Here is a 72,089-nt window from a genome sequence, read left to right as displayed (position 1 = left end):
AAATACCACGCCCGCACACAAGGGCCGGTGAGCACGCACTGCTGCTCCTGGATCATCGATGCGTATGCATAATCAGGGCTGAAGTCAAGATCATCCCACCTGAACTTAATCTAAAGAAAAATGCACAAGGAGAAAGTCAGAGGGACTCAAACAAAAATCTAGCTTGATTAGGCAAAATCTACCTGTCCCAGGGTCAGCGAGTCGATCCAATCCAGAAGCCGCGACACTGTCCGACTCCTCTCAGCGCTCAAGTCGAAGTCCCTCCATCGAGTCATAAATGGCGGCCTCGGCACTCTCGGTCGAGGTCGAGACCGGCTAGGAAGGATGTGTCTCTCGTATGCCCACACCTGCGGTAAAAACAAGGACTAGGAGTGTGAAAAATGCGAAAAAGATAAGACGGATAAGTCAAGAAGGCGTCACGTACCAACAGGGCAAAGGTATAACCGCCGAAGTCCTTGCGCTTCCGGCAAGTCAGATCCAAGAATTTGTAAAGAAAGGCTAAGCATGCCCCTGCCCAATCATAAGAAGCCGCTGCATCCAGATCGCTAAGTGCCTGAATGAGACCTGCGTGTACCTTCCCGCCCTTCGTGCGGAAAATCGTCTCACTCAGAGCATATACTAAGAAACTACGAACCGCTAGGTTGGTAGCGTCAGTCTCGCAGAAATCACGTCTACTCAAGAGGCTCGCGGTAGAGACAAACTTCGCCGGAGTAGACTTGGCGCATAGACGAACTCCCGGTCCAATCAAGGTAGCAAGCCTAGCAGGGTCGACCCGGGGTCGCATCATACCAAAGTGGAAAGGGACGGGAGTGTTGCTCCCTCGCAATCCTGTCAACAGCGAAAAATCTCGAGGCGAGATGGTCATCTCCCCAAAGGAAAGGTGGAAGATGTGGGTCGAGTCAACCCACCGCTCGCATAAGGCCCGTAGGCCAAAAGGATCACACACCCCGTTGGTGCGGGGCAGCGCTGCAATAAAGGGCTCGAAGCCCAACTCGCGCACGCGGGCTCTCGCCGCGGCACCTAGCCTATCATACCATGAGAGAACCTCGGCGGTGGTCCCCGAAATCTCAATGAACTAAAAAGGAACAAGATAAGAAAATTTAAATACAGCTCCTAAAGCAGGCAATTGAAAAGAACGCGTTAAGACTAGGTATTCTTCCATTTTCTAACCTAGAGACATCCGGTCAGTTAGGACCAATTTTCTGCAAAAAATCTCTCATGTAGGGTCCTTCACGTAAGGTTGAGTCAATTCTTTGATCCACTCTCGTCTGCGGCGACGAGGAGCGTAGATTAGGTTTTACTATTCATGTACGTTAGCGGGCATTAGGTAAGTTTTTACTATTCACGTGCACTATTCACGTCTACTATTCACGTGCATTAGCTAAGTTTTTACTATTCACGTGCACTATTCACATTTTTACTATTCACGTCTACTATTCACGTGCATTAGCTAAGTTTTTACTATTCACGTTGTCACTATTCACGTGCACTATTCACGTGCATTAGCTAAGTTTTTACTATTCACGTGGTCACTATTCACGTGCATTAGCTAAGTTTTTACTATTCACGTTGTCACTATTCACGTGCACTATTCACGTGCATTAGCTAAGTTTTTACTATTCACGTGCACTATTCACGTTCTACTATGCACGTGCATTAGCTAAGTTTTTACTATTGACGTTGTCACTATTCACGTGCACTATTCACGTTTTTACTATTCACGTTTTTACTATTCACATCGTTTTTACTGTTAACATGCATAAATTCGTAGTGTACTATTCACATGCATATAGCGCGCATTCTTACAAAAACAAACAGGTGTTACGTGTAAATAAAGGAATTCACGTTTTCTAGCTAAAGTCCTTTAAGGCAGTCTAAGAGTTAGCATGCAAATCATGTTCGTATAGGAATGCTAAAGCCTAGAGTTCAAATCAAATAAAAGTGAGAAACCACTTACCTCGTTGCAGCGTGTCCTGCTCAAGTGTGTCGTAGGGTCGTGGAAGGTATCCACTCTATCCAGGTTCACATAAACCTCGTCCATGCCTCTGGTGCCATCCCATTCGTCTAAATCCATCCCGAGAATAATCCAAATTGAAGTCTAGTAAGAGAAAGAGGAGAGAGAAGGTGTGGGGTTGAAATGAAACCCCACCACCTTATATAGGAAAAGGGAATGACATTCCCGTAAATAGGGAAAAAAGTACGATTTGACATAAAGGTAAAAAGTAAATAATTAATTACCAGGTGCACAGACCTCCGATTTGCAGTCCGTTTCAGCCTGCATTTCTCCCAGACAGTGACTAACATTGTCAAAACATCAATTCCAGACAACAGCTAATTTTTACAGAACAGTGACACCAGTCAAAATACAGACGACAGTCAACAGAAAAACAATTAGTAGTCTATTTCATTTCGGACTAAGACGTGGGCCCATCGAATCTTCGAGATGATAGCTCCAGTGAGAAAATACAGACAACAGTGTGATAAGAAAATCCAGAAACAGCCCATTCTTTTTAGCCATCTGACTCACGGTCGCAGACCGGAGTTGCTTTTGAGCCATTTGACTCTCGGTCACAGACCGGAGTTGCTTTTGAGCCATTTGACTCACGGTCGCAGACCGGGGTTGCTTTTGAGCCATTTGACTCTCGGTCGCAGACCGGAGTTGCTTTTGAGCCGTTTGACTCTCGGTCGCAGGCCGAAGTTGCTTTTTAACCATTTGATTCACGGTCGCAGACCGGAGTTGCTTTTGAGCCATTTGACTCACGGTCGTTGACCGGAGTTGCTTTTGAGCCATCTGACTCACGGTCGTTGACCAGAGTTGCTTTTTAGCCATCTTCACCGCAATCTTGAAATAGGGTAGCTGTTTAGCCATTATCCCCGTAATCTTGAAATAGGGTAGCTGTTTAGCCATTATCCCCGCGATCTTGAAATAGGGTAGCTGTTTAGCCATTATCCTCGCAACCTTGAAACCAGGGTAGCTGTTTAGCCATCATCCCCGCAGTCGTAAACCAGGGTAGCTGTTTAGCCATCATCCCCGTGATCTTGAAGTAGGGTAGCTGTTTAGCCATTATCCCCGTGATCTTGAAATAGGATAGCTGTTTAGCCATTATCCCCGCAATCTTGAAATAGGGTAGCTGTTTAGCCATTATCCCCGTAATCTTGAAATAGGGTAGCTGTTTAGCCATTATCCCCGTGATCTTGAAATAGGGTAGCTGTTTAGCCATTATCCCCGCAACCTTGAAACCAGGGTAGCTGTTTAGCCATCATCCCTACAGTCGTAAACCAGGGTAGCTGTTTAGCCATCATCCCCGCGATCTTGAAATAGGGTAGCTTTTTAGCCATTATCCCCGCGATCTTGAAATAGGATAGCTGTTTAGCCATTATCCCAGCAGTCGTAAATCAGGGTAGCTATTTAGCCATTATCCCCGCAATCTTGAAATAGGGTAGCTATTTAGCCATTATCCCCGCGGTCGTAAACTAGGGTAGCTATTTAGCCATTATCCCCGCGGTCGTGAACTAGGGTGCAGCCCGAAGCAGAGTCTGATGCAGTCAGAGAGCAACGCCGGAGCGCGCAGCGCAAAGGTCAGGTATGTTTCCTCCTACTCGTTACGTGTCTTTTACTTTTATATGTTTTACATTGCATGTGTTACGTTAGCAAAAACGTTTTCGAACCACACACATCACTGTCAAAATAGAAAAGTAGGGGCAACTATAGACACCGAGTCGGAGGACCTGTGACGAAAACCTGAAACAAGACGGTCGAAGCGATTGATTCCGGAAGTTTTGAAAAATATATAGAGAATAATAAGCTGGGGAAAATTAACGGCACGGCGCGGGCACACAACGGCATCCCGCACGCGGACGACGATGGTCGAACGCCCGCTTGACGGCTCGAGACGTGCGCGCGGCGTCCGTCGGACGCACCGCGAGTGGCACGCTCTCGACGCCCGAGCAATGCCTGGGAAAGCTGGCGGTGCGCGCCCTCGTGGGCCATTGAGCACACGTGCCTGGCAGCGCGGAGCGCGCGTTCGGCGGCCGCGACGTGCGAGCGTCTAGCTGCGCAGAACGCGCACTCGACGGCCATGGAGTGCACGCGTCCGACGGCGCGGGGCACGCCCCGAGGGTCGCCGGGCGGGCACCCAACCGCGTCGGGCGAACGCCAACGCGTCGGGCGGACGCCCGACGAGGGTTGGGCGCGGGCGCCCAACCTCGCGTTGGGCGATCGCCCAACGCCGTTGGGCAGCCGCCCAACTCATGTTGGGCGGTAGCCCAACACTAGGTTGGGCGACCGCCCAACCATAATGGGCGACGCCCAATTTTTTTTGGGCGTCGCCCATTGTTCCGGGATCCGTTTCCCTATATAAGGGCACAGATCCCAAGGTGAAGAGGAGGCTTTTTTAGGGGGACAAAAACTTTCTCACTCTAAACATTTTTAGAGAGAGAGAGAGTGGATTTTTTTTGAGAAAAATATTTTTTTCTCAAAAATTCCGAATTTCCTAAGTTCAATTTTTACTAAATTTTTATTAAAATCGGGAGCTCGCGGTTCGTGGAATCAATCGGCTTCGACTGTCAGATACCGAGTCAAAGGTATTATCCGAGGACTAGACTCTTTATTTTATTTAATTTATTTCTCTCCTTCTATTTATTTTTTTATGCTATAGTTTTTATTCCTTTAGTCATTTATTTATTTTGTCACGTTTTATTTAGTTAGCGTATTTATTTAATTTTCGTTTCGTGTTAAATAAAATTCGGTTTTGTTTTAAAATAAAAACCTCGTTTTGGATATCCCAATACGAACCGTGATCCGATAAAAAGGTAGTTCGGGTATCGAAAATGTTGTAATTATAAGCTTTTTATTTAAAAGAGGTTTCCAAATAACGTTTTAAAATAAAAACATCGTTTTAGGAACTTCCGTTTTCGACTATGATCCATCTTTGGTAGTTCGGAAGCCCAAAACGATTGAATTAGATTTAATTTAATGCTTTTGAACAAATCTGGAAAATATGGGAGTGCTGTTGTAATTCACCAATTCTGTCACTAAAGGCTGTTTACCGACGGATTTTCCGTCGGTAAATCTGCCAAAATGTAAAAAATGCTATTTCAGTCCATTTTTCTTAACTTTTAGACTTTTAATCCTTAGTATATATATATATAATTATGTAATATATTCTTTTCAAATTGTTTTAAAACTTTAACATATATAATTATTTTAGGAGATTGGTATTCCATTTTTATTCTAATTTTTGTATATGTACATATTACTTTCTTTTTATTATTATTCATTTAAATTACATTAAATTCTATTTTAAATGTTATTTACTTGGGCATTTTGGGAGATAATTAGTAGATATTGGGGGATGAACATATAGTCTTTTTGACATTAGGATTATATTAGTTATGTATATATATATAGTTTTGGGGTATATTTAGGTTATCTTAATTATTGTTAAATAAAATTATTTTGAGTGATAAAGGCTATTTTCCTATTTATGAATTTCATCCACTATTTTCTTATGTTTAAAGTATAAATATATTATTTTCATTATTCTTTCTTATATATGTATTAGATAGTATATTTTCTTTTACTCTTATTTTATGTCTTTTGGGCTAAAATGTGTAAATATATATCTATATTATTTTCTTTATTTCTTTTGGTCATTTATAAGTCCATGTTTCAAATGGGCTTCACTTGGAAAAATTAAATTTTGGGCCTAAATGTGTTTATTGATGTAATTATAATAGTTAGAGAGTCCATTAAATAAGTGGAAAAAATAAGTCACAAAAAGAGAGTTTTCAATTAAATTATTTAAGCTAATGAGCTTTCTTAAATCTCTAATGTAGATAAATAGAGTCATTTTGGTTGATATTTCAAATCGTTTGCTAAACACCACGTTTTAAAACCTTAGTCCGTTCCAACGACGGATTAAGCGAACATTGTAATCAAAATCGTTTTTTTGTTAATAATGGAGATTTTGAATCGCTTTCTTAATGAATTTGTGCAAAATAAAATTGACTTGTATGTTTAACCACGTTTTCTTATTAAAAGGCTTTTACTTTAATGTTTTCAATTACTCGAGTCGTTCCAACGGCGATTCGGGTAAGCTTCATCAAACGGGGTTTTAAAACGCACCCTAATCGTTCCAACGGCGATTAAGGTGCGAACCATGTAAATAAATCTGTTTTGGGGAAATAAGTTAATGTAGAATAAGCACACGACATAATATTTAACACGGTTGTAAATAAACCACTTCTTTCTTCCCCCTCTCTGTGTATGTATAAACATAAATGGGTGATTCTTTACTGGTGTGGCTTTTCAATATCATATGCTCAAACGGTTTCTAAAAAGAGAAAGAAAAGGGTTTCAAATGAATTTTAAACTTAAAGAAGTATACGATTAGTCCGTTATCGCCTACCATGCTGAGTAGGAGGCCGGTGGTTCATAACCGGGCGATGTCGGGGTGCCTAGTAGCCTTTCTCCGGAAAGGAGCTAGCCTTCTCGGCTCGTACCTAAGTTTCCCGAACCCACACCGGTCTCCCGCAAGGGATCGGTGTTCATTTTCCCATTCGTGGGTGGCGACTCTTCCATATCTCTGAGCTCCGGTCCTGCCGAGCAGCTTGATTCCACGATTGGTTGCTTTCGGCGCCAATCACCGCTTACGTCGCCATGAGGTTGTCCACCCCCCGGTCCGCCCGAGAGATTAGGCCGCGGCACCTCGTCTAACAGCGGCCGCGGGGTGCGCACGCCCGACGGCGCAAGGCACGCCCCGAGGGTCGTCGGGCGGGCGCCCAACCACGTCAGGCGAACGCCCAACGACCGTTGGGCGAACGCCCGATGAAGGTTGGGCACGGATGCCCAACGATTGTTGGGCGATCGCCCAACAAATGTTAGGCGGCCGCCCAACTCTTGTTGGGCGGCCGCCCAACCCCAATGGGCGACGCCCAATTCCCTTTGGGCGTCGCCTATTGGTCCGGGGACCCGTTTGCCTATAAAAAGCACGGATCCCCATGCAAAAAAAGAGAGGGATTTTTTGAGAGAGCTTTCTCACTCTAAACATTTTTAGAGAGAGAGAGTGAATTTTTTTTCTCAAAAATTCCAAATTTCCTAAAGTTCAATTTTTACTAAATTTTCATTAAAAAACGGAAGATCGTGGTTCGTGGAATCAATCGGATTCGACTGTGAGATACCGAATTTAAGGTATTATCCGAGGACTAGACTCTTTATTTTATTTAATTTATTCTCTTCTTCTATTTTTTTTTTATGCTATAGTTTTTATTCGTTTAGATATTTATTTATTTTGTGACATTTTATTTAATTAGCGTATTTATTTAATTTTCATCTCGTGTTGAATAAAATTCGGTTTTGTTTTAAAATAAAAAAACCTCGTTTTGATATCCCAATACGAACCGTGATCCGATAAAAAGGTAGTTCGGGTATCGAAAACGTTGTAATTATAAGTTTTTAATTTAAAAGAAATTTCTAAATAATGTTTTGAAATAAAAAACGTCGTTTAGGAACTTCCGTTTTCGACTATGATCCATCTTTGGTAGTTCGGAAATCCAAAACGATTGAATTAGATTTAATTTAAAGCTTTTGAATAAATCTGGAAACATTTAGGAGTGCTGCTATAATTTACCTATTCTGTCACTAAATGCTGTTTACCGACGGATTTTCCGTCGGTAAATCTGCCAAAACGTAAAAAAATGCCATTTCAGTCCCTTTTTCCTAACTTTTAAGCTTTTGGTCCTTTATATATATATGTATAGTTATGTAATATATACTTTTAAGTTATTTCTAAATACTTTGTACATATATTTATTTAATGTGTCTATATATTATTTTCAATTAATTAGACTTAATAAAGTATATACATATATATATAGATTTTTCTTCTCATTTCATTTAAGTTATATTGGGTCTTATTTTAAAATATTATTTATTTGGGTTTTTGAGGTAATTAATTAGTAGACATTTAGAGGATAATTAGGAGTCATTTTAATGTTTAATGTATATTTGGGAAGGTCATTTTCTATATATTATAATAGTCATTTTGGGATATAGAGTTTATTTTCTTATTAACAATGAATTTCGTTTATTATTTTACATGTTTTTTTAATAAGGTAAAATATATTTAGTATCTTTCATTTTCATCATTATTTATATATTTAGCTATTGAGTAGCATCCTTTACTTGGTTTTCTAAAGTTATATGTATATCATTATTTTTAAATGAATGTATATATATATATGCCTATATTATTTTCTTTATTCTTTGGACCATTTAGGGGTCCATGTGTCAAATGGGCTTTATTTGGGAGTAAATTTTGGTTCAAATGTGTTTATTATTGTAATTATAATAAGTAGAGAATCCATTAAAGAAAAAGGGGGAAAATAAATCACAAAAAGAGTTTTCAATTTAATTATTTAAGCTAATGAGCTTTCTTAAATCTCTAATGTAGATAAATAGAGTCATTTTGGTTGATATTTCAAATCGTTTGCTAAACACCACGTTTTAAAACCTTAGTCCGTTCCAAACGACGGATTAAGCGAGCCTTGTAATTAAAATCGTTTTCATTGTAAATAATAGAGTTTTGAATCGTTTTCTTAAATGATTTGTACAAAATAAAATTGACTTGTATGTTTAATCACGTTTTCTTATCAAAGGTTTTTTTATCTCAATGTTTTCAAACACTCGAGTCATTCCAACGGCGATTCGGGTAAACTTCATCCAACGGGGTTTTAAAACGCACCTAAATCGTTCCAACGGCGATTAAGGTGCGAACCATGTAAATAAACTCGTTTTGGGAGAATAAGTTAGTGTAGAATAAACACACGACATGACTTTTAAATACGGTTGTAAATAAATCACTTCTTTCTCCCCCCTCTCTGTGTATGTATAACATAAATGGGTGATTCTTTACTAATATGGCTTTTCAATAATATATGCTCAAAACGGTTTCAAAAAAAGAGAAAGAAAAGGGTTTCAAATGAATTTTAAACTTAAAGAAGTATACGATTAGTCCGTTATCGCCTAACATGCTGAGTAGGAGGCCGATGGTTCATACCCGGGCGATGTCGGGGTGCCTAGTAGCCTTTCTCCGGAAAGGAGCTAGCCTTCTCGGCTCGTACCTAAGTTTCCCGAACCCACACCGGTCTCCCGCAAGGGATCGGTGTTCATTTTCCCATTCGTGGGTGGCGACTCTTCCATATCTCCGAGCAGCTTGATTCCACGATTGGTTGCTTTCGGCGCCAATCACCGCTTACGTCGCCATGAGGTTGTCCACCCCCGGTCCGCCCGGGAGATTAGGCCGCGGCACCTCGTCTAACAAGTGGCGGCTCTGCTGGGGAAGCGAGAAATTTGATTCCGGAAGGCGTGTATTAAGCCCTTAACGGGGACGGATCATTTTACTTCTTTTCGTATGCATTCATGTGCATTATTGCAAACCCTTTGGGTAATTTTCATGAAACCTCTAGCGAGAGTCCATTCGTCGCTCGAAAGAGGCTAGTGTAAGTTCCCCCTTACAGTAAGGCGCCAAAGGGTCCCCATCCATTCGTTAGGGGCGAATTTGTGCGGTCCTGTGAGGTCCCGCGGTCAGCTGTGTCTGCATATAGTAGCCTTAGAAGTTTCCATAGGATCACCCGTTACTATTTTTGATGTGATAAATGAATCAGTTCGTGTTTTCAAACCGCCATGATACGTGTCTAATCCTAAAGTATGTAAAGAAAATGAGACGATGCGTTAATATATACTCATGAATCGACATACTAATTACCCTAAAACATCGAAACGATTTGAACTAAAGACGACTTAGTTATCTCGTATGAATGAACATGTGCGACCCGCCTTGTCCCTTTCAGTGTCCCGATGAAGGCACGTGTTCAGGAAATACGTTATGATGTAAGCACGTATTAGTATGAATCGGTTCGGTGTTAAGGATAGTTACATTTCGATACAAAAGACTATATTAACGGTAGCCGTTATTCACTTTCTTTAGATAAATTGGGATAAAACTAGATCACGACGAAACAAAAACGAAGAACATTTCTGTTTCGAACGACCTTGTCGTAACGTGAAAAGTTTCGCACAAGTAGCCCGTCCCTTCCGAATAAAAGACGAGCTTTTACGTTATGCCTCGTGTCGTTCTTAAGAGAAATGGATGTGTCCGCAAAAGGTGACTAAGAAAATAAAAATGAACTAAACAACCAAAATCATTCTGAATCTACGATATATGTTAATCCCGCGAGTAGTTAAAGAAAATAAACCAATGTCGTTGAATACGTGCCTCGAACGAGTGTATACCCCGTTTAAAATCTCGAAGCCGAATTAAGCCAAACCATATAATTGCGCCATATGGACGAGACTGCGGGTTTTGACTAACGACTCGATCATTTCGACCGTTACCAAAACTGCAAGAAATATGGCCCGATGTACGTGTTTGCTTAATTCGTGCCTAAAGGAAAGAGAACAGTGATATCCTCGCTTTGAATAAGCATGCGATTCAACAAAACGTTAATTTTCTATAACCACACTAAGATGATATATCCCGTGGATTGGGAAGAACAACGAACTGTTGCTAGCCGAAAGGTTACCGTGCGCTCAAAATAAGACTCGCCGTCTTTTCACGTAGCAAAATGAGCAAACGAATCCTCGACGCTAAGAACAAACGCGTTACGCGATGAGTCCGTTCCCTAAAATAAAATCCAAAAGTGATTCCATCACTAAATAAACACGTGGCTGCGTCTCTCGATAGATCCAAAAGATCCCTTTGTAATCCAAAAATCGAGACACGAACCCGCGCGAATAAAAGGGAACGAGTCATTGATAATAACGAACGATTGGACTAGAAGAATAACTCGTACCACGTCTAAAAACTGAGATGCGCTCAAAGGGAGTCAAAACCCGAACTAATGCATCTCACGAAAGGACGAAAGACGAGTTATTCCGAAAGGACAATCCAACTTGGTCGATTTCTTAGTCACCGAACGTGGATACGTCAAAACGAACTGTATTGTCTGATGGATGATTTAATTTCCCGCAATAATCGACGGCATCACGCGTCCCCTGGACCGCAATGTGAGCCAAAAACCAAAATCCTAGGAAAGAGACCTGGACCAACGAGTGTGTGGAGGAATAAGGGTGGAAGAGAGATGTTGTGATACGTGTAAATAGAACTAACGTTTGTTTTTCTTATCTTATAATCGTAAATAAATAAACGCACACACCACAAATCATGCATATACAATCATGCATACATACTAATGGATACCGTTCGCGCAGACGTCATCATTAAGCGATTGTGGTTTCGCGAGAGTAATCGGCTTGTCAGACAGTTTGATCAGCTACGAGTAGACAGTTCAGAATCAGTAGTTGTGGCTTCTGAATCATCTTCGTCTGGGTATACTCAGTCCTCCGTCAGTATGTCTGCGACCGACGAGAAAGTGGCTGAATTGGAAAATTCTGTGAACAATATCAATGATCAGCTGGCCGCAATTTTGGCCCAGCTGGCTGAGCTAGCACTGAAGGACAACAAGAGTGGTAGTAAGCATGCTGAGAATGAGGTGAACGATGGCCCTCGCTTTGGGAATGAGGAGGATTATCAGGATTATATCCGAAAACAGCTGGAAAATGAGAAAGCTAAGGAAGAGGAGTGGAAGCAACACATCACACAGGAAGTGCAGGACTTGCGTGGAGGAAGTTCCGGAAGTCAGGACTTCTATAACTTGAAGAATTGTTTGTCGGCAACAGCTTTGCCTTTGAAATTTCGGCTCCCTGACATGAAAAAGTTCGATGGATCGGGAGATCCCACCGCTCACATGAATCAGTATGTTGCTGTGATGAAGCACACGATCCTGACTGAGGATCAAGTCCTGGGGCTGTTTAACACTTACCTAGAGGGGGCTGCCCTCACATGGTTTCATGCATTACCAATGGTGACGAAGAGGGATTGGAAGGAATTAGCGAAGTCATTCATCGCTCAGTATAGCTTCAACACCATGCTTGAGGTCACTTTGAAGGAACTTGAGAGCACTAAGCAACAGGCTGGGGAATCTTTTTCCGATTTTGTGAAAAGATGGAGGGCTAAGGCCGCGGTTATGAAACAGAAGCCGCTCGAGCAGGACCAGATCCGAATGGTGGTTGGCAACACTTTGCCATATATCAAGAATGAGTTGCGGTATATGCCATTTACTGATTTCAATCAGATGTATAGTTGTGCCTTGACTGTTGAAGGGGATGGAGAGCCGAAGAAAGCTTATACCAAGTGGACGAAGTCGGGATATAATGCCGGAGGGCCTAGTGCAAGTACGGAATCCGCAGCGGTGAAAGTGCTTGATCTTAATGCTATCGAAAAGAGGCAGTTCGCCAAATTTGATCAGACCTACGCAAAAGTTTTCGAACGATTGCAGAAAAAGGGGCTGCTGAAAGCTCTTACTCATTATAACAAGACACCGCCTCCTCCACAGATACAAGCTAGGGGATATTGCGAGTTCCACAGCAATTATGGGCATACAATTGAGAATTGTGAGAGATTGAAACACGAAATCCAAGATTTAATCGAGGAGAAAAAGATAGTTGATCCTTCGTCAGCGAACCCTTCCACTAGGCGTAATCCATTGCCTAATCATAGGGTAAGCATGATCGGAATGGATATGACAGAACGTGTAGTGATGGAATCCTTCGAGGAGAATATAGAGGAGTTGTTGGACTCCGACGAAAAGAACAATGTGGGAAATGGTCTATATGTGTCCTTCCTTGGCGAGGAACAGGAGAATGAACTAATGGATGAAGGGTTGGATGGTGGAGCACCGTATGATAAAGATAGTGCCGAAGAGACCGGGGAAGGGTCGTCTCGGACTATTGTGCCAGAATTGGGTCTGTTTAGTGGTGGAGAAAACCCCAAGGTGCACTTGCGTGAATATATGCGCGATATGTTTGTCGAATCCTTCGGGGTGGATGAGATTGCTCAGTGGTTTCACCATTCGCTGATAGGCGGGCCTTTGGAATGGTTCCACTCATTACCCGACTCTTGCAAGCATGATTGGGATCAATTATCAGATTTATTCTTAGAAAAGTACCAAAGAGCCGAGGACAGGGCCGCAGAGCGCTTCGCAATGCAGATTGGACCTATCAAGCGTCCGCTACCGAGGGTTAGCAAATATAATGGCAACAAGGACCCTATGGAGCACCTTCACTTCTACTTATCAGCCATGGCGCCCTTGGGTTTTAAAGAAGAAGAGATCACTAGCTTGTTTTGTAATTCATTGATGGATGAGCCGTTAATGTGGTACATGTCGTTGCCGATGTATGTTAAGACCGATTGGGCAGCAATGACGAAAAGATTTATCAAGGAGTATACAGTATGGATGCTGGCAGAGCAAACCCCAGATTCCCCGTCTTACCAAACACCTGAGGCGGTGTTAGCGATGCCTAGATATGGTGGATACCAGGATCCTGTTGAGCATGCGAGGTCATTCCGCAATCATATGTATGACGCCGGATTCCCGCAGTGTGAATTACATGAACATTTTCCGGAAACCTTGATGGGTGAAGCCTTATTGTGGCATCAAGGCCTATCAGAGGAGGAAATGGGTCATTGGGTACCGCTCAGGAGTGCCTTTATGGCAAGATATGAGATGTATGTTCCATGGATGGGATCCCTGGAGGATCTGGATAGGATCAGGCAGTTCCCCGAGGAACCATTTGTGGACTATGCTAGGAGGTGGAGGCACCATTATGAGCAGTGTCATGAAACAATGAGCGATAAGGTGCAGCTTATGTGCATACAACGAGGTGCTATTCCGTTGGCCGCCAGAAGGATGCGCAGAGTGTCCCTCCGGGATTATGATGAGTTGATAGGTTGGGCCTTGTATGGATCGGAGGATCCCTTTTACTTGAATCCGAATGTTCCTCACGTCATGGATTTAATGGTTGTGGACATTTGGGAGAGTTCTTCGGACGAGGAAGATGCCAATCGGAGGGTTCCTATTAACATTTGGGACGAATCGGATGATGAGACGGAAATTGCGGTAATGACGAGATCAGGTCGTGTGGCCAAGGGAAAGGCCCCTATAGTAGAGACTGAGATAGGGGAAGGGTCGGCTCCTAAGCCCGATGACCAAGTTCTTGAGCAGTTGAAGAAGGCATAAGCTAAGTCTACAGTCTGGGAAGTTCTATGCCATTCTAAGTACCATCGTGAGAACTTGATGAAAGAATTGCAGAATCTGGTTATTTCCACCGATACTGAGCCGGCAGCGCTAGTAGGGGCAATTATGGCCCGAAAGAAGACTGAGATCACATTTACTGACGAGGATCTCCCAGAAGAAGGGAAGGCTCACAATAAGCCTTTGTATATCCGAGCAGAAATTAACGGAAAGAAGACTAGTTGCGTGATGGTCGATGATGGATCAGCCATCAATGTTTGTCCTTTGAAACTCTTGTCGAAGTTGGGAGTAGAAAGAGGGGACCTAACTGCCTCGGAAACTGTGATAAGGGCTTATGATGATAGCCGTAGGCACATTGAAGGAGTCTTCAAGGCCAAGTTGAAAGTGGGGCCGCATGAAGAAGAAACTGAGTTCACGGTGCTCGATATCCCGGTAACCTTTGCTGTATTGTTGGGACGCCCATGGTTCCACAAGTTGGGAGGTGTGCCCTCCACGCTCCATCAGATGATCAAGTTCCCCTTCGGGGAGGAGATAGTGACAATCAGAGCTGAGAAATTGAGCTCGGTGGCAGCATTGGGGATTGAGCCTCAGCTTTTCTCCGGGTTCCAAGTGTCCGGGATTTACGAGTCAAGCATGACCACCGACGTGGTGAAGATGATGAAGGGAGGTTTCATCCCAAGAATGGGTTTAGGAGCACACCATCAGGGGTTGCCAGAATTTCCGGATTTTAAGAGTCAGAAAACCTGGAGGGGTTTGGGATATGAGCAGGGAGGTCCGTCCAATGTGAGTGGTGAAGGAAAAGTGGGCCTAAGGAAGTACTTCGTGAACGAGGGGCATGTAAAGGCATATTCAGGGACCCCCGAGGCATGGACTAGCACAGAAGGGAAGATTCTGCCGGGGTTCGAAATCTTCAATGATGTTGCCGACTGGGGCAAAGGAAAGGCGAGCTGCTTTGTCGAGGAGATTATGATGCTGGATTTGAATGCCGAGGAGCAAGTCATCACCATTGAAGCAACTGCGGGAGCGGTGGATGAGCCTAGTACCTCCAAAGTTCATGAGGAGCCCGAGAACCCTGATGATGAAAATTGTATTACTGCTTTGTTTAAATCAGATGATGTAATCACCCATGCTATCAATGAAATGAATTCCGATTTTGCTTACTTGCTTGATGTTGATCATGATCATTCCATGCATTCTCATTCATATAACATGCCTACATTTGAAATCAATGCAATAGAAATGTCAACTTTCAATCTTGGTACGGATGAAAATCCTAAACTTATACAAATTGCTCAAGAATTAACTATTGAAGAGAGAAAAGAATTTGAGAGAATAATTAAAAAATACGAAATTGTATTCGCTTGGACATACGAAGACATGCTTGGAATTGATCAATCTATCGTAACTCACCGCATTCCAACTTATCCCGAAGCAAAGCCCGTAAAGCAGAAGCTCCGACGTATGAGACCCGAATGGGCAGATAAGATCAGGGAGGAGGTGAAGAAGCAGTTAGAAGCAGGATTCATCGAAGTGATCGACTATCCCCCTTGGGTCGCAAATGTGGTGCCAATCGCAAAAAAGGACGACAAAGTAAGGATGTGCGTTGATTACAGAGATCTTAACAAGGCATGCCCTAAGGATGAGTTCGCATTGACTCATATTGACGTGTTGATCGATAGTGCAGCATCGAGCGTCTTACACACGAATGTGGATGGTTTCATGGGCTACATGCAAGTTCAGATGGCCGAAAAGCACAAAGCAAAAACCTCGTTCACAACTGAGTGGGGAACATACTGCCACAGAGTAATGCCGTTTGGTTTGAAAAATGCCGGGGCAACTTATCAGAGAATGGCCACAGCACTGTTCCATGATATGATACACAAGGAGGTAGAAGTCTATGTGGACGATATGATGGTCAAATCAGAGACAAGAGAAGGGCATTTTACCGCGCTCGAGAAGTTTTTGGCCCGAATTGCAGAATTCAAGCTAAGGTTAAACCCGAAGAAGTGCTTTTTCGGCGTTTCATCGGGGAAAATCTTAGGCTATGTAATCGGAAATAAGGGAATCGAGGTAGATCCTGATAAAGTGAAGGCTATACAGGAGATGCCGGCGCCGAGAAATGAGAAGGAAGTGAGAGGGTTTCTGGGGCAGGTTCAGTATATCAGTCGGTTCATAGCAAGACTCACCGCAATCTGCGAGCCAATCTTTAAGTTGCTAAGGAAAGACTAACCCGCTGTTTGGAATGATAAGTGTCAGCAAGCTTTGGAGAGCGTCCGGAGCTATTTGTCTAGTCCGCCAGTGCTGAGACCGCCTAAACTGGGAAAGCCGCTTCTCCTCTACGTAGCAATTAAGGAGCGATCTATTGGGGTAATGTTGGCTCAAGAGGGAGACACCGGTGTGGAGCACGCGGTGTATTATTTGAGTAAGAAATTCCTGGAGTACGAGCTCAAGTACAACATAATCAAAAAGACATGTGTGGCAGTAGTATGGTTGACAAAGAAACTGCGGCACTATTTCCAATCGTATAAAGTGATCATTATTTCTCGGATGGACCCCGTGAAGTATCTATACCGAACTCCATCCTTGACGGGGAAGTTAGCCAGATGGTTGTTGCTTTTGTCCGAGTTTGACATTGAATATGTGACGAAGAAGGTTATCAAAGGGAGGGCCGTGGCAGAATTTCTGGCCAACCAACCCCTGAATGCGGAGGAAGAAGAGATAAGCTATGATTTCCCCGATGAGCACTTGAACGCAATCGAAGTTATACCGTGGAAAATGTTCTTCGACGGAGCAGTTAATTCGAATGGAGCCGGAGTAGGAGTACTACTTACCTCACCGGAAGGAGAAAGGATCCCGATGGCCAAGAAGTTATCCTTCCCTCTCACCAATAATATGGCCGAGTATGAAGTGTGCATTTATGGTTTAGAGTCATTAGCGGCACTGGGAGCGTCATATGTCGAAATTTGGGGTGACTCAAAGTTAATCATCGAACAGGCACAAGGAAACTAGGAGGTAAGAGAAGAAAGACTACGTCCGTACCTCGATCAGCTAGAAGGGTTGGCACAAAGATTCAAAGAATGTCGTTTCTATCATATCCCTCGAGCACAGAACCAGGCGGCGGATGCTTTGGCCACTTTGGTGTCAGTTTGGGACAACCCCCGGAACCTTGCCTCGAAACCGTTGGTATTGAGAAGATCTCACAAACCATGCTACGAGGATGTAATGCTGTTAGAGGCAGATGAAAAACCATGGTATTTCGATATCGTGAACTTCATGAAGTGTGGAACATATCCGGCAGAGTCAGAACCGAGGGATCAAGCTGTGATTAGAAGTCTAGCTCGTCAGTTCGTCATCCATAACGACTTGCTTTACAAAAGGCACATTGACGGATTACAATTAAGATGCTTGGATGTGGGAGAAGCCCGCGAGGCAATGGAATCATTACATTCAGGAATTTGTGGAGCCCATATGGGGGGAGCAGTACTAGCTAAGAAAATTATCAGACAAGGCTTTTATTGGCTCACCATGGAAAGAGATTGTAACGAGTATGCAAAGAAATGCCACGATTGTCAAATCCACGGCGATTGCAGTCATCTTCCGGCCATGGAATTACATGTGTTAGCACCTATTTGGCCATTCGCTGCCTGGGGCATCGACATCATCGACGAAGTAAGGCCTAATGCTTCAAATGGACATAAGTTTATTGCAGTCGCCATCGATTATTTCACCAAATGGGTAGAAGCAGAGTCGTTTAGCAAACTGGGATCCAAGCAAATGAGAAAGTTCATTGAAAAACACTTGATCACCAGGTTCAGAGTGCCTCATCACATGATTACGGATAACGGGGTCCAGTTTCAGGGGGAAGTAAGGAATCTTTTCCGAGAATATGGCATTGAACATCACAGGTCTTCTCCGTACCGTCCACAGGCTAATGGAGCAGTAGAAGCAGCTAATAAGAACCTTAAGAGGATTCTCGTAAAAACGGTGGGATCACATCGGAACTGGCATGAGCATCTCCCACTCGCATTGTGGGCTTATCGCACGACAATTAGAACCTCGACTGGGGCAACGCCATTCTCCTTGGTATACGGAACAGAAGCAGTCCTGCCGATTGAGATCGAAAAGCGATCGTTGAGAATCGCAGTGGAGGCAGAAATTCCCGAGACGGAATGCGTGAAGAGGCGATGTGAGCAGTTGGCTCTAGTTGGCGAGAAAAGGATGGAAGCCCTTTACCACGTACAGTTATATCAAAGAAGGATGGCTCGGGCTTTCAATAAAAAAGTCAAGACCAGCCCTATCAAAGAAAGAGATTTGGTGCTGAAACAGATCCGTGTGACGCACACCGACCCGAGGGGGAAGTTCAGGCCTAACTGGGAAGGACCATTCGTCGTGAAGAATATACTAAGCAAAGGAGCGGTGAAGTTAACCACAATGGACGGTATGGAATTCTCCGAACCTACCAACCTGGATAGGCTTAAGAAATACTTTTTGTAAAAAAAAAAAAGAGAGAAAAAATAAAGAAAAATTCCGGATAAGTTGAAAACCCGCAAAGGGCGACCTATGCAACAATGAGGGAAATCCCAATGGGTGAAAACCTGAAAGGGCACTCATTTAAAAATTCCGGGATAGTAAAAGGAGAGGAGAAAAATCGACGGGATCCGAAAACCGAAAGGCGGGTCCTGGTAACAATAGTTATGACTTGAGCAATTACAAAAACAATGTATAAGAGACTAAGTATTTCTGTTGTTTGTAAATAAATAAAGGGCATGAATATATTTGATGAGGATGATTGGAATCATCATAATCTACTGAATGCGTGGTAATATGAATCACGAGTTATACATTTCCTATCCTACTTTTCACAAAAAGCCTACCTACTATCCACCCCACTCCCTATACATCAGCTATACATCGGGGAAACTCTAATAAAAGCTACAAAGCAATAATGAAAGCTACAAAGCAATACATAACGAGCCTAATACGGAGGGAAGTCCCAATAGTCCTCAAAATCTCTCAGGTGCGATGCCCGCTCCGCAGATAGTGCCTCCTCGGCAGCACGCGCTCTCTCATCAGAAACTCGCGCTCTCTCATCAGAGGCGCGTGCTCTCTCATCAGCAACTCGTGCTCTCTCCTCTGCAGTAAGGCGTCTGGTCGACTCATCACGCGCCCTCTCCTCGACGGCAAGGCGACCCTCAGTCTCCCGTCGCATCATCCCTAACCAGTGGTCATTTCTCTCCTGATACACCTGACCAACCCGGGCGTCGGCCTCCCGCACCAACTCGCTCTGCCTCCGCTCGTGGGCATGCAGATCACTCTACAGAAAAAGAAGAAAAAAAATAACGGATAAAAAGCAGCATAGGCAAAAACATAAATCATACATACATACATACATTCCACTACACTAAAGTAAAGTAATGATACATACCAGGTGATCGGTGCAGCGCAAGCTGAGGCGATCTCGTAGGTAACCAGACAGCCCCATGTAATCCGTATAAGTCTCCCTCGTGGTCAGAGAAGCGTCTGAGGGATCAAATGGGACCCTCGAGGAGAAGATAGGAGGAGCCGCCTCGAATCCCGCATAAGCTGCCCCGGACTCGTCATAGCAAATCGTGGCATAATCTCTCCCGTAGTCTGGTAAGGGCACGCCTAGGGAAGACCTCTCCGGTCGGGCAGCGTTGGAGGACTCGCCGACGTAGTAGGGCTGCTCGCACACAGGCGTCTGAGCTCGAGTACCGTCAAAGAAATCAGATAAATGGGCACTCCTCCAGGACCCCTCCTGCAAAAAAAAAAAAACACACAATAAAAACCCCTAAACATCTCATGAATGAAAGGTAAAATAAGAAGGGGGTGGAACCACTTACCGGGACCTCCTCCTGACCGAAGACTGCCGCGACAGCCTCCCTCGAAAATACATCTGCCACCGGATCCACCTCCATCGCTGCCGCCTGGGCATCCCTCGCACTCAGCAGAGTAGATAAGTAAGGCTCACGGCCCCCAGCGTGAATCCACACCGCTCTACCAACAAACCGACGGGTCAAGTCCCGACGAACGGTCGATAAGGGCATGGTCCGCACCGCGAACATAGAGACGGGGATCTCACCCGGTGTCCAGTGAGCGTCCCTAACTCCAGTGATGCCTCGATCCCCTAAATACCATGCCCGCACGCAGGGGCCGGTGAGCACACACTGCTGCTCCTGGATCATCGATACATATGTATAATCGGGGCCGAAGTCGAGGTCGTCCCACCTGAACTTAATCTAAAAAAATGCACAAAGAGAAAGTCAGAAAGACTCAAACAAAAACCGAGCATGATTAGGCAAAATCTACCTGTGTGAGGGTCAGCGAGTCGATCCAATCTAGGAGCCGTGGCACCGTCCGACTCCTTTCGGCGCTCAAGTCAAAATCCCTCCATCGAGTCATGAAAGGCGGCCTCGGTACTCTCGGTTGAGATCGAGACCGGCTGGGAAGGATGTGCCTCTCATACGCCCACACCTGCGGTAAAAACAAGGATTAGGAGTGTGAAAAACGCGAAGAAGGTAAGACGGGCAAGTTAAGAAGGCGTCACATACCAGCAGAGCAAAGGTGTAACCACCGAAATCCTTGCGCTTCCGGCAAGTCAGATCCAAAAACTTGTAGAGAAAGGCTAAGCCTGCCCCCGCCCAATCGTAGGAAGCCGCTGCATCCAGATCGATGAGCGCCTGAATGAGACCTGCGTGTACCTTTCCGCCCTTCGTGCGGAAAATCGTCTCACTCAGAGTATACACTAAGAAGCTGCGAACCGCCAAGTCGGTATCGTCTGTCTCGCAGAAATCTCACCGACTCAAGAGGCTCGCTGTGGAAATAAACTTCACCGGAGTAGATTTGGCGCATAGGCGAACTCCCGGTCCAATCAAGGTAGCGAGCCTAGCAAGGTCGACCCGTGGTCGCATCATACCGAAATGGAAAGGAACGGGAGTGTTGCTCCCTCGCAACCCTGTCAGCAGCGAAAAATCTCGGGGCGAGATGGTCATCTCCCCAAAGGAAAGGTGGAAGGTGTGGGTCGAGTCAACCCACCGCTCACATAAGGCCCGTAGGCCAAAATGATCGCATACCCCGTTGGTGCGGGGCAGCGCTGCAATAAAAGGCTCGAAGCCCAACTCGCGCACGCGGGCTCTCACCGCGGCACCTAGCCTATAGTACCACGAGTGAATCTCGGCGGTGGTCCCCGAAATCTCAATGAACTAAAAAGAACAAGACAAGAAAATTTAAATACAGCTCCTAAAGCATGCAATTGATAAGAACGCGTTAAGACTAGGTATTCTTTCATAGAGACATCCGGTCAGTTAGGACCAATTTTCTGTAAAAATCTCTCCTGTAGGGTCATTCACGTAGGGTTTAGTCAATTCTTTAATCCACCCTCGTCTGCGGGGACGAGGAGCATAGATTAGGTTTTACTATTACGTGCATTAGTAAGTTTTTACTGTTCACGTTTTACTATTCACGTGCATTAGCTAAGTTTTTACTATTCGCGTTTTCACTATTCACGTGCACTATTCACGTTTTTACTATTCACGTGCACTATCCACGTCTTCACTATTCACGTTGTTTTTTACTGTTAGCATGCATAAATTCGCAGTGTCACTATTCACATGCATATAACGCGCGTTCTTACAAAAATAAACAAGTGCTACTTGTAAATAAAGGAATTCACGTTTTCTAGCTAGAGTCCTCTAAGGCAGTCTAAGGGTTAGCATGCAAATCATGTTCGGATAGGAATGCTAAAGCCTAGAGTTCGAATCAAATAAAAGTGAGAAATTACTTACCTCGTTGCAGCGTGTCCAGCTCAAATGCGTCGTAGGGTCGTGGAAGGTATCCACTCTATCCAGGTTTACGTAAACCTCGTCCATGCCTCTAGTGCCATCCCATTCATCTAAATCCATCCCGAGAATAATCCAAATTGAAGTCTAGTGAGAGAAAGAAGAGAGAGAAGGTGTGGGGTTGAAATGAAACCCCACCACCTTATATAGGAAAAGGGAATGGCATTCCCATAAATAGTGAAAAAAGTACGATTTGACATAAAGGTAAAAAGTAAATAATTAATTACTAGGTGCACAAACCTCCGATTTGCAGTCCATTTCAGTCTGCATTTCTCCCAGACAACGACCAACATTGCCAAGATATGAACTCCAGACAACAGCCAATTTTTACAGAACAGTGACACCAGTCAAAATACAGACAACAGTCGACAGAAAAATAATCATTAGTCTATATCATTCCAGACCAAAACACGTTCCCATTAAACCTCCGAGACAGTAGCTCTAGACAATGGTGTTTTAAAAGAATCCAGAATCGTTAGAAAGAACTTTTCTGCCCTTGAGCCATCTTACCTACGGTTCACGACCGAGGTAGCTTCTTAGCCCTCTTACCTACGGTTCACGACCGAGGTAGCTTTTTAGCCATCTTACCTACGGTTCACGACCGAGGTAGCTCTTCAGCCATCTTACCTACGGTTCACGACCGAGGTAGCTTTTTAGCCATCTTACCTACGGTTCACGACCGAGGTAGCTTTTTAGCCATCTTACCTACGATTCACGACCGAGGTAGCTTTTTAGCCATCTTACCTACGGTTCACGACCGAGGTAGCTTTTTAGCCATCTTACCTACGGTTCACGACCGAGGTAGATTTTTAGCCATCTTACCTACGGTTCACGACCGAGGTAGCTCTTTAGCCATCTTACCTACGGTTCACGACCGAGGTAGCTCTTTAGCCATCTTACCTCCGGTTCACGGCCGAGGTAGCTTTTTAGCCATTTTACCTACGTTTCACGACCGAGGTAGCTTTTTAGCCATCTTACCTACGGTCCACGACCGAGGTTGCTTTTGAGCCATTCTTACCCATAGTCAACGTACGCTAGATTCCGAGAAAAGAACATTCATCGACGGCCACTCCGAAGATGACGATGGAAGGAATCAGAGGACGACACCGGAACGCGCAGCGCAAAGGTCAGGTATGCTCCCTCCTACTCTTTACGTGTCTTTTACTTTTATATGTTTTACATTGCATGTGTTATGTTAGCAAAAAACGTTTTCGAAACACACATATCACTGTCAAAATAGAAAAGTAGGGGCAACTGTAGACACTGAGTCGGAGGACCTGTGACGAAAACCTGAAAACAAGACGGTTGAAGCGATTGATTCCGGAAGTTTTGAAAAATATATAAAGAATAATAAGCGAAGGAAAATCGGCGGCGCGGGACGTGCGCTCGGCGTCCGTCGGACGCACCGCGAGTGGCACGCTCTCGACGTCCGAGCAATGCCCGGGTTTGGTGGCACGGTGCGCGCTCTCGTGGGCCGCTGAGCGCACGTGCCCGGTAGCGCGAAGCGCGCGTTCGGCGGCCGCGACGTGTGAGCGTCCGACGGCGCGGAACGCGCGCTCGGCGGCCGCGGGGTGCGCACGCCCGACGGCGCAAGGCACGCCCCGAGGATCGTCGGGCGGGCGCCCAACCACGTCGGGCGAACGCCCAACGACCGTTGGGCGAACGCCCGACGAAGGTTGGGCGCGGGCGCGCAACCTTGCGTTGGGCGCTCGCCCAACGGCGTTGGGCGATCGCCCCACGATTGTTGGGCGGTAGCCCAACACAAGGTTGGGCGGCCGCCCAACCCCAATGGGCGACGCCCAATTCCCTTTGGGCGTCGCCCATTGGTCCGGGGACCCGTTTGCCTATAAAAGGCACGGATCCCCATGCAAAAAAAAGAGGGGGATTTTTGGAGAGAGCTTTCTCACTCTAAACATTTTTAGAGAGCGAGAGTGAATTTTTTTTTGAGAAAAATATTTTTTTTCTCAAAAATTCCAAATTTCCTAAAGTTCAACTTTTACTAAATTTTCATTAAAAAACGGAAGATCGTGGTTCGTGGAATCAATCGGCTTCGACTGTGAGATACCGAATTTAAGGTATTATCCGAGGACTATACTCTTTATTTTATTTAATTTATTCTCTTCTTCTATTTATTTTTTTTATGCTATAGTTTTTATTCGTTTAGATATTTATTTATTTTGTCACATTTTATTTAATTAGCGTATTTATTTAATTTTCATCTCGTGTTGAATAAAATTCGGTTTTGTTTTAAAATAAAAAAACCTCGTTTTGATATCCCAATACGAACCGTGATCCGATAAAAAGGTAGTTCGGGTATCAAAAACGTTGTAATTATAAGTTTTTAATTTAAAAGAAATTTCTAAATAATGTTTTGAAATAAAAAACGTCGTTTAGGAACTTCCGTTTTCGATTGAATTAGATTTAATTTAAAGCTTTTGAATAAATCTGGAAACATTTAGGAGTGCTGCTGTAATTTACCTATTCTGTCACTAAATGCTGTTTACCGACGGATTTTCCGTCGGTAAATCTGCCAAAACGTAAAAAATGCCATTTCAGTCCCTTTTTCCTAACTTTTAAGCTTTTGGTCCTTTATATATATATATATGTATAGTTATGTAATATATACTTTTAAGTTATTTCTAAATACTTTGTACATATATTTATTTAATGTGTCTATATATTATTTTCAATTAATTAGACTTAATAAAGTATATACATATATATATAGATTTTTCTTCTCATTTCATTTAAGTTATATTGGGTCTTATTTTAAAATATTATTTATTTGGGTTTTTGAGGTAATTAATTAGTAGACATTTAGAGGATAATTAGGAGTCATTTTAATGTTTAATGTATATTTGGGAAGGTCATTTTCTATATATTACAATAGTCATTTTGGGATATAGAGTTTATTTTCTTATTAACAATGAATTTCGTTTATTATTTTACATGTTTTTTTAATAAGGTAAAATATATTTAGTATCTTTCATTTTCATCATTATTTATATATTTAGCTATTGAGTAGCATCCTTTACTTGATTTTCTAAAGTTATATGTATATCATTATTTTTAAATGAATGTATATATATATGCCTATATTATTTTCTTTATTCTTTGGGCCATTTAGGGGTCCATGTGTCAAATGGGCTTTATTTGGGAGTGAATTTTGGTTCAAATGTGTTTATTATTGTAATTATAATAAGTAGAGAATCCATTAAAGAAAAATGGGGAAAATAAATCACAAAAAGAGTTTTCAATTTAATTATTTAAACTAAAGGTTTTTTGGAGATTCTTAATGTAAATAAATAGTGTTTTCTTGACATTTCAAATCGTTTCTTAAAACATCACGCTTTAAAACCTTAGTCCGTTCCAAACGACGGATTAAGCGAGCCTTGTAATTAAAATCGTTTCCATTGTAAATAATAGAGTTTTGAATCGTTTTCTTAAATGATTTGTACAAAATAAAATTGACTTGTATGTTTAACCACGTTTTCTTATCAAAGGTTTTTTTATCTCAATGTTTTCAAACACTCGAGTCGTTCCAACGGCGATTCGGGTAAACTTCATCCAACGGGGTTTTAAAACGCACCTAAATCGTTCCAACGGCGATTAAGGTGCGAACCATGTAAATAAACTCGTTTTGGGGGAATAAGTTAGTGTAGAATAAACACACGACATGACTTTTAAATACGGTTGTAAATAAATCACTTCTTTCTCCCCCCTCTCTGTGTATGTATAACATAAATGGGTGATTCTTTACTAATATGGCTTTTCAATAATATATGCTCAAAACGGTTTCAAAAAAAGAGAAAGAAAAGGGTTTCAAATGAATTTTAAACTTAAAGAAGTATACGATTAGTCCGTTATCGCCTAACATGCTGAGTAGGAGGCCGGTGGTTCATAACCGGGCGATGTTGGGGTGCCTAGTAGCCTTTCTCCGGAAAGGAGCTAGCCTTCTCGGCTCGTACCTAAGTTTTCCGAACCCACACCGGTCTCCCGCAAGGGATCGGTGTTCATTTTCCCATTCGTGGGTGGCGACTCTTCCATATCTCCGAGCTCCGGTCCTGCCGAGCAGCTTGATTCCATGATTGGTTGCTTTCGGCGCCAATCACCGCTTACGTCGCCATGAGGTTGTCCACCCCCCAGTCCGCCCGGGAGATTAGGCCGCGGCACCTCGTCTAACACACATGTTAAAATCCAAGAAGCGCGTTCGTTCGGGTGGATAAATACGTCCTTTCACAACGGATACGATCCTTCACAATAGACACGGCACTTCAAACACGACTCTTCAACATCTATAAATAAAGAGTTGATGGAGAGTTGAAAATATATAGAAGAAAGAGATTAGTATAGAACTTATGCAGAAATTCCGAGTCAAGTGATTCAGAATTTAGATTTCATTTCTGTTCAAAGCAATATGATGTACACACATTGTTTATTCAATAATAACAAACACAGTAGCGTTTAGACATTGTTCTATTTAGTTTACATTTTGGTAGTAGATAGACCAGTCTCTATTCCGAAGATTCAGCGAGAAGATTGAGTAGAGAATCCGCCCCTGAGCCTGACAAACTCTAACGAAACCCAAGGAAAGGATTGACAACCCGTTCACTTGCACGCCGTCGAATGTTTTCATGCTCCTTGTTCTCTGTAAACTTGTATCAATTTATATTTCATCTAATAAAGTCTGTTCTATTCGATAGATTTTTATGCAGCACTTTGGTAAAGGATCCGAAGTGGATTGCTGGTGTTTTCATTAAAACGTAGTTTAATTCAAAATCTTTACAAGGAAACTTTGTTGAACAACTTAGAAAAATTTCTATCTCGAAAGAGTTTTAATTTGGTTAAGGTAGCGATCTAACCCGACCGTAGGAGGATTGACTACAGTTCAAAGCCTAAAAATTAGAGGTTCCGTCATTTATTTCATCATCATAATTTATACAAAGTTTAAAGTTGTTTTCTTTACTTAATGCAAACGAATATATTTGTTTACTTTTTTAAAAAGTACTAAACGTTCCTGTCTTGCAAATTCACTCCTAAATCAGAAGTTTTTTCTAACATCTTCATACTCTAATCTAATTCTCATTCTAGCAATTTCAAAACCAAATCCGATTTAACGATTTTCCTTATTATAAATTTTATAAGTATATTTAACCAATTCAAAATAAGTTTTTGTTAAAAAATGTTCCCTGTGGGATCGATATCTTTTATTACTACAAGCGTATACCGTGCACTTGCGGAAATCGCTCAACAAGTTTTTGGCGCCGTTGCCGGGGAACGCCAAAATTTTTCACAAAAATTTAGATTTTTCGTATTTTATTTCGAATCTAGGTTTATTTATACTTATTCAAACTTTTATATTTTATTTATTTCAAATTACTAACATATTTATTTTTCAAATTCTGTTTTGAAGGTAGTTTCGGTTCGTGCGAAATTTCAGGTTCATACGCAGTTCTCGAAGTTCAGGCACGTCACCAGGTCCTATTGACCCAGAAATTGAAAGAACTCTTAAAAAGAATAAGAAAGAAAAGAAAAACAAAAACAAAACTCCAATAAAAACTAGAATTACCGAGCCAGAAGTTATGGCCACACTCATGGATTACGCTAGGCCAGGAGTGGCCGGTGTAACAAACGGTATAGTTAGACCCCAAATTAATGCAAATCAATTTGAGATCAAGCCAGCATTACTTAATATGTTACAAAATAACGTAACATTTTAAGGGTTACCTAACAAAAATCCTCACACCCATTTGACAAATTTCTTAGAAATTTGTGACACTTTTAAAATACCGAATGTGACTGCGGAAGCAATCAATCTTCGCCTTTTTCCTTTTACTTTGAAGGATCGAGCTAAAGAGTGGTTGACTTCTATGCCAGCCGCATCATTTGAGACTTGGGAGCAATTAGCCCAAGCATTTTTATCAAAAAAATTTCCTTTAGCAAAAACCGCAAGAGTCATTAAAGAGTTAACATCTTTTTCTCAAAATGATAATGAAACTCTTTATGAGGCTTGGGAACGTTTTAAAGAACTTCAACGTTTATGCCCACACCACCAATTGCCCGCTGAACTTTTAATGCAAACATTTTATAATGGACTAAATCCTACAACTAGAGGTTCATTGGATGCTATGTCTGGAGGGTTATTTATGAAGAAAACATCTGCCCAAGCAAGAGAACTTTTGGAGGAAATAGCAATCAACAGCAGTATGTGGCCCACGGAGCGTGGACACGTACCAATAGCGAAACCATCATCCTCAACTACGTCATCAGTTAAAGGTATAGTGAATCTTGATCCAGTTGCGATGTTACAAGCCCAATTTTCTGCCTTATCGCACAAAATTGATAGGTTTATGGCACCGTGTGATCCTAATGGTAAGCCAATCCAAACGGATATGGATTATGAAGGTATGAGCGAAATTGAACAGGTAAATTTTGTCCAAGGGCAAAATCAAACTAATAACCCTTACTCCAATACATATAATCCTGGATGGAGAAATCATCCTAACTTTAACTGGAGAGATAATAATAACAATGCTAATGCTAATCAAAATCGTACCACTAATTATCAAAATCAATCAAGAGATACGATTAGCACTTTATCTTCTAAAATCGACAAATTTATTGATGCTATGAGCGGAAAAATAAGTAATCACGACGATGGTTTTAAACAGATCGAGAATAAATTCGATCAGCTTATTAAAAACCAATCATCTAGCATCCATAATTTGGAGGTTCAAATTGGACAACTCGCTAAATCAATTCCATCCCGCAAAGAGGGAAGTCTTCATATCCATATGAAAGAAAATCCGAAAGAGCATGTTAAGGCAATCACTCTTCGTTCAGGGAAAAATTACTTAGGTCTGGAAATGCCCGGAAATTCAACTTTGCCAGGAACTGATTTACCAAAGTCCAAAGAAGATACATTAAACCAAGAAGATGCACAAATTGACTCAAGTACAAAAAAATTTGTACCCAAACCACCTTTTCCACACAAAGTCCGCAATAAGGACTATGACAAACAACTTTTAACATTTTTAGACAAACTTAAAAATTTGCATATTAATTTGACGTTTATGGATACAATTACGCAAATTCCCAATTATGGTAAATTCCTCAAAGATTTCATTTCAAAGAAAATCAGTTGGGAAGGAATTTCATCCATTTCACTAACTGAAGATTGTAGTTCAATTGTGTCAAGTAATTTGCCCACCAAACTCAAAGATCCCGGATGTTTTACCATTCCATGTAAATTGGGAGATATTGAATTCCCAACTTCTCTTTGTGATTTAGGAGCAAGCATAAACTTGATGTCATTATCTATTTTTAATAAGTTAGGCTTAGAAGAAGATATCAAACGTACCAATATGGTTTTGCAATTAGCGGATCAAACCACTAAAAGACCATATGGTATAATTGAGGATGTTTTAGTTAAAGTTGACAAATTTATTTTTCCTACCGATTTCGTTATATTAGATTTTGCATATGACGTAAATTGTCCGCTAATCTTTGGTAGACCGTTCATGAACACGGGACGTGCTCTAGTTGATGTGTCGGAAGGGAAAGTAGTTTTACGAATAGGAGACGATAAGATTGAGTTTGATATGAACCAAGCAATGAAATATCCTATGGAGGATTTCGCTTGTATGAAACTTGATTTAATTGAAGAATGTGTAAATGACATTGTTCAAAAAGAAGAAATAATAGAACCTATAATGAGTGAGGAACTAGAAGATAAGGACCCATAGCCTTTGATTCGTGAAGATGGACCAGTTTCGCCTTCAATTATAGTTCCACCTAAATTAGAACTTAAAGAATTACTAAGTCATTTGAGGTACGCTTTCTTAGGAGAAGGCGATTCTCTACCTATAATTATCTCTAACAAATTAACACAAGTTCAATAAGAGAAATTGAAAGAAGTTGTTAGAAATAGGATAGGAAACATGGGTTGGCAAATTTTAAACTTAAAAGGTATTAATCCGAGCATCGTAATGCACAGAATTCACTTAGAAGAAGATAAGCCACCTAAAGCGGATAGGCAAAGACGCCTAAATCCGAATATGAAAGAAGTAGTAAAAAATGAGATTACTAAACTTCTAGACAATGGAATCATTTATCCTATTTCGGATAGTGAATGGGTTAGTCCAATCCATTGTGTGCCTAAAAAGGGAGGCATAACAGTTGTAAGGAATAACGAAGGTGAATTAATACCTACACGAACCACCACTGGTTGGAGGGTTTGTATAGATTATAGGAACCTTAATAAAGCAACTAGGAAAGATCATTTTCCTCTACCTTTCATTGATCAAATGATCGAAAGGATAGCTGGTCATGCTTTCTACTGTTTTCTAGACGGTTACTCCGGATTCTTTCAAATATATATTTACCAGGATGACCAAGATAAAACAACCTTCACGTGTCCTTACGGAACATTTGCATATAGGAGAATGCCCTTTGGTCTATGTAACGCACCTGCAACATTTCAACGTTGTATGACTGCGATTTTTAATGATTTCATTGAAGATATCATGGAAGTTTTTATGGATGATTTTTCAGTTTATGGAGATTCTTTCGATTCGTGCTTAAAAAACTTGGATAAAGTTTTGTGTAGGTGTGAAGAAACAAATTTAGTATTAAACTGGGAAAAATGTCATTTCATGGTTGACGAAGGAATTGTTTTAGGTCACAAAATATCTGAAAAAGGATTAGAAGTGGATAGAGCAAAAACTTCAGTAATAGAAAAATTACCCCCTCCAACTACTGTTAAGGGAGTAAGGTTATTTTTAGGACATGCCGGTTTTTACAGAAGATTTATTAAGAATTTCTCTGTAATTTCCAAACCACTTACTAATTTACTCATGAAAGATTCAACCTTTGATTTTAATGAAGATTGCGTTAAAGCTTTCGAAACATTGAAAACAGCTTTAGTCAGTGCACCTATTATTGCTAAACCTGATTGAGAATTACCCTTTGAAATTATGTGTGATGCAAGTGACTTAGCTGTCGGATGTGTTTTAGGTCAAAGGAAGGATAAGAAACTTCATGTCATTTATTATGCAAGTCACACACTGTCCGGTGCACAATTAAACTACACCACAACAGAGAAAGAAATGTTAGCTGTAGTCTTTGCATGCGATAAGTTTAGGTCATACTTGTTAGGTTCGAAAGTTATTATTTATACTGATCATGCAGCTTTAAGATATTTATTTGCTAAAAAAGATGCAAAACCACGTCTAATTAGATGGGTTTTATTGTTACAAGAATTTGATATAGAAATTAAAGACAAAAAGGGAGTAGAAAACCTTGTCGCCGATCATCTATCAAGGCTCGAAGATGACAACGGTCCTATAGGTGAAACTATCGGTATACGAGATGATTTCCCCGATGAACATCTCTATCAAATAAAAAGTGTCATGTCACCATGGTATGCAGATATTGCAAATTATCTTGCAGCCAACATTACTCCAGAAGGATTAACTTTCCAACAAAGGAAGAAATTTTTCTTTGACATTAAACAGTATTTTTGGGAAGATCCTTTCTTGTTCAAGACTTGTGGTGACGGGATAATTAGGAGATGCGTTGGTGAAAATGAATATGAATCCATAATGTCGGAATGCCATTCTAGCTCTTATGGAGGACATAATGGAGTTAGTAAGACAATAGCTAGAATATTTGAATGTGGTTTCTTTTGGCCTATGATGTTTAAAGACGTCCGTTCGTTTATTACTCGTTGTGATAAGTGCCAAAGAATAGGAAATTTAGGAAGGAAAGATGAGATGCCCCTCACAACCATGTTAAAAGTTGAAGTCTTCAACATGTGGGGAATAGATTTCATGGGACCTTTTCCCCCCTTCTTTTGGTAAAACTTACATATTAGTCGCCGTAGATTATGTTTCAAAGTGGGTTGAAGCAATTGCAACCCCGAAAAATGATTCTAAAGTAGTTGTTAATTTTCTTGACGATATATTTTGTAGATTTGGTTGTCCTAGAGTCATCGTTAGTGATGGCGGTACCCATTTTATAAACTGAAGTTTTGATACGCTTATGAAAAAATATGGAGTACGCCACCACGTGTCAACGCCATACCATCCTCAGTCAAATGGTCAGGCGGAGATATCAAATAGAGAACTCAAATGGATTCTAGAGAAAACAGTTTCATCTTCAAGAAAAAATTGGTCTTGTAAACTCAATAATGCGTTATGGGCATACCGTACTGCATTTAAAACACCAATAGGAATGACTCCATACCGCTTAGTGTATGGGAAGGCATGTCATTTGCCAGTCGAATTAGAACACAAAGCCTATTGGGCTATTAGGGAACTTAACTTTGATTTACGACAAGCAGGTAAGAAACGTTTGCTCGACTTAAATGAGTTAGATGAGTTACGTCATCTATCTTATGAAAATGCGAAGATTTATAAAGAAAAAGTGAAAAAATGGCACGATGCCAAGATTAAAGTCAAACACTTTAATGTTGGGGATAATGTGCTGTTATTTAATTCACGACTTCGTTTATTTCTAGGAAAACTTAAGTCCAGATGGATAGGACCGTATTTAGTCGTCAGAACATTCGATTATGGTTCTTTAGAACTTGAAGGACCTAACGGAGCTCGTTTCAAAGTTAATGGTAATCGATGCAAAATTTATTACGAAAAAATTTCAAAAATAGGAATTAAGTTCGTAACAAGATTATCTGACGTATAATTCGTTTAGCTTTTCTAATACAGTTTATTTTGTTTTATTTCTTTTAAATTTTTGTTCATTTTTATTTATTTTATTTTTACACATGCCATTTTTATGATTAGATGACTTTATGTTATGATTTAGATGCATAAAATATGTTTATTTTATGAGTTTAGATTTGATTTTAGGCAATTAGTTCAAAATTGAAGTTTCAGGCGATTCTCTACCGAGAATTTGGAATTCTCGATCGAGAATTCTCCTTTTCAAAATTGTCCAAATAGGTTAGGTTTTTTCTGAACTTACCGAGAATATTTAATTCTCGGCCGAGAATCGGAAAATGGGTTTCGACGCCTGATTTCCGCAAGGAAATCAGCGTGTCGCGACCGAGAATTTGGAATTCTTGGTCGCGACACGCGTTATTTCTGCAACATCAGACATGAATCATCTTCAACCTGTAGACAACCCCTTTCATAAACAAAAAATTAAGTTTCTTCAATTCAGAAAGGTATAATTTTATGCCTTTTCACATCAAAACAACACCTCATTTCATCCTAAAATCTTATAAATAAGTCATTGAAGATCATGGTTCTGTTAAATTCTTTTCATCTTTATCAGATCAAATTTCTGATTTTCTTCAAACAACCATTTTTTTCCTAAGTTACAGAAACCTTGTTTCTTAAGTTATTTACCATGCCTACTAAACACAAAACCTCAAAGACAAATGCTACTTCAAGCAACAAACGTCCAGACTTGTCCAAACGATATGGTGCGCCATTTCCTATCTTCAATCACGATGAAGGAAGACGCTACTGGAGGCTCCGTTATACATTCTTTGTTGGAATGTTATATATGGATGACTTCTTGAATGATCAACTTGGAATAAACGATGACATGAGTCGCTATTTGGAACGCTTAGGGTGGACAAAATTCGCCAAAATGCGATTTCCAATCATTGGCGATTGGATTCTGGAATTTTTCTGTACCGTTCGTTTCATTAACAAATGACAGGTCCGTCTTAGTTTTCGTCGAGATGGCGAAATCTTTACTTTTGGCTATCCAGAGTTGCAGGCCCGGTTTGGTTTTCCCCCGAGGGATACAATCAAACGTCATCCTGTCAAAGACATGACGTCCACGGACATTTGGAGAATGCTTACTGGTTTTTGGCGTTTCAATCCTCGACTCGCCTAAAATCATTCCTTTCACTCTAACTCCATGCTTTATTTACACAAATTCTTGTGTCACAGTTTGTTTGGTCGCACATTTAGTAGTGTGGTCCGTGACACCGAATTATATATTCTTGGAGATATATTCCAGGGCAATACAGTGGATTCTTCAAAAATTCTGATGGAGGGTCTTGTCGCCGCTTCTCGATCCAAGGATAAAAAGATTGGGTTCGACAATATAATCTGTGGAATAATTCTCGGTACCAAGGGTACCATTGATGTTCCTTGGAGTGATGATGAATTCTTCCCGACGATAGACTATGAGTTTTTAGAGTTCGAAGGACTCGTAAAACGTGTCTTTCATGCAGGCCCGCATTTTCTTTCTGCACCGGAACGTCAAGCTTTCGTGCAGTTAAAAATTGACCATTATAGGACCACAGAAATCCCGCTTGATATGGATGAATATATAGAATAGTTTAGGTTTTTTATTTATTTTATTTTGTACATATTTTTCTTATTTTTGTTGCAATTGCAATTTTTTTATTATTATTATTTTTATTTTGTACATATGTGTTCGATTAATAAATTAACTTTTCTATTCATCTTAGTTCATTTATTTTCTAATAGTTGAATATATTGGTTAAATGACGATAATTAAATGTTTAGATTAATCTAATATGATTTCTTATTCAACACATGATCCAATTTTCCAAACTTAATTCATTGGATTCAATACATTAAGTTTTCCCAATTTCTTTCAATTGATTAAATTCATGTCTTTAATATGTATTAACATGAACTTAATATGCACTTAATATGGTTCTTTTAACTTGTATGCATAAATGAGCATTTAAGTTTCATTAATTCTTCATATATAATTTATTACCCTTTAATTCCAATTAATAAGGCTAAACCTTTGGTTTTCCTTGCAATTAATGCCATTTATTTTAGTTTTTTAAGTGCAGGTACAGTTTATATTAAGTTCATGACACAAATTGCCAACAAAATTGTACAAACCAAGTCCAAAGGCACCAAAAACGCCATTTTTGACTAATTCTCTACCGGAAATTTAAAATTCTCGGTAAGTCCAGCAAAAACGGCCGAATTCAGAGCAAATTTTTTCTCTGAAATTCGCATGTCGCGACCGCGGATCCGCATTCTCGGTCACGACACGCGCCCTGCAGGCAATATTAATTCTGATTTTTGCCCTATTTCAAGCATATTCCTATTCCTATTCTACCTTTACATCTACCTATTTCACCCTATATAAACCTACCCCTTACACAACCCTCACATCACCTCAGTTTTTACCCAATCCCCTACTCTAAACTCTTCCCCATAAATCACTTTTACTCTTCCCAATTTATTCTTTACCCTCTCTTCTCTCTTCTCAATTCATTACCTCATTTTACACCTTTCAATTCATCTTCATCCTTTGCTCTTCTCTCTTTTTCACTTCTTCTTCTTCTTTACACAACCCTAGCCAACACCATCACCATGCCTAGACAAAAGCGTGTGGGTCAAAAACCTCCGGTTACGGAAGCTAATCGCCTTCGTATTCGTTGCGGAGCCTATTTCGATATCGAAACGGAGGAGGAAGCCGCTCGATTTCTTCACTTTTCCAATTCCAAACGCGAGTTTGTGGATATGCACTTCCTTGATTTCAATTCGGTAAGAGCATTAAACTTCTCCACTAGAATTGATGCTTTTATTGAAGCTTTGGGTTGGCAAGAGTTCGTTTCTATGCGTTTTCCCCGTATTTATGAATACGTGGTGGAGTTTTTGGTCACCTTGACCATGAACAAGAAGAAGAGATCAATTTCTTTTAGGAACAATGGTGTGACTTACACCATAGATTATGAGGCAATGGGAAACATGTTTGGTTTCCCTACTACTGATTTTTATGATAAGCCTAGAGATTTTGATAATGATTCTGTTTGGCAAACTCTTTCGGACCAAGATTGTTTTAACTCCAAAAACACTTCAAGCAAGTTGATTAAGGACAATTGTGTGTTCTTCTTTCACAAATATTTGAGTTTTTCCTTGTTTGGTCATGTTGAGAGTTCGAAGATTCAAGTTCGGGATTTGTTTGTTTTGGATAGTTTGTTTAAAGGTTTGAGGGTTGATAGCATTGGTATATTATTCGATAATTTGTTCCGTGCTTTGAGGGCTCACACAAATCAAGTCCCTCTTTGTAATTTTATCACGGCTATTGTGTTGGGAGCACGGGGTGAATTGGCCGATTATGACATGTCCACCTACCATGGGTATATTCCAATTTTGGACATCTCGGCACTTGAACGGGCTCACTTATTGCTTACTTCGGTTCCTCCCGTCTTTATATCGTATGCTTCCCGTATTGCCCATCTTCGTGGCACTATGGGTGGAGGAGCTTCAAGTTCTCAATATGTAGGTACCGAAGAAGGAGGCGAGGCAGAAGGCGAGGAGGATGCACCGCAAGCTCAACCACAACCCCAAGCACCTCAAGAGGATGATCCGGTGGATTTGCGGAGGATTTTGAACCAAATCAATTCCAATAATCGTCAAATGAATTTAAGAATTGATGATTTGGTGGAAAATAACATGGTGATGAATGACAACCTCAATACTTTGAGGCGCGAGCATAGGTCTACTTGGTATCAGATGCTTTCCTTTTTCCGTCGCCGAAATGTGGAGACTTCACCAACACCTCCGGATTCCCCGCCGCATGCATAGGTTGTTTTCTTTATTTTTATTTTCATCTTGTTAAAGTTTGGTACAATATTTCTTTTTATTATGTTTGGTACCATTTTTAATTTTATGTTGAATTATTTTAATTTGCTAATATTCTATCTTTATTTCGTATGCTTTATTTCGTGCTTATTTTTCATGTTATGTCCATTTTTGCACCAATGAGGACATGGTCCAATTTAAGTGTGGGAGGAGATATACATATATCATTTTAGTTTTTAGCACAAATACTAAATGCAACAAATAGTTTTTATGCAAATGCAACATATATTGCAACACATTTTTCACACTATTTTTCATAAACTTAACATTTTTCATATGTTTGTAAATTAATCATAAGTTAATATGATTAGTTATGATTTTTATTTTTAGGTTATCATTATCGTTAGAAATAATATATTTCTATACGGGCATTATTTTTCAAATTTTTCACAAATCTCCGACACGATTTTTAATAAAATTGTCTCGAGTGAATGTATTTAAGTAAAAAATTCTTTATTTCAATCTCTATTTTATATCATGAAATTCATGATACAATAAATCTTATTTTAAATTTTCAATTAGGTTTATAGGCATTAAATTGAACTAACAATTTTAGCTCGGTTTGATTTTCGTCTTACATTAACACCAATTGAAGTTTTTAAGGAAACTTTAGCCATAATACATGTTGAATTTTAAGTCAATATAGGATGAATGTGCTATCTTTCTTTTTCCCAAGTTACAGTTTCAATTTTATAATTCATATTAATTAATCAATTAGTTGAATTCTTAACTTTTGGCCACGATTGAGACCAACCTTATCACAATCGAGGTATGAAAGGGAAGAAAAATTAAGTACCGTTTACTTTTGGCCACGGTTGCGACCACCCTTATCACAATCGAGGTATGAAAGGAACGTTTAAAAGCAAAAAATAAGCGTGTTTAAGTTTAAAGTAACGATTGCGTCCACCCATGGCATGGTCAGTACTTCTTAAGCAAACGCTAAGCAATAAAAATACGTATAAGGTTACGATCAAGACCACCCTTATCTCGGGCGTAACTAAGCAAATAAGATTATCCTAAGTACTTATTTTCATTTAATATATCTCATATATTAGTTTAGGTTTGGGAAAGGAAATTTTGTGCTTTGAAATGCCTTGAGATGAAAGACTCAATAACATGCGTGCTTATATCGTCCCGAATGCTTCAATTCAAAATTGAAAATACAAGACGAATGATATATCGCCTTTATACTAGTTAGTTTGATATTTTGCGTATAAATTTGCCATGCGAAGTAAGTCTTTTCGGCTTAACTAATTTAAAAGGTAATACAGAGATATATGTTTTATTTTCATAACGAGATTAGTTAAAGAATAAATTCAGTGAAATTTTGATCGGGACTAGCAAAAGATTAAGTGTGGAGATTTGTTAAGCCCAAAATATACCTAATATATCATCAATAATTACATCAATATTGCTACAAATTTGTGCTACTTATACCTGTTTAGAATGCTTTTACTCTCGAATATGTTTCTTTCTTACAAGGTACGTAAATATTTGGTAAAATCCAAATAGGAACGAAAAGAGCTCAAAAACAGAATAAAAACCTTACAAAAGGAGTTAAAAACGACGAAGATCAATTACACCAAAACGAGGACAAAGACGAGGTCAAAAACAGAAGAAATGTCAAATTCTCGGTTGAGGAAACAAATTCTCGGTAGAGAATTTTATGAAAGCCGCGACCGAGAATCCATAATTCTCGATCACGACACGCGTTCTTCAGCAGCTCCTTCCCTTCGTCCGAAGACCAAATAAATGGTCCCCCATTCTCGGCCGAGAATTTCCATTCTCGGTAAGTGCAGAAATTCTGCCAAGTACAATGAACACATGTTAAAATCCAAGAAACGCGTTCATTCGGGTGGATAAAGACGTCCTTTCACAACAGATACAATCCTTCACAACGGACACGACACTTCAAACACGACTCTTCAACATCTATAAATAAAGAGTTGATGGAGAGTTGAAAATATATAGAAGAAAGAGATTTGTATAGAACTTATGCATAAATTCCGAGTCAAGTGATTCAGAATTTAGATTTTATTTCTGTTCAAAGCAATATGATGTACACACATTGTTTATTCAATAATAACAAACACAGTAGCGTTTAGACATTGTTCATATTTAGTTTACATTTTGGTAGTAGATAGACCAGTCTCTATTCCGAAGATTCAGCGAGAAGATTGAGTAGAGAATCCGCCCCTGAGCCTGACAAACTCTAACGAAACCCAATGAAAGGATTGACAACCCGTTCACTTGCACGTCGTCGAATGTTTTCATGCTCATTGTTCTCTGTAAACTTGTATCAATTTATATTTCATCTAATAAAGTCTGTTCTATTCGATAGATTTTTATGCAGCACTTTAGTAAAGGATCCGAAGTGGATTGCTGGTGTTTTCATTAAAACTTAGTTTAATTCAAAATCTTTACAAGGAAACTTTGTTGAACAACTTAGACAAATTTCTATCTCGAAAGAGTTTTAATTTGGTTAAGGTAGCGATCTAACCCGGCCGTAGGAGGATTGACTACAGTTCAAAGCCTAAAAATTAGAGGTTCCGTCATTTATTTCATCATCATAATTTATACAAAGTTTAAAGTTGTTTTCTTTGCTTAATGCAAACGAATATATTTGTTTACTTTTCTAAAAAGTACTAAACGTTCCTGTCTTGCAAATTCACTCCTAAATCAGAAGTATTTTCTAACATCTTCATACTCTAATCTAATTCTCATTCTAGCAATTTCAAAACCAAATCCGATTTAACGATTTTCCTTATTATAAATTTTATAAGTATATTTAACCAATTCAAAATAAGTTTTTGTTAAAAAACGTTCCCTGTGGGATCGATATCTTTTATTACTACAGGCGTATACCGTGCACTTACGGAAATCGCTCAACAAAGGTGAATAGACTTTCAATTTAGAGAAGATTATGTGGTCCTCCACCCCTCGCTTAGTCATTGTATGAAGAGAGCGAAAGACCCTCAGGGCTAGAACCATACCTAGATTCGCCACCAAGTACGAATCTAGAACAAGATCCAGCCACCCATTAGGATGCAGCTGGCAAATGGGTATACCAAAGAAATCTAAAATGTTCTCTATTACTTTAGAAACTAGGAACGTAAACCCACTATCTACATGGCTCTGGTAAACTGCGAAGTAGCGTTTAGGAGGCATGGCGGGTTGATGGAAGGGTTCAGGAACTAAATATTTAGCCGCCCTAAGCCAAGGATACAAGAATTTTAAAGCAACTAAAATCCCAAAATCTACCCTAGATGGGATTTTTTTTTTCATTTTAGGGGCCTTTTCCCCTTTCTTCTTAGGGGCTGAAGAACTAGCTTTTTCTCCAAACTATGGATTTGGTGCCTCCGTCGTGACAATCGGAGTTACAATGGGAAGAGGCACCATAAGAGTTTTTTTGGGTTGTTTCAATCTCATCGAGGCTTAGAGTCCTCTTTGAGGAAAAAGAACTAGAACTCATAGCAAATAAGCAAGAAAGAAGATGAAATAAAAATTATAAAATTAGGAAGGAGCACTTACATGAAAAATTCGAAAAAGGTTGGAAGAATAGAAGTTCCTAGGCACTAAAAGAACTAAAGTAAAGAACTGAGAAGACCGAGACAAAGTCCAAAAGAGCAAGGGAGTAAAAAGTGAAAGAAACCCATAAGAGTAGGAAAAAATAACTCTTATAGGGTAGATGATGGCAGCACCTGGAGATTTGTGCCTCAGGGTGCCACTTGTCTCCATCCTAGTGGTATAGAACAGCGCGCCTGTTAGGAGCAATAATGATGCCAGCACGTGCAGAAGGCAAAAAGCCCTAAAGGACTTAATTGATATGTTTAGGGGGGCTTCTGATAACACCTAGATATTATCCTTAGAGCAAATCCATACAAATCCATAAGTAAAAGGATTAATTGGTAAATAAGATTCGCCACAAGATAAGATCCGATAGGTCAAGGCAATGGCGTGCGCCAGAAGCCATACGCCATGAAAGACCTTGCCACATGGATACGCCTCGTAAAGGCCATACGCCATAAATGACCTACATCCGCCAGACTGATATGGACATGCCATCCAAGATAGATTCGTCCATAGTGTCACCAAGCCGTTACCGAGGAAACTGCAATAATTAATAGCATTAAATGGTTTCTTAAAGGCACTAACGGTCCGACATAAAGAATGTATCATTATATGAAGGTATACTTCGATGGTTATGGAATCTAGTATAAATGCCCCCACTATGAGGTATTCAATGTACATTTTCTGATTCCCAACTTTGTGCTTATAGTTTATTCTCTCAGAATTATTAGTGACTTAAGAATCGGAGTGTCCTCAACCGAATCCAACGGCGCCTTATAGGGAAGAGCTCTGATCAAGGATTTTCTCCAAGTTATCAAATTCTTGTATGTATTTGACTATTTTTAGCTTTTAACATGGGTTCTATCACAATTGTTTGAGTCATGGTGGGAGGATAGTGAATAAAGAAGCTGGACTTATTTATGTTGGGGGGTACTTTTAAGGAAACTAGCAACCATAAAATCTTCTTACTGGATTTGCAGGTTTCTAACATACTTTCAGTAATGAAAATTCACCGCAAAAACAAATATCATGATTCGTACCTATGATTATGGTGTAAACTACAGGAGATTAAGGCTGAACTGTTTGAAAAAGAAGAAATCATACCAAGAGATACCAATCGAAGAAGAAATCATACCATAAGATTTCAATCCAAAAACATAATGTTGAAGCAAAAACCGATGAAGAAATTAGAAATTGCAGAAGAACAAAACGATGATGACCATTGAAGAAGAGAGAATCAGGTGAAGTAGAAGAAATCGAAGTGAAAGAAGGAAACTATTGAAGGAGATGGTTTGATTATGGATTTTAAATCCAATATTATATGGCCGTTGTAATTCCGCCTGTGAGGGTCACTCGGTGGCCTTTACAGCCGGTCCCAAGCCGGACAAATGAGGAGGGTTGCGGTAGGTTTGTGGCGGCCAGCGTAAAACTTAGCCACATCTTATGATATGAACCAAAATATGAATATCATGGGGGTGTTCCCTACTCAGCGACGCGCTGCACTTCCTAGACCCGGGTGTAGTGATAAATGTGCAAGGGTTGCTAGGTCGTCGCCACGAAGCGGCGCGCCACCCCAGGACCCGGGGGTGGTGTCAAATATGCAAGGGTTGCGGGTAAATAAGCTAGTCCACGGTAAGGGTAGGGGTAGGGGTAAGTGTAGTAGGTTACGCTTTGGGACATGGAACATAGGATCTTTGACAGGAAGATTAGTTGAAATTGTAGATGTTATGAAGAGAAGGAGAATAAATATAATGTGCCTACAAGAAACCAAGTGGGTAGGAGCCAAGGCTAGGGAGATAGCTCCTTGGGGTTATAAGCTTTGGTACTCAGGAAAGGATAAGGTTAGAAATGGAGTAGGTATTCTTATTGATCGAGAGTATATTGATGATGTGGTAGCGGTGTCTAGAAAGAGTGATAGAATTATGAGTGTTAAGCTAGTGATAGGGGATGAGGTTATGAATGTCATAAGTGCATATGCGCCACAAATAGGATTAGATGTCTCTGTAAGACAAGCTTTTTGGGAGGACTTAGAGGAAGTGGTGCAACAGGTTCCTAGGGATGAAAAGATGGTACTGGGTGGTGATCTCAATGGACACGTGGGTCCTAGGCGAGATGGGTTTGAGAGTGTTCATGGAGGGTATGGTTTTGGAGATAAAAATGAAGCAGGAAATGATATTTTGGAATTCGCAGCCTATGACTTGAGTATCATGAACATATGGTTTATGAAGAGAACATCCCACTTAGTGACTTATCGGAGTGGCGGTAATGCGAGCCAAATTGACTTCTTCTTAGTAAGGAGTGCTTGGATAAAGAGTTATATTGATTTTAAGGTGATCCCTGGTGAGAGTACGACAACCCAACATAGAGTAGTGGTGCTTGATTTTCGAAGTAGGAGATGTATAAGAAAACGAACACCACAAGTGGAGACTAGGATTAAGTGGTGGAAACTGCGAGGGGAGAATCAACAAAAATTTATGGATGAGATGGCCAAAAAAGATATTTGGACTTGTAATATGGATTTAGATATAGATTCGATATGGACTAAGATGGAGCATAGTATAAGGGAAGTAGCAAAGGAAGTTCTAGGGGAATCTAAAAGTAGCATGCCACCGGGTAAGGATACATCTTGGTGGACAGAAGAAGTACGACAAGCAGTAAAGAATAAGCAAGAATCCTATAAAATATTAGGGAACTGTAGGAGTGATGAGAACTACGAAAAAATATAAAGAGGCTAAAAGGGAAGTAAAGAAGGTCATACAAGATGCTAGAGCAAAGGTGAATCAGGATTTGTATACAAGATTGGATACGAAAGACGGGGAAAGAGACATATATAGAATTGCTCGGATGAGAGATAGGAAGACGCGAGATCTCGGAAAAGTTAAATGTGTGAAGGATGTGGACCAAAAAGTCCTAGTTGGAGATAAGAATATCAAGGAACGATGGAGGTCCTATTTTGATGACTTATTTAATGGAGATCGCGGACAAGATGTGGGAGATATAAGTATCCCTCGTGATATGATAAATCATGACTGCATGCGGAGAATTCAAAAGGGTGAAGTCAAAATTGCATTAAATAAGATGAGGTTGAAGAAGGCAGTAGGACCTGATGGCATCCCTATTGAGATTTGGAGATGTTTGGGAGAGAGAGGAATCGAATGGTTGACGACGTTCTTCAACAAAATTTGGAGAAACAATAAGATGTCATTAAAATGGAGGAAAAGTATCTTAATCCCTTTGTATAAGAACAAAGGCGATGTCCAAGATTGTGCCAACTATCGAGGAATCAAATTAATGAGTCACACTATGAAACTTTGGGAGCGAGTGATCGAACAAAGGCTAAGGAGGACGGTGAAGATCTCGGAAAACCAGTTTGGCTTTATGCCCGGAAGATCAACTATGGAAGCCATCCATCTAATGAGACAATTAATGGAGCATTATCGAAATAAGAAGAAGGACTTGCATATGGTTTTCATTGACTTGGAGAAAGCATATGATAAGGTACCAAGGGAAGTACTTTGGTGGGCCTTACTAAGGAAAGGCATTTTGCGGAAATATATTGACATCATAAAAGACATGTATGAGGGAGCATGCATGAGTGTACGTACTAGTGTTGGGAAGACTCAAGAGTTCCCTATTACGATTGGAGTGCATCAAGGTTCCGCACTAAGTCCATTTCTTTTTGCCATCGTTATGGATGAACTAACAAGTTCACTTCAAGATGGTATACCATGGTGCATGTTGTTTGCGGATGATATTGTGTTGGTTGATGAGACGAAGGAAGGAGTGGAGAGGAAATTGGAACTATGGAGACAAACTTTAGAATCTAGAGGCTTTAAGTTGAGCCGAAATAAGACAGAATATTTGGAGTGTAAGTTTAGCGGCCTTAGGAGTAGGGAGGCAGTGACAATCACCCTAGATGGGAGAGTTGTTCAGGCCTCGGATTGCTTCCGGTATCTAGGATCTATTATCCAAACGGATGGAGAAGTAGATGGAGATATTGCTCACAGGATTAAATCTGGTTGGACGAAGTGGAAGAGTGCTACGGGTTTCCTTTGTGACCCCGGCATGCCTAATAGATTGAAGGGAAAATTCTACCGCACGGCAATCAGACCAACATTGTTATATGGTACGGAGTGTTGGGCAGTGAAACACTGTCATGTCCATAAGATGTCGGTGGCGGAGATGCGTATGTTGAGATGGATGTGTGGTCATACGAGAAAGGATCGGGTGAGTAATGAAATAATTAGGACAAAAGTAGGGGTTACATCTATTGAGAATAAAATGAGGGAAAACCGACTAAGGTGGTTTGGCCATGTGAGACGTAGAGCGCTTGATGCGCCGGTTAGGAGGACCGAAGAGTGGCAAAGGGATGTAGTGGTGAGGGGTAGGGGAAGACCTAAGCAAACTTGGAGGAGGGTGATCGAGAGTGATATGAGTTTATTGGGGATTGAGGAAAATATGGTAGTGGATAGGACAGAGTGGAGGGAGAGAATTTGTGTCGCTGACACGACTTGATTTCACGGTTTTATATGATGGTTCATGTTAGCCGACCCCGAATCATTTCGGAATTAAGGCTTTGTTGTTGTTGTATTATATGACCGTTGTAGAAGGAGATGGGATTTTACTCTCTTTCATAGGTCTTACATTGTTGGGGTTACCAACAATTGACATGTTATTACTATGTAGATTAAATGAGGTTAAACGTATGTCATTTATGGGGTTTAGATGGCTACATGGTTGAACACTAAGTTGGTGGTCAAGTCGGCCAACTTCAAACACTGGAGAGGGCTCTAATCTATTGTTGAAGATGATATATATATATGTTTTTTAATAATTAAATAATTAGAAATTGAAAAATTAATAAACAAAAATCAATGATGAGGACGTTTATTTTCAAATTAAAATATTGGCCTAATGCATACCCAGCCCTCTAAAGTTATCCGTTTTGTTCATTTAACCCCCTCACCTTACGGGACAACCCTTTAACCCTCTAAACTCCATAAAAATGGTATTTCTCACCCCCTTAATTTGTCCAAATTTGTCATTTTACCCCTTCTCAACTCATAGAATATCCTATTTACCCCCTTAACTCCATAAAAGTGGTATTTCTCACCACTTATGATCCTATTTACCCTCTTAATTTCATAAAATGGTATTTCTTATCCCTTTATAGTAGTAAAAAAAGTTGAATGGAGAAAGAACGAATAAAAAATACAAATAACAAGAACATTAATATAAACAAGTTAAATACATTATATCTAGGGATAATGTACCGAAATGGGCCTATGATTTTTGGGGAAGTATCAATTTAGGTTCCACTTTTATGGAAAACATAAATATAGGTTTAACGTTTAAAAAAAGTTATCAATTTAGGCTTCGATAACGGATTGTAAGGGGTGAAAAATACCACTTTTATGGAGTTAAGGGGGTAAATAGAACATTCTATGAGTTGGGGGATAAATGGACAAGTTAAGGGGGTGAGAAATACCATTTTTATGGAGTTTAGGGAGTTAAAGGGTTGTCTTGTAAGATCAGGAGGTTAAATGAACAAAACGGACAACTTTAAGGGGCTGGATATGCATTAGGCCTAAAATATTTGAGTTTCATATGCTGAAATGCACAAGGCCCACAAAAGTTACCTTTGTTCCAAATCTCTGATGAATCGTCTACCCGAGGGAAGACTCTTTTGAAGGTCGGTTCATTCCTCATAAATCGAAATTCCTCTTCTTCTCTAATTTCTTTCCATTGTTTTTAATAAAGCTTTCATTTTGTGATCGCTTTGTAGCTCTGACTTTCCCATCCCAAATATTGTGCTTGATTCCAGGTTAGCATAATTTATTGGTTGAATTAAGAATTTCGCAATTTGGAAGGTTAAAAAGTTTCAGCTCTGTTTTGTATCAATTGCTGAGTGGCTAATTGGTCGCCGTCGATTGGCGATAATTCTACAGTCTCTTTCACTAGGCAATGGGGAAGAACAAGAAGCCGGATCCTCCCAGCTTGCAAAAATATGGCATTCCTTTCTACTCTGCTGCTTTTGTTCCCTACAACCAACTCAGATCCAGACTCCAATCTGAAAATCCTATCGAGTCCCACGACGAAGATGCAGATTCAGCTAAGGATTCCTCTCCTCCTGCACCTTCGCAGGACATCGCTAATGAATACTACGCTGTTCTTGCTGGTGGCGGCGGCGAAGGACGCAGCGGCATTCCCAACGCTGCCGTCGTCGTTCATTTCGATTTTGCCTCCAGTTCTCTCTCTGCTCAACCTGTATGTTGAATTTTCTGCTTATTTGAAATTAGTCCTAATTTTCATATTTGAATAACCTTCCCAACCACGATTTTTATTTTTTTATTTTTTTGAGCCATTTCATACAGTGCAACTCAGATTGAAGCTAACATGTAACCCTGTTTATTCATATTTGATGCTAATACAGCCTATGTACACTTAATTTCAACTAAGTTTGTCTAGTTGCTTGACATTTGTGATACTATTGTCAAAATTTAGGACTTCAGTTAATTTGCTGGGCCACGACATGCTCATGATCAACAGTATCGTGTTTAATTCCTAATGTTGGAGTTCAGTTACTGATCAATATTTCAGTTCATATAGTGATTATTGTATAATATAATTGATGATTTGAGTTGTATCCATTCACTACGATCACATATTGGCAATTGCATTACACAATTTCACAACGTGATGCATATAATTTTATCTGTTTATTCAGATGTAGTTTATCAATCAGAGAATGTTAAAGATGTCATCTCATAGATATTTCCCTCTAGGATCCATTAAGTTGAATTAGGGTGATCTTTTTGTAAGAGAATATCTGGCAACAATGTAGGCGTTTCACATTGCTCTGTTCTATAATAATTTTTTGCTTCATATTTCGTGGTACTAGACATGCTTCTGCAATTTGCTTTAGCTTGGCAGTCTGACATCTAAATATGGCATATAAAGTCAAAAGTTTCATTCTCTTATGCAGATGCCATCATTGTGTACGATTTTCTTTTCTTGTGTTTCAGGTAGCAAAGCTTGGAACTGGTTCTGATTTGCCTTATAGGATGGTTGTTCACCCTGGTGGAGATGGACTTATCTGTGCATTGCCAAAAGGCTGCCGGTAATTATTTTATTGACTGGCTTTTACTCTTCTATTCTCCTTACAAGATTTTTAGGATAATTACTTATCTTAAGCCTAAAATGAAGTGAGGGGGAGGCCCTCGTGTACTAAATGTAATGGGTACATGAACAATAAATTCTTGCGAAGGATAATGGTGCGAAACTGGATTATATTTTCTTCTTTCTCTCTCTTTTTTTCTCCCTTCAATTATGAGCTTACTTTATCTATTTTTGGTGTCTGTATCAACTGAAATTTTATGAAGGGTTAAGTTATCCAAATCATCTATTCAGATTTGTATGCCAGTTACTTTGCTATTTTGTTTAATGACCTCTCGGACACATTCAATGGCACTATCTGTGTAGCGTCACTTTGTTCTATCACCCATCCACACAACGGTGAGGTCCTTTAACTTTGCCTTTGCTTTCAAGAAGAAATATCAGATGAGAATATTTAGGTGCACCAGTGTGAGCTGTGAGAGGACATAAGAGCAATTTTTTTTTTTTAGCATTTATAAGATTTTACAGATGGGCAGTCTCATCAGCATTAAAGTATGGTTGATGCTTATGTGATAATTGTTATCAGGAGAAGTTAAATAGGAACGTCGAGGACTGACTAAGGATTTCATTTTTTACTGCAGTAAATAGGAACATAAAATACATCTCATGGACTCACTATGCATTACTATTTTGTATGGAGTAAGTTATAGTTCTAATGTTGATACTCTGACTAATAAGAATTTCTGGACTAATGTGGATACTTTGACTAATAAGAATTTCTGGATCTTTCACTCACTTTTTTCCCCTTCACTTTTTAAGGCAAAAAAAAATTCTATCAATGTGATCTTTTCTTGTAGATTGTGTGTAGTTTACATTTATTAAAAGATTATTGATATATTACATTGGTTGTTTTTTCTAGGTTTTTTGAATGGGATTTAGTCAAGGAGAATGGAGCCTGCAAGGTTGGTCTAAAAGAGTCAGAAAAAGATCTGAGCAAGTTAGAAGACATTGGACAGCAGTTAGCATTGGCCTTTAACAGTGACAGTTCTGTACTTGCAATTGGTGGCGAGGTAGAAAAATTATGCATCTGTTAAAATTTGAAATGAATTTGCTGCATGATGCTCATTTTTTGGTTTCAAATACAACAAAATAATAGTTAAAGGTCCACTTCATATTAATATCTGACACACCTCCACACGCGAATGGCCACTAGGCTTGAAGCGTGCACAACAGAGCCCATATTACCATGTCGTGCAATTAAATCAACAAATGGGGCTGCCGGGAATCGAACCGTAGACTCTGATACCATGTTATTGAACTAATTGAACTAAAAGCTCAAGCTTATAGTTAAGGTCCAAGAATAGTTTTTATTATAATCTCTGACACATCCCCTCAAGCAAATGTCCCTTGCCTTTAACTATTAGCTTAAGCTTTTAGTTCAATTGGTTCCATGACATGGTATCAGAGCCTCTTGGACCAAAAGGTCGAGGGTTCGAGTTGTGACAACCTCATTAATTTGTGGAATTAAAAACACATAGTGGGATGGGCTTGTGTTGTACACGCTGCAAGCCATTTGTTCGTCAGGGAATGTGTACTAGCCCCCATTGGAACTCCCATAGGGGGAATTTGATGTTCCTGCGGCTCAGATGAGTATTCTTGTTTATATCGCTAGTCCTAGGAGCATTTGCTTGTGGGTGTATGTCGGAGATTAATATAAGATCTATGATTGAGATTTAACTATCGGCTTGAGCTTTTGGTTTAATCGGTTCCATGACAATTACGAAGTTGTAACATGAGGATATGCCTAGTACTATATCATCGTTAATTTGCAAAAGAATTTTTTCTTTTAGGAATGCATGTTGGAAACTGAAAACTATTACACGTTTGGTCCAAATTGGTGGAAAAGTAAGCATTATTTATATTCTAGGAAGAGGTTGTGGCCCTTACTAGATTTTGGGAGTTACAAATTTTTCCTTCCTGCTATGGTCGGGACTCTAAAGTATTATTTTACTTATTTTGCTCATTTTTCTGGGCTTCTTTTCCATGTTGAGAAAGAGAGCTGGATAATGAAAGGGTGGTTGACTGGGGGTTTAACAAAACGGTTGTATCAAAGAACGTCCATGGATCACATGAAGTAAGCACTAGCCCTGAGAATGTCAAACATCCCTGCAAAGTAACATAATTCAGAAAGTAAAGTAGAAACCCTTGAACAAGCTTAGTTATGTTTCTAAAAAGTTTAGATATAGTAACAATTTGACTAAGTTTGGTTTTTAATATTATTATTGAAGGGAGAAAAACAAATGAAAACCCCATAGATGCAAACAAGTAGGCTTTGGCTGTAGATAATGTGCAGTGTGATTGAATTTCACACTGATGATGAATTTTACACTGATTATCTATCTGAAAGGTTCATAAAATTTTGAAACACATTCTTCTCATCTTTGTCTAATTTTTTCTCTGATATGTGTTTCATTCAATCTTGGATAGATACTGCATGCATAAATCCACATCCATTGATATGTATACAATTATACTTTGCAAGATGTTGAAGGTTTTACCATCTTCATAGCTAAGACATGCCTTTCGAATACTTGCCTTTCAAATAAGTTGCTAGGATAACTGATAGCTGAACACCTTAGATCTCATGTCCTGCTTCATAGCATGGTGATTTCACTATAGTAATTGCTCCTTTTTCCTTCATAGCATGCAATATGATGCTATAAATTGTTGCAGTACAGGATGGTAAATTAAGGGTTTTCAAGTGGCCCAGCATGGAAATTATTATTAATGAGGCTGAAGCTCATGCGTCTGTGAAGGACTTATGTTTCAGGTACTACTATAGTGGAGTGAGAGATCAGATCTCTAGTTCCTGAGCAGGCATGTGTGAACAGTTTGTAATCCACTTATACTGATACAACATAATTGTTTTGCAGCCCTGATGGGAAATTTCTTGTTTCCTTGGGAGGTCGTGGCCCTGGTAGGGTTTGGGATCTTACTTCTTCAACAGCAGTGGCTTCTTTGTCAAGGGAAAATGTAAGAACTAATTAACAGGGCCTTGAGCTAACAGATTGCTTTGTTATTATGGTTTCTGATCGAGAAGGTTGTCTTTTTCTTGCCCTATTGCAGTCATATTTGGTTATTATTGTTTTCATTTTTAACCAGTGAAGAACATAGAATTGCATTGTTGTAGTTCAGGATTCTGTGGTGGATTGTTAGATCATTTGTGGACCACCAGATGGCCCAAAATTGGTTTTGCATATAGACATATCACATGTTTCCATTTGGATTAACTTTCAAAGCATTTTTCTCTGTCAATGAATGTTGACATCATAAAGGACATGTATGAGGGAGCATGCACGAGTGTACGCACCAGTGTTGGGAAGAGTGAAGAGTTCACTATTACGATTGGAGTGCATCAAGGTTCTGCACTAAGCCCATTTCTTTTTGCCATCATTATGGACGAACTAATGAGTTCACTTCAAGATGGTATACCATGGTTCATGTTGTTTGCAGATGATATTGTGTTGGTTGATGAGACGAAGGAAGGCGTGGAGAGGAAGTTGGAACTATGGAGACAAACTTTAGAATCTAGAGGCTTCAAGTTGAGCCGAAGTAAGACAGAATATTTAGGAGTGTAATTTTAGCGGCGATAGGAGTAGGGAGGCAGGGACAATCACCCTAGATGGGAGAGTTGTTCAGGCATCGGATTGCTACGGGTTAGGCGAAGTGGAAGAGTGCTACGGGTTTCTTTGTGACCCCGGCATGCCTAATAGATTGAAGGGAAAATTCTACCGCACCGCAATCAGACCCGCATTGTTATATAATACGGAGTGTTGGGCAGTTAAATACTGTCACATCCATAAGATGTTGGTGGTGGAGATGCGTATGTTGAGATGGATGTGTGGTCATACGAGAAAGGATCGGGTGAGTAATGAAATAATTAGGACAAAAGTAGGGGTTACATCTATTGAGAATAAAATGAGGGAAAACCGACTAAGGTGGTTTGGCCATGTAAAACGAAGAGCGCTTGATGCGCCGGTTAGGAGGACTGAAGAGTGGCAAAGGGATGTAGTGGTGAGGGGTAGGGGAAGACCTAAGCAAACTTGGAGGAGGGTGATCGAGAGTGATATGAGTTTATTGGGATTGAGGAAAATATGGTAGTGGATAGGACAAAGTGGAGGGGGAGAATTTGTGTCGCTGATCCGACTTGATTTCACGGTTTTATATGATGGTTCATGTTAGCCGACCCCGAATCATTTCGGGACTAAGGCTTTGTTGTTGTTGTTGTTGTTGTAATGAATGTTGATCCGCTATTAAATGTTTCTTCTGCTATTGATTGTTCTCTTACCTCCAGGATGAGGTTCTTGCCTCTTGCAGATTTTCTCAAAGTAGTGATAGGACCCAGGTGCTTTTTGTTACTTCAATAACAGGTAAGATATCAAAGTCAAGAGTTATTTTTCTTTATTGCAATGGTTGAAATGGGGTTATGCTTTTATTTCAATTTTCCTCATTTTTCATTCTAAAAACTAACCATCAGAAACATTGTTCACATAGACAAAGGTGGAAGTATTGTGACATGGGATGCAAGCTCATGGAAGAGGATTAGTTCAAAGCGGGTAACCCGTGACCCTGTTTCCTCCTTCAATGTCTCACCTGATGGCAAATTCCTCGCAATGTATTAATATTCCCTTCCTACTGCCAAGTGCTTGGGTTCATTTTGCAAACATCTTATGATTAAAATTTACTCCTTTCTTGATGGGCAGGGGCACAATTCAAGGAGATGTATTGCTTATAAGTTCAAGCAATAGGCAGGTTCAAGCAGTGAAAAAAGCACATCTTGGCATGGTGACGGCATTGGCGTTCTCCCATGATTCGAGGTTAGAAGTTATAGTTCAAACAATGTTGTTAAACATTGGTTGGAACTTTTAAGTTGGGTTCATACCCTTGGAGGAATATCATGCAGTAGTGAAACATGTTATGTTTGAATGCAGGGCTTTGATATCTGCATCCATGGACTCAAGTGCAAGGGTGACGGCAGTTGAAGAAAAGAAAAGTGGTATGTGGTTCTACACTTTTTTTTATTATTATTCTTTTTTGGTCGAGCCATTGATTAATTGTTGCAAGGGTTAGATAGATTTGGTAACCTATTAATAGGCATTCACATAGAGCTTGAGTTGGTTGTTGTCATGTATATTCAGAGGATATATGCTGTAGAAAGTATGTTACGCCCGAAGAAGTTTGGAAGAGAAATTTCAAAATATGAAACATGTGGAGAAAATACTAAAGAGGGGGGAAACCATTTTTTAGCATCATCATATTCGGGTTGAGTTGTTTAATCTCCTTATCTTATTATGCAGGAACATTTAGCTTGTGGATCATTATACTCCTAATTTTACTTGCAATTGCTGGGTATGTCATGAAGAACGAAGAAGTTGTTACTTTTCTGGGCTAGAGTTAAGTGGTTAGTTGGTTAGAATTGCTGATTTAATAATTGTGATGGCATAGAAAGAGAGTTATTTAAACATTGTATATGAGAGACAGTTTGGAGCATATCATATCATATCATATGATGTTGGAGAACAAAAGTATAGTCACTCTTGTAGAACATACTATCATAAGTCACATCATCTGTTTTGGGTTGGGTTGGGTTGAGTTGAATAAGTTGATGTTTACTTTATCCACTTATACGATAGGTAGGTTTTTGTTTTTTGTTTTTTTCCTGTTTGCTTTTAATTGGTGTTAGCAAATTGGTCACGAACTTAAGAGACTCACAATTAAGTGTGCATATGTACTGCAAAATAGAGGAAATCGCCGTAATAATATGAATCAAGTAATATTCAAAGAACCATATATAGTCAGGTTCCAATTATGTCATGTACAAATGATTTTCACTCAAAGTAACCATAACCATAGGCTCCATCCGTACATGTAATTGGTCCAAAAAGTTAATGATGTTTCAACTATGAAACAACTCTATTTTATTTTCAACATTAAAGCACAATCGCAGCACTCTTATTTTAATTTATGAAGGTAAAACTTGGTTGTTTACTTTTCTTAATGGCCTCTTGTCCTATGCAGAATCTGTGTATCAGTGAACTTTTGAATGGCCTCTTGTCCTATGCATGTTAGAGCTTGCAAGCACAGGAAGGAACAAATAAAAAATAGGGTAAAATCATAAGAAATTACATGCAAACAGAACGTCCTATTTGGGCGTCCCTTCAAAATGCATTTCCCCTTCTGGGGTTCAGATGACAAAGGGGATATTTCGGTTTATATGACCTAATAATTCCTCCTTGGTGAAACACAAGTCCATCTGCATTAGATAATCACGTATGACCTCCTCATCCCTCGTCAAATTCTCAAAAGAGGTCATTGCTTCTTGTTTACTGGTTTTTTATTCCAAGAAATCTGAAAGGAAAACCCTCCGGATATAGATCTCCCTTCACAGTCTTTCTTTTCTTGTTTGTAAGAAGCCTAATCCATAACCAATTAGGCTTATAATCTTTATTGCTTGAAGTTTTGTCGGCAACAAAAGACTTCCGATTAGAAGGCAGTTTTTGAAGCCAGATAGTCATCCACCCCCTCCCTCATAGATAGCGTCCGTATATGATGAAAACGAGGTCCGGTCATCTCTATTTCCAGATCCTCGCGGACTTTAATCAAACCAAGCAAGTCCATCGAACCATTTGGACACGGTTGCACCGGACATATATCAAATTCGTTCAGAACATTTACAACACCAGGAGAGAAAGGGATAAAACCCCAAGTGGTCTTCGGACGCCTCCATTAGACTTGCCTTGGAGTAGGCAGAGCAACTCCCAAACGTTAAAATTCTAAGTATTGCAAGATAAGCTCTCTACTAAAGAAATATCATCCAAAAAGGAAGGTTGTTGGAAATTTTTAGGCTTATGAACCAACTGTTTTTTAGATTCCTGGTTAGAAGCCTCTTCAACACTGGGTTTCTTACAGCCTATGGCAGAAATGGAAAAGAAACAACGAAAGATCAAATAACTTACTTGAAAGGAAAAGAGAGAGCCTGTTGAAGAAGAAGAAAACACAGCAGAAACAATCAGGAAATACGAAGAAAAAATAAAAAAGAAAACCCATGAGCCTTTAGAGGCAAGAAGAAGAAAGGCAAACGGCGGAAAGATGATCCATTTAAAACTCTCAACGATGAAACAACTATCATTCAAGCATCATAGTTATTAAAGGCGCAAGGCGCACTAAGACGCAAGGGGGGTCCTGGAGCCTTGGCGCACTAAGATGCAAGGGGGGTCCTGGAGCCTTGGCGCAAGGCGCAACTTAAGGCGCGCGCACGAGCGACTCGAGGCGCACCAAAAAAAATCATAAAATCATAATACTAGTCACAAATAGTCAAATACCAACAATAAAACCATAAAATGCATGAGTTAAGTTCTAGTTAACTACTAAGGCATAAGGTCGGTTGCGATATGTGTAGTAAAAACTTTCGATCTTTGTATTTTCTGAACTTAAAAAGCCCTAAAATACCCTAACCCTAAAATACCATCAAAACCCTAAAATACCCTCAACCCTACCCTAAATTTACATTACCCTAAGGTAGCCAAGGCTCGCGCCTGACTGACCAAGGCGCTAAGGCTGGAGCCTTAGCTGAGGCGTGCCTTAATAACTATGTCGAGCACTCACGCCAATCAGAGGAGAAGAGAGAAATGATTGACAAGCCACCTGCACAGCAGGCCAAAACAAGTCCCATGACCCCCGACTTCACGCACAAGAAATAATACACACGTTAAAAAACCGAAAGCAGAAAATTCAAGCACCAAACACTCCTTTGTGCCGAACCCTAAAGAGTACGGTTTTTTCCTAAAGGGGGAGGGGAGCATATGATATCGTAAGAAATAAACAAGGACACTCCTAAGACTCGAACCCGTGACCTCTTAGTCACACGACAACAACGTTTATCGTTGCGCCAAGGCTCGCCCTTAAAAAATACCAAAGTGATAACCAGCAAAATTTAATACAAAGCCAAACTAAAATCCCACTATAGTTAAACAAAACCCAACCATCATCTGTTACCATATGTTTCAGTTCCCCCAGACATTATGGTTATGATTATATCTGTTGTTAACATGGCATTCTCTTTCCTCAACTGTCTATATAAATTGTAGCAAAAATAACGAGCTTCCCATAATGCATTGAACCTTAACATGGAGTTTGTGCTTGCTTCCACCTAGAGAGAGAGGAAGTTCCGTTGCTAAAAAAACAAAAGAAGGGGATGATCTAGTGTTCCACACTAGAGAGTTTCGATTAGACCATAAAACCTAACACGTCAGTGTGTTGCTTAAGTGTACTCGTCAAGTTAACTGCTCTTCAGGGAAGACTTCACGCTGAGTGAAGAGGCAACTCAACCTGTTTTTTAGTGAGCTCCTCGAGTTGGGTTTAAATTCAAGAATTAAATTTGTTCAATACCATATTTACTATGGAATCTAACTTTTTAATTTCCAAAATCATCGTTTTTGGAGTTTTCTCTTTCTAAGCATTTACTTTCTCTCTCCTCACCAAACAACACCTAAATGACATCAAAATTGAATAATTAAAATTTCTTAGAATATCACAAGTCTTTGAATTTTTCAATTTTGAGAAATTGAACTCTGAAGTATAATCACAGATTATGCTTCTAACGGACTAGTTTGTTAGTTACCAAAACTTCATTTTCTAAATGTTTGTATATGTTCCTTAATTTGGCATGGAATGAAGATATCACACATTGTTGGGACCTATAGAGGGCTTAAATGGTCAACTTCAGTTCAGGTCAACAATTAGCAAGTGAAGTGTATATATATATGGCTATAATAGAGTTGGCTCGAGCAGGAACAGCTTCTAATTGGTTTAATGTATAAACCGCATAGGATGAAACAAGCACCGTTTCACCCTGTCACTTAATGTTTTCAAGGGAAAATTACAGAATGAAAATCACGTGGTACTATTATCCAAATCACTGGAGGAGAAGAGTCAGGGGATGAATATGGAACTAAATAAAAGTCATCAGTATGAACAGGAAAGCTAATTTTCATTAAATTATAATGTGAATCAAACAAACCTCATATCCTGTCGAGATGTTATTTATCAGTAAACCATAATCCTACAGTGTTACCTAGAGGTGAGGTGATTGAAGAATCCATACTGTACTCTACGCCGTTCGTATTTACGAAATGCCAGTCTCTGTCCTTTGTATTAAAAAGAGTAAATTCCCTGTAGAAAATTGATTGCTAGACCAATGTACAATTCTTGTTAGCAGATTCTGTTGAACTACCCAGAGAGCCCGTGCTGTAATGTATGTGGCTTCTCACAAAAGTTCATTGGCGTTTCCTTTGATAGAGAGAATAGCCAACTATAGCAGACATCAAGAATGTCCATAGCACCTGCATTAGAGGCTCACCTTTAACCTTACTCCCAAAGAAGAATAGGCCACAAGATTTTATTGAAATCATGTCCAGACCCTATAAGGTATCGCACATACCGTGTTTATGGTCTGCCATCTTTCCAGCCTCTTTATTCGAGATTGCATATCTTCAATTACACCTTCTATAGGAGCACCATCCCTTCTTGGTGAAGATTCTGAAGCTGAGCAGTTGCCCTGTCAATTTGGCCACACTATTACTTTGTTTGCTATCATGAAAAACTAGAGCTTTATAACATTTCAATTATCTGTTGGCGCTCAAAACCTTCAACAGCACTAATCACTTTAAATACAGACAAAAGATATGAAAATAACCACATTATATATGGTGTTTGGAATCGGTGAATAAAAAGTTGAGGCATGTGCCTGTTCACAACAGGCTCCTAGATGCATGATAAAACCCAGGGCCATTTCACTAAAAAGAATAATCAATGCAAGTAGATTTCCAGCCTTCTCATTTACAAGCTACTACTCTTACCAAGTCCAGATTACTATGCAAATGATCCTATTTTAAATAAGACGGTGCTTGTCCTTTCTAACCATTGAAATATACCTGAGATTGTATAAATTCAACAAGCTCCTGCAATCTTGCAGTTTGTTGACTATGAATCCCGCTGGAACTTCTTTCAGTTGCTGGTAACCTCTCCAAAATAATTTCAAGGTAGCTCTGAAAGTACAAAAGAGGCATTCCAGTAATGATGTCGAAACAAATTGCCCCGTGGCTCAAACACCAGTAACAGTACAAGCAGACAATGACTGTTAAAGATACATCTATGGAGGCAAACCTTAGTTGTATATGAACCGTCTAATTTAAGAGTTGAACCAGCCACCGCAACAGCTTCTCTGTTAACACCTTTTATCTGTAGATAAGGAGTAGCGACATCCTCCAGGTGATCAACCTCAATGAGAATCTAAAAGTCAGAATTAAATCAAAAACTTAGACCACGCCAAAAGGTGCATAGAAATTTTAAACCCACACAATCCACAAAATATAACCTTCCCATCCTGGTAAATAACTGCAGAGGCTTCAATGTAGGCCACAGCTTGATACCTAACATTAGAAAAATAAAACTTGGATCACTTTTGCATGGACATATTAGCAGCAAAGCCTCAAAAGAAAAGCATAAAATGCTAAAAAATAGCATAACAACATGAATAGTAAAAACTGCACCCTTCTCAAAACATTGATACCAGATTACTACAATTAATACCATACAGCAATTTTTCAGATAATGAAGTTTCCAGTTCCCATAGTCTCTAGTTGTTCAACGCATTTGATTGCTTGGAAAATAATTATTTTGCAAATTTCCACATCAGAAACTGAAAAGTTTCTCCTAGATGTTATGAAAATCAACCAAGAAATGTGTTCCAAGCATTTACTGCAGAAGCTCTCAGTTAAAATGTTGATCAACATTTCAAGTTTGCAGAAACATCAATGTAATACACTTCATATAATTCCCTGAATACAATTGCTCACACAAGTGTCATGCATTTCAGATGCGCATGAACTGTTCAAAAATAGTCATACATTAGAAACATAAACCAAATTAATTGCAGCTTATATCCATATTCATATTGAAGACCTCCCGAGTGATAAAAAAATTGAGTGTAAATTTACACCCTTATGAAATCTTCATAAGCACACTTAAAGCCAGCATCAAAATCATGTTATGTTCATCACTGTTATACCACATGTGATGGAGAACGGGCTGTTAGGGCCAATATCTTAAATCCTATTCAGGAAAGGCCCAGGGTGTGGAAATTTTACACAAGGAGGGGCAAGGGCACTACAGGACAATATAGTAATTAGTTACTGAAAGTTAGTTATGTGAGGGTGCTGAGCTGTAAAGGGAAAAGGGGAATATAAGTGTGTATGTCTTGTTGTTCGGGTATTGGGAATTCTGTTATTTTGTTGTTTGGCTGCCTAAGTGGAGAGGCTCTGCCATTTTCGGTAGAGAAGGGGATTGAGTGTGTTCAATCCATTTTATCTTTCCTTCCTTTAATCTACTGTTTTGTGAGCTAAATACTAACTTGTTAGGAGAGTTGCACTTACTTTTCTCTATCAACATGTTAACTACTATATATGAAATTAAAATAGTTTATGTTTTGATGAAAATCTCAGACATATGATTATAAGCAAGACTTCACAGTTTGTAATGGCAGAGAAAAAAGAGGAAATGATATAAAGGTAACAGGGGAGAAAAGCCGTATTGAATGCAGAATCATTAAGTACACCCCTTAATAACAGCCAACGAAGTATTCATAATCATTACATGCATAAACAGCATGCAAAAATAAATTGTAACAAATCTACAGTAGTTTCTTTGTCTCACTATAAATGTATAAGTAAAAACATTTTCTCAACAATGTTCAAAAACTAAAGAGAATTGTACTCCATTCTGTAAGTAAAAAGCTTACCCAAGGTTTAGCAGACCAGCAACAGTGCTAATGCTAATATCAAAATCCACTTTCGGTTGAATGATAAAATTCCCTTCTCTTATAGGCTAACACAAGTTATTTGAAAAGTATGAGTCAAATATATACTCGGACATCAAAGAAAGAAAATATATAATAACAAGGACAAATCTCTTATACAAACTTCAGTGAATTATGTACAAACCTCACGAATCAGCAAGGCAAATCTACCCTCGCAAATTCTGACGCGTATACAATCATTCTCAGCTAACTGCCCATTAGCATGAATTCCAGGGAGCCGCAAGTAAATATCAATGAAATTTTGAACAGAACTATAGAGCTTCTCATGATCAAGGATTTTCAAGATATCTTGATAAGCCACCTTCATAGATTAGAAACATAACTTAATCAGATGAAACCCACATTACAAGAATAGCGAAATCTAGCAATACACTTACTTGTGTGTTACTCTTCAAAACAAATAATGAACTCTCAGGGGAAAGCACCGGGTCAAAGTCATTCCGAATTTTAAGCTGCAATTATCAGAATTAAACATGAACCTTAAAACTTTCCTTCTGAAATGCAACATGATTAAATCAGCATTAAACTGAGAGATGCATGATGAACCAGGATAAAAAGGAACACAAAGACATAATAAAAGCATAAAACATGAACATGTTTAGCAGTAATAGGAGAGACCAAAATGGTTTTGATCATCACGAGAAGCCTCACAGAAGGCATTTAGCAGTTTTATTGAGTATGGTAGTGATTTTGACATTTTTATTTATATTAGTTTATCATTCTCTGTTCATGATGATTTATTCATTTGTATATTAATTGATAAATCATGTGATTAGCAAAGCGACCTTTCTTTTTCTCTATGAAGAGAATTCTAAGTCTTTTCTATTTAATGTTGCGCAGTAGAAAAGACAGCTTTAGATATGGTAAGTCTTGACATCTAATTAATACATCTCAGTGAAGTTAAAAAAAATTGTTGGCAAACCAAAGTTTATGATCTTAGCAACCACAATAAAATCAACAAGAACAACAAAAAGGAGAAGCTTTGATGTCCACTAACATGTGCATGAACAAGATGGGGCTCAATATGCTGCTGGAACATCGGGAAAACTGTCATCATGATCTCATTTTGGGACATAAAGCACCCTGCTCTACTTTTGTCCCTCTGAACCCGAGATATCAGATGTGAATGAACACCACCAACCTGATTTGCAGAAACAAAGGTCAGTTACTCTTTCATCAAAAACGAAAACTTCACACTTACAGGTTGGAAATAAAACACTGAGAATCAAGGGTGCAAAGTCATCTTACAACTGCAATCCACAAGTCCAGGTTCTTCCGAATTTCTGGATGCAGAGCATAAACCCCTTCAAAAATAATCTGGATAATTGAAAAATTTACATCTAAAATTAGACTTGTTTAAGTGCAGCAACCATACACAAATTTAATAATATTAATATATTCAACAGTGGTAATAAAGGATTTCAGTTGTGACGGCAATATCCGATGCACTGAGATGGAGATACTTGCCCAGACAAATATTTGTTCATCTAAAGACCCTTCTTGAAACTTGACAAAACTCATAGCCACCAACATTTCATCTCTACCACACAATGCAAATTGCAAGCACATTGGTAACTGGTTGGCACTTAAACTAGCAAATTTAACATTTTATCAATGAGATATTTCAGGACTTCTTTATATGGTGCCTTTCCCTACCATCACAAGAAATGGGAATTTGGCACTCATGATAAAAGCAAGCAGATACCAGCTACCATCAATTTTGGACATCCTCAAAACTGTGGGAATAGCAAGCCCGTGACATGGTGGTAATATAAGAGTAAATAATTGGAGCCTTTAAATTTCGAATTTCATGATCATTCATTACTTGCCATGCAATAGAGTATGGAAGCTCATTTTTTGTAAATTGCACTTTTTTAGATGGATTTTTAAATGTTGCTTCATGATGGTTTTTCTAGGAGGCTTATAGCAATCTTTCCTTGGTTATCCCTCCCTCCAAAACAACTACCAGATTTTAAGTTAAAATGGTAACAAAAGCACACAGAATCAGAATATCAACCTAAAAAAGGCAAGTTCCAATAATGAACATTGAAAAAATGTAAAGACAAACCACGCCGCATTCTTCTGAAACTTCAAGTTCTTTGAAGCCCCTTCGAGCATTAGTCTCCAAATCAAATATGGGAACTTTAGTCCGTCTGCCATTCCTTATGTCATTAATATTCTGTAACAAAAGATACAGATGAATGCCATAAGAAACTGAGTTGAACAATCAGCATCCATAGCAAAAACCCATTGTAATCAGGAAATAAAGAATTGGAATGCCATTGTAATAAATAAAGAAAAAAAAAAAATCTATTAAACCATTAGACAAAGTTGATCATTTTAATCTAACACCAGTTGTGTTGAAGTTTTGAGTCCAAATTTCAGTTTTCCCAGCTAACTTGTCATTGGAACCACTTAAGAAGGCGGGTTAGAATCAATGTTAAAGAAGATCTACACACAATTTATTTAATTAAGATCTTACCTTTGCGAGCAAGGGTATATCCAGAGAGCGAAAATCATCATGCTTAAAATTCTTCACTTGTTCAGATATGAAGTAGCTTTCCAGGGAAACTACTTCGCAACCAACAATATTTGCCATTTTATGAGCCAAGCTAGTCTTTCCCGATCCACTTGGACCTCCTACAACAAGAAAAAGGAAATCAGGACTGCTCAACAAAGACCAGAAACAGCAGGAGACACTAGTTTCATCAATGTTAATTATTTTGCTTCCTGTAGGAACTACTCAAATAGTCCAAAAGTGGTTGGCCTTATCTTATAATGCTACATCTTTTTCCATGACACCCAAAATTGACCAATTTATCCAGAAATGCATTAATTAACAAATGAAATCTATGCATCTAAGCACATGCATGTCTCTTCGTGTACCCTAATTTTCAAGAGATCCAAATCGAGGCCATCTAAACTACAAAAGTACAAATAGATCCATTGCAAATTTTTGTCCATGATCAAACTGCAATGAGAAGCATAATTTGTGACAAAATGGACATCGACAGAAGCAGTATAGCATTGAAGTAAATAGGTTCTCCAATCTCATATTCTCATCAGCTTCTTCAATATCAATCCTGAATCTGACTGCAATTCTTTCATTTACATGACATGTAGAAGCTGACTTTTTAGCAATTTCCCATAGCAAATTACAGCCATTTGAATGTTTAAATTCTCACACTAATGTTCTGCACCTATGACTGTTACCTTATGTCAAAGCTATCATACTGCAACAGTATGCTAAAAGAAGGTTACATGAGTAACATACAAATTTATTTCAAAAATTGTCACATCAATACTAGATTTTTATATTGTTTTCATCCAACACAAGCATGTAGTCTCTTTTAGGCTTCAATGTTTCCATGAATTTTGTCCGTGTCAACAAACAATTTGAATTGGGAAAGGGCTATGTGAACTAGCACTTCAACAAAACATCAACTGGACAAGAAGATGGTATGAGAGGCTGGTGATGTATTACCAATTCCAACTATGATAGGAGGAACCTTTTTCTCCAACAAAACCTGAAACAGTTAAAAAGATGCGTCATATTTAACACCTTGACATTTGCACAGTAATCACCTTGGCCAATGAAATTACACTCATCTCAAGTTGGATGTCTTTATCAACCTATTCTTGCCTGTATTAGTAGAACAGAAAGTACTACTACAGTTGTCTCTCTTTCAATGTTTTATTAACTTATTTTAGTTCTTACAAGTTGCTTGAACTATGATATTACGAACCTTTTTCTCCAACAAAGCCTGAAACAGTTAAGAAAAGTTGCATCATATTTAACACCTTGACATTTACACTGAGCACCTTGGCCAATTTGACTCATCTCTTGTTGGATGTTTTCATTGACTTATTTTAGTTCTTGCTGGCATCACTTGAACAGCAAGTAGTACTTGTCTCAGGTTTGAATGTTTTCTTAACTTATTTGAGTTCTCAAGTATCCTTTGAACAGCAAGTAGTACCACACTTCTCTCTTGTTGGATGTTTTCATTAACTCATTTTACTTCTCACCTGTATCGCTTGAACAGCAAGTAGTAGTCCTCTATCTACGTCATATGAATCAGGCATTGGAACAAGCATCATGGTATCCCTGAAAGAGGAAGAATCTGCGGTTGCTTCATGACAGAAGTCTAAACAAGAAGATATAATGATAACATTTCCACAATACAGTTGCTTAACAAGAGGAAAAGAAAAACGATATATCATTTAGGTTTATTTAGGAGACTTACCTACAGTTGAGCTTCTACTGTGTGGTGGATCAAGTGATATGGTATTCCAGGTTGCTAGAACAGGCTCCATTTGAGATTTTGTTGGGGACCGGGTCCATGGTTGAGATAGATCCTCTAACCGAGTAACAATACTAGAAGTGGTACGGATAGGCCTTGGGGCAGCGATTGATCTTCCTTGAGTAGTAGTCACAGGAGTACTAAACAAAGGCGGTGGCGTACTCAGACGAGGTACAGCTGCAGAATTCAATAATTAGAGAAAGCAACACGGAAAACAAGAAAACAGGTGTATAGAAATAAAATGACTATGATTCCGCAGTAAAAAACATCTGGTGCCAGTTCCCAACCTTTTCTCTCAAGAATCATTTCCAAATATGACTGGGTAAGCCATGGTCCATTAATGCCCATTCTCTGTGCTTCTGCTCCAACGGTCTATAGAATAGTAGAGTATAAGATAAATTGCAAGTTTGATCAACAATCCTTCTGGCACAAAGTGCATAACCAATTAAATTTCTAATTGTTCAAAACCAAAAGAATCATGCTAACAATCGTGATATCTAGAATAAGATTGGGCATTAAGGCTTTCTGAACTTTCTGTCACGGCACAAGTGTTACATGAAGACATAGTATAATAGTATCCTCATACTCAAGGCATACGATTTTAGAAGAAAACTTTTTTCAAATGTCCAAAAATTCGAAAGTGTTCATTCACTTGGCTGATAAAATTTGGAGAAACCTGTTCATATCTACATGAAGAAAGTCCTACAACCAGTCCAAAATAGATATTCATATTCCTCGCACTTTCAATTTCTATTGTTTAAATTAATTTTTCACCGATGTATGGTGCACCTATTCTAAATGCACGGTGCTATTTATAAGGAACTTCTAATTCGTGAATGTACAATGCCAATAAATATCTATTATTTTCACCACTAAACAGACTCCAGAACCCAAAAAAAAAAAAAGGAACACATCAAATCACATTCTAGTCATCATCCACCGTCTTGCTGATATCCTTCAAAATAGACATAATCCATACCTTCCTGTTCATGCCCCTCAACACCATAAATGTCTCACTAAGAGTATCAATTGTCTCCAATGACATTGAAAGATTCCCATTACTAACAGAAGTAGATGACCGTTTATAACTGACTACAACAGTGTACCCCAGGTCCAACAAACCACCAAGTGTCATTTTTCCAACCTGTGTCAATATTAGAAAACAAGACAGTTTAATGAAACCAACCAAGTTAGAATCCTACTTCCAAAACAAGACATAGCAACCTAATTTTTCAAAAGTTCAAAGTATGCAAACCCACTTCTAAAATCACGTTGCAACTCCCGCGTTGAAAAAGAAAATCAAATTCAAGGAAGCAGGAACCAACAGATTTGAAATGGTACTAAGAAATGGCACTGCAATTAACTGTCTACTGCCAGTTTCATATAAAAGTATCTACTGGAATGACAAAAAAAAAAAACCTTTAAATCCAGGATCCACATTACCACATGAAATTGCCTACATTGAGCGCGCAGAAAGCATAGTTGTTAAAGGCGCACCTTACGCAAGGCTCAAGGTAGTGAGCCTTGATTGCACAAGGAGAGGCACAGTTTAAAAGGCTCTCGCCTTGTGCGCCTCGCCTAGGCTTCGGAGCCAGAGTCAAGGCGCGACTCACTAACATGTGTTTTCTTTTTACTGTTTTATGTTAATATCGCTATGAAGTATGAACTTATCTTGGTGTTTTGACATTTAGTATTTATGTGGTTTTGTCTTGTTTCTGTGGTCATAAGTGTGTTTTTTTGGTTTATGCTTTAACTAGTAATAGTGTATTAGTGATATTGATAACAAATATTGATATGCTTTAACTAGTAATAGTGTATTAGTGATATTGATAACAAATATTGATATGCTTTAACTAGTAATAGAGTATATATATTTATTTATTTTTTTGTGCCTCGTGTTCCTCATGTGAGCGCCTTGCTTTGCACCTTGAGTCTAGCCTCCGGGACCCCTTAGCGCTTTAACAACTATGGCAGAAAGATTTATGGAGACTATACTGTCCTTAAAAGCCTTAGAAACTCTCTTGATTGTGATTTTTTCCTTGAACTCAAAAGATAAGAATGTTAAGCAGCATAACATACACACAGGTAGGTAGTTTATGTGAAGCATGATCAAGTTACACAGATTAAACTGCATATTATACTAGTTGAAGCTTTAAATCTTTTAACTTTAAAGGCAGTAGAAAACAGTCTTACAAACCATTCTTCATTTTATAAGTTATTAAGCCCCAGAATTATTTTCAACACAGAAAAAGAAAATTATGATGTATCTGGAAGGTAACATTTGAAGCTCATTTCTCTCGACTTAGAAATGTAATTGCATCTGAAACACAATATCACAATCAAATTAAACATTAACTAACTTCACCGTCTATATTTGTACCAGAGCTGCAACCAAGGTAACTTACCTCAAACTCAGCTTTTGGTCTGATTATGAAATTCTTGTCCACAATCCTCTGGTCCCCAAGTGACAGATAATATCTAATACCAGATTGCCGCACCTTGATCCAGTCATTGATCCGTGCTTCTTCACTTGCTGATGGAGCTCTAAGGTACATCTCAATAAAACTGAATAGAAGACAGTAATGATGCACTATCACTCACAATTGATGTACAGGCTAATTTGTTCTCCTTGTATTAAAATCATGGTGAGAAAGAGCAAGAACTTGGAAGAAAAACTCACATATCTATTTGTGGTTCTGTTCCTTGAAAAGGATATGTCGACACATCTTCAGACTGTACAAATAATAATTGCTTAAGTTTATTAAAAAAATAACGAGAAAGTATTAAGAAACACAAGAAAATATGATCCCACAAGCAATATGAAAGAAAAAAAAATGAAACAAGACATGCGCCTTCCTTCCATTTTAATATAGCCTAATAAATAGATGAACCACCCCATATCTTTCATGTTAGAAAAAGAAAGGAAAAAAAATCCACTAGGTAATTTAATTCTTCTTTATAAAATTACAAAGGTCAGAAGGTCCCTCTTTCTGTGTCTAGTTAAAATCATATGTTATGTAGTCACAAACACAAGATACACTGCTAGCAGCACAATCATACATCTACAAAAATAAATAAATATGAGCAAGGTAGAAGAACAGTAGCTCAGATAACCACAATTGGCATATGCATTATCAAAGAAAAAAATCTAAATGCATAGCAGAATTTGTAGAGAAGTTTTTTGTCCAATGAACTCTTCTAGTAACTTGAGAAAATTTATAGTTTTGTAACACTATTACAACTTAATATATCAGCCAAAAAATTTCACCAAAGAAAACTTTAGTGACTGGAATTTACCTGATTCTGTACATTTCATTAAGTAGAGAGACAAGAAATCTCATATATTTTCGTCAATCATAGGAGACTGTATTTTCAATGCTATTAATTGCAACACCAGAAAGAATAGGTGCATTATAAATGGATATAACTTTTCAACCAATTCATGAACAAGTACCCTACTCATACAGCTAAAGCCCAAAAGTAGCACTTCTCAAGCATAGAAATGATTAAGGTACACTACTGAAAATGGAAGGCTGAGCAAGTACAAACCTCACTCTTGCATTTCAGCTTGTAAATTGCTTCTCTAAATGAAGAGACAAAGCTATTGTTTATTCGAATCTGCGAAATAAAACCATAATATCATCAATTAGGAGTTATATTCTAAAACATAAGAACATTGCAACATCAACCTGTGCATGATGAAGGTCTGGCTCAATGTGTTTCCTAAACAACGGGAAAATGCTGTCAATAAGGTAATCTAGTGAACAAGAATCTCCAATGTCATATCGAACTTTTGAGAGAAGACTAAAATGAACTCCACCAACCTGATGCACCAGCCATATTTAGAAAGTGATCACAGATGTTTAAGAAAAATATTAACTTTAAAGCATGTTCAGACACAAAATGCAACTCCTACGGATATAAAAACTTACCACAGCCACCCTAATATCAAGCAAAGAGCGCAACCTTGCATGCAACGCATAGGTGCCATCAACTATTACCTAAGAACAAAATGTACAAATGTGAAAATTCCAAGGAAGTGTTAATTATTATTCGTAACAGCTAGTCACTGTGATTTACCACTCCAGATGAAGAATTCCTTATTTCTTGGGAACCAATACACCTCTTTTCTTGATAATCAAACACTGGTATTGTAGTATCCTTACCAATTATCAAGTCCTGTGTTGGACATAAAGCATATTAAATACATCAACATAAAAACTGTGTATGAACTCTGAAGCAAGGCAGGTAACCATTGATCAACTTTAAAGTTTAAAGCAATATAGGGTGCTGCAAGCAGCACAAAATTGCCTTTTATGCCTGCACAGTATATTCTTAATTACCATAACATAGTTGCGCTATAACAAATCAAGATCTAACCACTATTTACAGAGGACAGAGACAGTCAAGGTTCATAAATAGGCAAGCTTTTTGGATCACTCAATAAAATTCAACTCAAAACTGCCAAAATCTATTGATAGATATAATAACATCTCCAAAGTCAAAGGCGAATGCAAACCTCAAGATTGTGGACTAATGCATCAAAATCAATTGAATTCAAATCATTCCCATCGTCAACTCCATTACGATAATTCTCCATTGATATTACTGTGCAACCAATTACAGATGCCACCTTCTCTGCTAAGCTTTATGGATCATCAAATGAGAACAGAAAATTAGAAAATGTCAAAAGAAGATGCAAGATGCTTCCTTTTATTGCTGCCAATGTTATTCTCAGCATAAATATAATAATCAGTAAAAAATTAACAGCACAATTACCTTGTTTTGCCCGAACCACTAGGACCTCCAATGCCAACAGTGACAAGACTGTCTTTTTTCTCTCTAAGTTCTTGTATAGATTTTATTAACAAGTAACATCCATGGTCAAAAGACTGCAACTCAACCCAATAATTAATCAAGCCTAACATTTCCAAGAAAATGAATTGAAAACTTTGATATTATAAACCAAAAAATGTTCCCAACAAGTACAAGATAATACCAATATACATTAATAAGGATGTGAAACACGCAAATAAAAAGTGTTTGGAGAATCCGGTATCAGTGAACTGTTGGTTTCTTAGTATGATCAATTTCTCAAAAACATACATAATGAACATCAACTTTAACGATTAACAGATTATGAGAACCTATAGAAGATATCCAATCGTTTCTAAATTTGATCTCTGAAGACCTGAAGATAAACCTTGATGTTGACATGCAAAACTTAGATTGCTCAACGCATAATTCAAACGTAGAAGTAAATTAAACGAATAGATAACTGCATATTCAACTAAAAAACAGAAATTATGACCGTCTTCTTCCGAATCCATCAAGTAAGCGATTACATTGCAACCATTATTTCAACAAAACCTCCAAAAGTAAAAACAGAACAAGAATTGGTGTTAAATAGGAGTGGTACCACGTGAAGAGGAAGAGATTGGAGGATGGAAGACGAAGAGGATGAAGTGGAAGGATGCTGTTGAAAATAATCGCGGCCTCCTTCTTGGAAAACTCGCTGAACAACATCATTATCCATATTACCAAGAAGGAGTATATCGCAACCCAAACCTAAATGGATCAATGAATTTGCTTTTCTTGCACTTAATTTGTGTTCCTGGGTCGCAGATCAGTTTCAGGCGAATATTGAACAATTAATTAAAGAAGAGAAATCAGTAATTTCCATTTTCTTTCTTTTATTCTTTAATTTGTTAAACACACTTTGCTTGCAAGTATCTCCCGCTTGTTCTCCTCTAGCTATTTTTTTTCTTTTTCTCTTTCCTCTTATTCTTTATCCCACCTAATTTTCTTTTTTTCTTTTTCAAAAAATAATCCAAAATACAAAAGGCGCCTCAATCTATATTCTTCGTAACAAAATAATCTCATAATGTTAACCAAAAAAAAAAAAACTCATATTACTTTCCCCACAAAAAAAAAAAAAAATCTCATATTACATTCAAATTTACCATATGCTATTGAGATTTACTCTTTAAGTACAAAATAGTACAATTTTATCCTTCACGTTTCTAAGCAAAATCAAGTTTACTCCTACCTAAAATTTGAATAAATTGGCCTATTTTTACTTAACTTGTTATTTAACTCGTCATATTTTTACTTTCAAAACTTAATCAAATAGAAATACAAGTTCATCACAAAAAAAAAAAATCTAAAATGTTTAACAATGGTACTCAACCTAGAAGTGCCTCTTCCGGAGCAATGATTGGGCTATCTTAGAACTGCTATGGATAAGAGAATTCGCATGCAATGCTCACTTTGAAGAACCTCATTAAAACTTATAAACCTTTTTTTTTGTCTTTTTGATTGAAACTCTAGTTCACTCTTATAATATTGAGAAGATTAAACATAATGTTGGGATGCCTAATGTTTTTTTTTACTGTTAATAAGGAAAGTGGCGGTCTTGAAATTTTATGGAATGATAATATTGATATTTATTTTTTGAGTTATTATTGCTTCCACATTGATTTTACTATTATCGATGCAACTTTTATTACTTGGTGTTATACTAGCTATTATGGCCCATTTGACAAAAATAATCGGCAAAATCTTAGAACTTGCTTCGTGAGTTAAAAGGTATGTCTACTCCCCCTTGTTGTGTCATTGGTGATTGTAATGATCTATTATTTGTTTCGAATAAAATGGGAGATGCACCTCACCTGGAATGGTTGTTTCGAGGTTTCAATGATAAGATTGTGTTTTGTGAGTGTCGCGCCCGTGCCCCTCTGCCATATCGGCTCAGCTCCTGCTGACACTGTTCGAGTCGTCTAACTCCATCTCGTCTCGCCAGCGGTGAGGTAAGGTTTTACTTTTCCAGATTTTTGGTTTATTTGTTATTTAATCACTTTTATTTTCTATGTTGTTTTTTTGGTTTAACAGAAGAATTATAACTAAACAAAATTCCTAGTTACACTTGTAATCTTACATCTATAATGATCCTAGCTTAAATAATGAGTACAAGAAAAGAACATATACTATGATGAAATTATTTCACAGATGGAGCTAGATACTTATTATTTTTGGATTTAGATCTATAGTATTCTGATATTCTCCTTTATGTAGGAAATCTTCCGGTGATTGGTGGGTGGTGGATAACGATGATGGTGGATCCCGTGACGGTGAAGTGGGCGAAGGGAAGATTCAGTGAGGGAGAAATTGGTAAAAGGATAAAAAAAATAGATCCTACCTTATTAAACCTTATTAACGTTGGTTAATCTAGATTAACTATGATTTTACAACTAATGTTAGTTATTTTTGGGTTATGAAATTAATACCTTAATTTAGGTAAAGTCAGTAATTAGAAAGAAAGAGTTTAGATCAAGCATATAACTCATTTTTTAAAGAATTCCTAAAGAAAAGCAATATCGAAATATGAAGAACAGACAAATGTTAGTGGTTAGTAACGAACTAGTAAATGTTAGTGGTTAGTAAATGATAAATATAAACAGTAGTATTATGCAAATAAGGATATAAGCTGTATTTAATATATGTGACACAAATCATGATATGTGATGTCATGTAGCCTAGACGTACATTGACATAATGATATGAAATGTGACAAGAATGTACAACATGGAAAATGGTATCAAATGAGGAGACGTATCTGGCATAATGGAGTGCGCAAGAACACATCATGCTGTGAGATGTATGATAAAAACATATGTTGGACACACGTGTACTGACGACATGATACAACGTATGTAATGATGTGATGTGATGCTATCAAAATATAATCTTATTAGGCAAGAAATGCTTCTTTAGACACTCTTCGTACACAGTATCGGAATAAAATATAAATATAAATATTCGATAATTATCTCTTTCTTCAAGCATATTCATCGTATTATATTATCCCATTGATGAGTTAATCAATCTATTTTGATACTTATTTTGTCGAGATCAACTTTTCATTGTTGTTTTTATTTATTTATTCAAGATTTCTATTATGCTTGAAGAAGATGCCATGAGAAAGTATCGAATATCCATATTTATATATTTATTCGATAATGGGTATAAAAGAGAAAACAAAACATTAGTGCCAAGAAATCATATCCCATTTTAAGACTTTTTATTTTTATTTTTATTTTTTAGTCGCGAATAAATGACAAAATCTCCCCATTTAAATTATGATTATAACGACTGAAATATCCTTAAAATGTCCATTCCATTTCTCAGAATATCTTTGGATAAAAGATGAATCACTTTTGGCATCTGAAAAGTGATTTATTTCATGCTTAAAACAATGTTTCAATCAAATAGGTATTCTTTAACATCCTAGACATTTTAAGGATAAGACCGTTATTATTTTCATAAACCTTCATGGGAAAATCAGATTATGTTGGACAACGACGCAAATATAGACAATTAGGTGTAATCATATATAGACATGTAAATCAAATCACACCAAGCAATTTTTATATTATGATGTAAATCCTATAGAGTTAACCTGCACAAAAGGGCTAGCTTCTATTGGGTAGCTCTTGGATCTATTTCTAAAGGTACAAAAGTCATGGTTCGGGTCACAAATCCT

General features: G+C 38.8%; 2 protein-coding genes and 1 non-coding gene across 7 annotated transcripts; 1 reads left to right on the top strand and 2 right to left on the bottom strand.

Moving 5' to 3' along the window:
- Window positions 1-27,961: 27,961 nt before the first annotated feature.
- Window positions 27,962-28,068, bottom strand: LOC136210067 (small nucleolar RNA R71). The gene has a single exon (XR_010677777.1). It is a non-coding gene; the product is annotated as a small nucleolar RNA R71 (small nucleolar RNA).
- A 17,739-nt stretch (window positions 28,069-45,807) lies between these two features.
- LOC136208740 (SEC12-like protein 2) lies at window positions 45,808-53,021 on the top strand. Of its 4 annotated transcripts, XM_065999885.1 has the most exons (12): window positions 45,823-45,887; window positions 45,981-46,019; window positions 46,144-46,462; window positions 47,221-47,315; window positions 48,231-48,381; window positions 50,050-50,141; window positions 50,245-50,344; window positions 51,666-51,741; window positions 51,866-51,986; window positions 52,075-52,188; window positions 52,303-52,367; window positions 52,669-53,021. In XM_065999885.1, the coding sequence occupies exons 3-12, from the start codon at window positions 46,160-46,162 to the stop codon at window positions 52,761-52,763; spliced, it is 1,212 nt and encodes a 403-aa protein (XP_065855957.1). In that variant the 5' UTR covers window positions 45,823-45,887; window positions 45,981-46,019; window positions 46,144-46,159; the 3' UTR covers window positions 52,764-53,021. The 4 variants fall into 4 exon arrangements, with proteins under 4 accessions (XP_065855955.1, XP_065855958.1, XP_065855957.1 ...); XM_065999883.1 differs by lacking the exon at window positions 45,981-46,019 and having other exon boundaries at window positions 45,808-45,887; window positions 46,020-46,462; XM_065999886.1 differs by lacking the exon at window positions 45,981-46,019 and having other exon boundaries at window positions 45,819-45,887.
- A 3,320-nt stretch (window positions 53,022-56,341) lies between these two features.
- On the bottom strand, window positions 56,342-69,347 carry LOC136208964 (uncharacterized). 2 transcript variants are annotated; one of them, XM_066000278.1, is made up of 26 exons: window positions 68,967-69,347; window positions 68,327-68,439; window positions 68,067-68,193; window positions 67,628-67,726; window positions 67,480-67,548; window positions 67,237-67,371; window positions 67,097-67,165; window positions 66,228-66,280; window positions 65,953-66,112; window positions 64,527-64,691; window positions 63,835-63,919; window positions 63,491-63,724; window positions 63,273-63,367; window positions 62,731-62,773; window positions 61,729-61,886; window positions 61,315-61,425; window positions 60,495-60,563; window positions 60,244-60,387; window positions 59,624-59,698; window positions 59,371-59,547; window positions 59,169-59,254; window positions 57,747-57,801; window positions 57,536-57,661; window positions 57,304-57,417; window positions 56,811-56,927; window positions 56,342-56,712 (listed from the first exon to the last, which is right to left on the bottom strand). In XM_066000278.1, exons 1-26 carry the CDS (start codon window positions 69,081-69,083, stop codon window positions 56,647-56,649), a joined length of 2,862 nt encoding a protein of 953 aa, XP_065856350.1. In that variant the 5' UTR covers window positions 69,084-69,347; the 3' UTR covers window positions 56,342-56,646. The 2 variants fall into 2 exon arrangements, with proteins under 2 accessions (XP_065856350.1, XP_065856351.1); XM_066000279.1 differs by lacking the exon at window positions 68,967-69,347 and having other exon boundaries at window positions 68,067-68,185.
- Between the last annotated feature and the right edge of the window lie 2,742 nt (window positions 69,348-72,089).

This window comes from Euphorbia lathyris, chromosome 10, assembly GCF_963576675.1.
Source record: "Euphorbia lathyris chromosome 10, ddEupLath1.1, whole genome shotgun sequence".
NCBI classification, from domain to species: domain Eukaryota; kingdom Viridiplantae; phylum Streptophyta; class Magnoliopsida; order Malpighiales; family Euphorbiaceae; genus Euphorbia; species Euphorbia lathyris.
Note: the sequence above shows the minus strand (reverse complement) of the source record. Positions and strands in the feature narration are given on the sequence as shown.

Coding starts and splice junctions, on each gene's coding strand:
- LOC136208740 (XM_065999883.1), top strand. CDS start 46,160: ATGGGGAAGAACAAGAAGCCGGATCCTCCCAGCTTGCAAAAATATGGC. Junction 46,463..47,220: donor GTTCTCTCTCTGCTCAACCT/GTATGTTGAATT, acceptor CTTGTGTTTCAG/GTAGCAAAGCTTGGAACTGG. Junction 51,742..51,865: donor TTTTGTTACTTCAATAACAG/GTAAGATATCAA, acceptor TTGTTCACATAG/ACAAAGGTGGAAGTATTGTG.
- LOC136208964 (XM_066000278.1), bottom strand. CDS start 69,083: ATGGATAATGATGTTGTTCAGCGAGTTTTCCAAGAAGGAGGCCGCGAT. Junction 68,440..68,966: donor AATCTCTTCCTCTTCACGTG/GTACCACTCCTA, acceptor GTTGAGTTGCAG/TCTTTTGACCATGGATGTTA. Junction 64,692..65,952: donor GACCAAAAGCTGAGTTTGAG/GTAAGTTACCTT, acceptor ATATTGACACAG/GTTGGAAAAATGACACTTGG.